General features: G+C 34.8%; 4 protein-coding genes and 1 non-coding gene across 6 annotated transcripts in view; 2 read left to right on the top strand and 3 right to left on the bottom strand.

Moving 5' to 3' along the window:
* The window catches only part of LOC108219347 (serine/threonine-protein kinase BSK3), a 6,716-nt gene extending 4,801 nt beyond the window's left edge, over positions 1 to 1,915 (top strand). Inside the window, exons 9-11 of the mRNA XM_017392756.2 lie at positions 329 to 481; positions 1,019 to 1,132; positions 1,435 to 1,915. Of these exons, the coding sequence (XP_017248245.1) occupies positions 329 to 481; positions 1,019 to 1,132; positions 1,435 to 1,686 (519 nt within the window). The 3' untranslated portion in view covers positions 1,687 to 1,915. The remainder of the gene's footprint in view (positions 1 to 328; positions 482 to 1,018; positions 1,133 to 1,434) is intronic.
* Positions 1,916 to 9,660: 7,745 nt separating this feature from the next.
* LOC135152422 (uncharacterized) lies at positions 9,661 to 14,650 on the bottom strand. Its single transcript, XM_064092710.1, has 3 exons — positions 14,386 to 14,650; positions 13,835 to 13,889; positions 9,661 to 10,294 (listed from the first exon to the last, which is right to left on the bottom strand). The coding sequence occupies exons 1-3, from the start codon at positions 14,509 to 14,511 to the stop codon at positions 9,960 to 9,962; spliced, it is 516 nt and encodes a 171-aa protein (XP_063948780.1). The 5' UTR covers positions 14,512 to 14,650; the 3' UTR covers positions 9,661 to 9,959.
* Positions 14,651 to 32,885: 18,235 nt separating this feature from the next.
* On the top strand, positions 32,886 to 35,482 carry LOC108215947 (voltage-dependent chloride channel 1, chloroplastic). Its single transcript, XM_017388588.2, has 4 exons — positions 32,886 to 33,671; positions 34,156 to 34,323; positions 34,682 to 34,888; positions 35,089 to 35,482. Exons 1-4 carry the CDS (start codon positions 32,997 to 32,999, stop codon positions 35,260 to 35,262), a joined length of 1,224 nt encoding a protein of 407 aa, XP_017244077.1. The 5' UTR covers positions 32,886 to 32,996; the 3' UTR covers positions 35,263 to 35,482.
* A 305-nt stretch (positions 35,483 to 35,787) lies between these two features.
* On the bottom strand, positions 35,788 to 35,861 carry TRNAV-CAC (transfer RNA valine (anticodon CAC)). The gene has a single exon. It is a non-coding gene; the product is annotated as a tRNA-Val (tRNA).
* A 1,019-nt stretch (positions 35,862 to 36,880) lies between these two features.
* LOC108216171 (acyl-CoA hydrolase 2) lies at positions 36,881 to 53,518 on the bottom strand. Of its 2 annotated transcripts, XM_017388861.2 has the most exons (17): positions 53,354 to 53,518; positions 53,187 to 53,279; positions 51,654 to 51,721; positions 51,507 to 51,585; positions 49,960 to 50,006; positions 49,746 to 49,871; positions 49,118 to 49,195; positions 48,405 to 48,492; positions 47,292 to 47,404; positions 45,596 to 45,658; positions 45,441 to 45,496; positions 39,225 to 39,329; positions 39,061 to 39,117; positions 37,895 to 37,996; positions 37,636 to 37,684; positions 37,487 to 37,555; positions 36,881 to 37,393 (listed from the first exon to the last, which is right to left on the bottom strand). In XM_017388861.2, the coding sequence occupies exons 1-17, from the start codon at positions 53,367 to 53,369 to the stop codon at positions 37,316 to 37,318; spliced, it is 1,287 nt and encodes a 428-aa protein (XP_017244350.1). In that variant the 5' UTR covers positions 53,370 to 53,518; the 3' UTR covers positions 36,881 to 37,315. The 2 variants fall into 2 exon arrangements, 1 of the variants encoding a protein (XP_017244350.1); XR_010291169.1 differs by lacking the exon at positions 36,881 to 37,393 and having other exon boundaries at positions 37,895 to 37,985.
* Between the last annotated feature and the right edge of the window lie 18,571 nt (positions 53,519 to 72,089).

Below are 72,089 nucleotides of genomic sequence, written 5' to 3'. Positions count from 1 at the left end.
CAGGTTCCAAAATTTTCACTGGCAAGTGAAAAAATAATTTTAAGGTTGAATTGTTAAAATTGAGTTACGAATTTGTAGTGTAAATTTAGTTTCATTATAAAAAAGAGATATAAGACATCGAACTAACAATACTTGGAGTCTGAGGTTATGCTATTAAGGTTTAAATTGGTTCTGCGTTAAAGCATATTGAAGTGTATGCTTCATGGCTGGTATAGATGGGAGAAGATTTTATCCTGAAATTTAACTCTTGTCTGTTAATATTTTATATATTGCCTTTTTCATACTAATATATGTTTTACTGAGCCATGATTTGTTCTTCAAAATGCAGGTTCCTTCTTATGTTTTAATGGGTATTGCAAGCACTGCTTCATTCTTACCTCAAACGCCACTCGGTGAAGCTTGCTCAAGAATGGACTTGACTGCTATACACGAGATTTTAGAAAAGATTGCTTACAAAGACGATGAGGGAGCGACAAATGAGGTTAAATGAACATCATAAACTGACACATTTGAAATATTTAATCCATTGAGATTCCGAACTACACCTGAGCATATAAAAGCCATCAATGGCAATTTGGTGCAGTTACTATACATTTAAGTTCTAATCAAGAATCTGCTAAAAAAAAAGTTGTAATTAAGAAGTGCTCTGATCTCTATCCTTCTCATCATGTGGACATATTCTAAACCAGAGATTGCATAATAGTATCAATTCCTTTGCTGTGTAGAAGTTCTTTATATCAGATGTCACATGAAACCCATAATTTACAGTATGGGCTACAAAACTTATAGTGCTGAATCAACTATTAGTTCTTCTGTATACTTGGTTCCTACTGGAGAATACACATTCTATATGCCAGTACTTTTGTGTTTAATATAATTACGGTACCAATCCTTTTCTCAGTTTTGCTAGTGTATAACTGTTACTTACTAGAAGAGTGATTTAAAATATACATAACCAGTCTAACATGTTGACCAGAGTTCCAATTGTTCTCCTGCTCATTGTCTCTTAATACTGCAGCTTTCATTCCAAATGTGGACCGATCAGATGCAAGAGTCATTGGAGTCCAAGAAAAAGGGTGATACTGCTTTCAGGCACAAGGACTTCCAAACAGCTATCGAATGCTACACACAGGTTACTGCTTTCTGTATTTTGTATTAATTGGTTCAGTGGGAGATTCTACATTTGCAACTAATGTTACTGCTAGATGAACAATTAAATTAAGCATGCATAATGTATTTTGTATACATACTATGTTTGAGATGGGGTACATTGATCTGATTTGTGTCAGAACTCAAAATATCATTAAACATGACATATAAAACAAATCATGCGCACAAGGAATGCCATTAGCTAGTGTTGCCTTTGCTCAGTTTCAAGCATTTTTTAGCTACTCAACTTCTCTCATTACTAATTTTTAGTTTTTGGGGTTCCAGTTTGTCAATTTTGGACCAGTGGTTTCTCCAACAGTATTTGCTCGACGCAGTTTGTCTTATCTCCTGTGCGACATGCCACAAGAAGCACTAGGTGATGCAATGCAAGCGCAAGTTATTTCTCCAGTTTGGCACATTGCTTCTTATCTACAAGCAGCCTCACTTTTTGCCCTTAAAATGGAAACAGAAGCACAAGTAGCACTTAAGGAGGGTTCAGCACTTGAAGCTAAAAGAAATGCAACCTCCGGACACTAAATAGTAAAATGCAGATCTGTAAATTTTCTCTTTCGATCTTCATTTTGTTTCTCTGAAGAACAAACATCTGGACCCTGCCGAAGGGCATACTCAAGCCTGAGTAGTAAAAAAACGACGATAAGAAAAGAAAGAGAGTATCTTGCTCAGTGTCTATTAAATACTCTGATGTTACCATGGTTTCTGTCTTTATCAGAAACTTTTTGCATCTATATTTGTTAGTTATCATACATCTCTTTGGTGCAAATGTTTATTAAATGAAAGAAACTCTACATTAAATGGACTGGTAGATCATAGATTTTGTGCAATTTTTGTTTCAAATAGTTGGATGCATTTCCAGACATGAACCTTTTGGAGGCCAGATGCTTCAGTTGACAGTTGGTTTCTTTGATACTCATTCACTGCTGGTTACTCCTTGTTTCTCATTATACCATAACTATAATTTTGGACCTTAAATATCATGCGGACACATTTAATTCCAGAAGTAAATAAGCTTTTATGTTTTGTTTTTCTTTTCGGAGTTACTTTCAATATTAAAAAACATTCTCTTAAAATGTCAATCAGGGTTAATTTCCATGAGCCAAAAATTAAACTTTCAAAAACCTGATTGCATCATCGGCTGGTACTATAGTTGTAAACGAACTATTCGGTAAGTTCGTGCGGTTCGTGTTCGAGTTCGGTAATCGGACTGTTCGGTAAGTTCGTGCGGTTCGGTAAACTCGTCCGGTAAGCTTACCGAACACAAGTCTGAACAGTATTTTTCGTACGATAAACTTAACGAACTGAACCGAACTTTTAGGGTGTTTGGTTCATGTTCAGTAGCTCGGTTCGACTCGATTTCGGTAAGCTCGTGTTCGTTCAACACTAAAAAAATATATTTATTATATTATATGTATATATAATATATGATTAGCTTATAACCCGTGCAATGCACGGGCGGTTAACATATTTGTTATTTTATCGTATATATTTTAAATTTACCTAATATTATTGTAAAAATAAAATTATGATAGAATAATGTGGTTAAATAAATATTTTATTTAACAGTGGGATAAATTCTTCATAGTTAAGCTGTCAAATGGCTAATTAAAAATTAGGTCGAACATATATATATTTTAATGAGAATGTTAAAATTTACCTTTTAACATGTTATAATTTAAGGAGGCCTATAAACTCAGATATAAACTAACCAATCAACCTTTTAATATTTCATTATTAATAATTAATAATATGATGTAAAACATATTATAATTTAAAGAGACGCATGAAACCAAATACGGACCCATCATACTAAACTAAATTTAATGTTTTAGTTTAATAGATAATACAAGGTAAACTATAAGTTATAAATTTAAGAGCTCCGTGGGTCGAATACCAACCGATTCACCAAACTCAACTAACTGACCAACTGAGTGAACATTTTATTTTCGGTTTTCATAGTGTAATAATATATAGTATAGGCTAGATTTGCAATATTTCTTTTAATGTGAGATCATTAGAGTATTTAAAAATAATTTTATTAATGTATTTTGGTTAAATAATATCACATGTTATATATTAATAATTACATATAATGATATTACATTTTATATATATGTCGCTCGTGTTAATTGTAAAAACTCGGTTTTTAGTTAAAAAATCTAAAAAAGATAATGCGTTTGATTAAAAAGATGATTACTATGTTGTTTGATGTTATTTTAGAAAATAGAGTTTTTTAGCTAAAAAATATATAAAAGATAATTTATTTTACTTAAAAAGAATAAGTGGTTATATAGATAGTCCCGTATTTCGGCCCAAATACCGACCACCAGACCAATATTAATAATACTCCCTCTATTTTTTTATTATTTGACGTTTAGAATATTGGTACACATCTTTAGGTATAAATATGTCGCCCATGTTCGTATTAATCGTAAAAGATTGATTTTTTAGTTAAAAAATTTATAAAAAAATAATATATCTTAGTTAAAAAAGTAATTATCATGTTTCTCAATGTTATTTTAGTAGATTGAGTTTTTTAGTCAGAAATATAAAAAGGTAATATATTTCAATTAAAAAGAATAATTGGTTATATAGATAGGCATGTACCTTGGCCCAAATTAAAAAGAATAATTGGTTATATAGATAGACCCAGAATAATTTATTATAGAGATAAGCCCATATTTAGGCCCAAGTACCGACTAACCAAACTTTTATGTTTCGGCTTTAATAGTATAATAACTAGCTTATAACCCGTGCAATGCACGGGCGATTAACATATTTGTTATTTTATGATATATATTTTAAAGTTATCTAATTTTATTGTAAAAATATAATTATGATAGAATAACATGGTTTAATAAATTTTTTACTTAACAGTTGGATAAATTCTTCATAGTTAAGTCCGTCAAATGGCTAATTGAAAATTAGGTCGAACATATATATTTTAATGAGAATGTTAAAATATTTTCTTTTACATGTTATAATTTAAGGTGGCCTATAAACTCAGATATAAACTAACCAATCAACCTTTGATATTTCGTTTTTTTTTTTTTTTTTTTTGCCAAGGATATTTCGTTATTAATAATTAATAATATGGTATAAAACATACGCATGAAACCAAATATCTCCCCATCATACTAACCTAAATTTAATGTTTTGGTTTAATTGATAATAAAAAATATACTATAACATGTTATAAATTCAAGAGCTCCGTGGGTCGAATACCAAACGATTCACCAAACTCAACTAACTGACCAACCAAATGTATTTTTATTTTTGGCTTTAATAGTGTAATAATATATAGTATATGACAGATTTGTAATATTTCTTTTAATGTGAGATCATTAGAGTATTTAAAAATAATGTTATTAATGTATTTTGGTTGAATAATATCACATGTTATTTATTAATAATTATATTTAATGATATTATATTTTTATATATATGGCGCCCGTGTTAATTGTAAAAACTCGGTTTTTTTAGTTAGAAAATCTAAAAAAGATAAAGCGTTTTGATTAAAAAGACAATTACTATGTTGCTCGATATTATTTTAGAAGATTGAGTTTTTTTTATCTAAAAAATATATAAAAGATAATTTATTTTAGTTAAAAAGAATAATTGGTTATATATATAGATAGGCCCGTACTTCGGCCCAAGTACCGACCGCCCGACCAATATAATAATACTCCCTCTATTTTTTATTATTTGACTTTTAGACTTTTGGCACACATCTTTACGTATAAATATGTCGCCCATGTCCGTATTAATTGTAAAAGATTAATTTTTTAGTTGGAAAATTTATAAAAAGATAATATATTTTAGTTAAAAAAGTAATTACCATGTTTCTCAATGTTATTTTAGAAGATTGAGTTTTTTAGTCAAAAATATAAAAAAGTAATATATTTCAATTAAAAGGATTATCTGGTTATATAGATAGGCCCGTACTATGGCTCAAATTAAAAAGAATAATTGGTTATATAGATAGACCCAGAATAATTGGTTATATAGATAGGCCCAATGTTTCAGTTTTAAAAGGATTATTATTAATTGGTTATATAGATAGGCCCGTACTTTGGCCCAAATTAAAAAGAATAATTATTTATATAAATAGGCCCAGAATAATTGGTTATATAGATAGGCCCGTATTTTGGCCCAAGTACCGACCGACCGACCAAACTTTTAATGTTTCGGCTTTAATAGTACTAGCTTATAGCCCGTGCAAGGCACGGGAGCTTTTTAATTATTTATAAACTTTTTAAATATATTTTAAATGGTGTGAAAAAATTAATTTATAAATAATAAATTAAAATTGTATATATCATGCCAAAGTATTAAATTCTTTCTATCAAATTTTTAAACCAACTCATATTAGATTTCAGTTCTGGACTCATATTAGATTTTAAACCAACTAAGAAAGGGACTTCAGTTCTGGATTTTTTATCAGATTTTCAGGATAATTCTATCTCAACCCCAAGCTTGTGGTCTAGAACTTTGAGAGGGTGGGAGACGGAAGAAGTAGCAGCCCTGGAACTTTTCATTCAGAACTGCAAAATCACTTCGGGTAAGGATACATTAGTTTGGTCAGTAAATCAAAGTGCATACTCAGTCAGCAAGGCCACAACACTCTTGATCCAAAAAGGTGGCAATGTATCTTGGCAGTTTATTTGGAGGCTAAGGATCCCCCACAAAGTTAAATTATTTCTATGGAAGGTACATTTAAACATAATTCCCACGAGAGATTTGTTGGTCTCTAGAGGCATTCTTCCTGAATCCCAAGGGGTCTGCAAGCTTTGTAATTTGGCCACTGAATCAAGTTCTCATTTATTTTTTGGATGTGAAATATACAAAGACGTCTGGGAGATGATCGCTTCTTGGTGGGGAATTCACCTTTTAAATTCTGATGAAATGGATGTAAATGTTCTGTGGAATCAAGCAAAATTATTCCCCTCCAAGCTTCTAAGGTCAGTCTGGAAAATGGTGATTAGCTCTGCGTTGTGGACGATCTGGATTTCAAGGAACAATTTAATTTTTAATGCATCTCCTAGTACCTGTACTTCCATCTTCAATCTAGTGAAAATCCAGTCCATGGAGTGGTGCATGTCATTCTCGCTCATACATAAAAACACCTTGAATTGGTGGCATAACAATCCAGTGGGGGCATTAACCGGTTCGAAGCACCATATTACTAAAGAATTTTTGTCAGCAAGTACAGGTTTAACAGGCTTTGTAGATGGATCTTGGAAAGATAAATCAGATTTTGTTCAGGCGGGAATAGGCGGCTTCATACAGAACAATAAAGGTGACATAATTTTCTCCTTCTCGGGCCCCTCACAAGATATAAGTCCGTTTGATGCAGAATGGGGTGCACTGGTCTTTTTAATTAATTCATTTCTACAATCTTCCTGGAGGCATCTCTCGTTGCTGATATATACAGATAGTAGAGCAGTAATTTGCAAATATTTGGAGGAAATTTTGTCTGGAAAACATGCAGATAATCATGAGGATAGACAGAGGGTTGGGCATCCAAATATCACTGTCAGATTTGTTCCAAGCGAAATTAATACTAGAGCAGACTTTTTAGCCAAAAGAGGAGCCAAAAAGAACAAAATAAATAGCTTCTGGGTGCAACCAACACAGCCTACCTAGATTTAGGATATTATTGCTCTGCCAGCATGCTCGGGAGTCGAACAGTTGCTATACATGCATTGGCTGCAGGTTTCTTGGATGAACGAGCTTTTGCTCCCCGCTGTAGTTTAAATACCCCTCAACCTAGTCATTTTCTTTCACTTCTCAAACACTCACCCCCCCACAGTAATAGTTTCTAATATCGCTGAGGTCGAAAATGTTAACGTCAACCCCAGGTGGCGCATGCCCAGGAGAGGTATGGTCAAGATTAACGTTCATGGCCGCTTCTTTGAGAACCCCCTTCCCAATGGCAATGTTTCAGGTATCGGAGCTGTCATTCGCAATAGCAGGGGCAAGATCCTCCGCATGCTCTCTGGCTCTCTTGGCATCACTAATCGCAGGATTAATGAGTACCATGCCATGCTAGAGGGGTGTAAAAGGGCCTTTGCTGAAGATTGGCAGCACTTTGTGTTGGAGTCTGATCACTTGGACTCGTTCTGGGAATGGCGTAACTCTTCCTTGGAGGGAGCCCTCCCTGATCATGCTTTTGTGGTGCAGCAATTGAACCAAAGACAAGCTGATAGGAACTTCCGCATGGAGGTAACGTTGTGTGACCCCCTTGCCAATGCTCTTGCTGAATATCTTGCGGATTATGGGGCTCACCACTTCAAGGTTATGGTCATCATCTCGCAACCGTTTGGTAGAGTTCCGGAGCTTTGGAGTTTGGATATGGGATTGGGTCCGGTGGGTCCTGGTTTCAACGCTGTGCATGAGGCTGAACTGATTCCTGCTGTTGAAGATGGTGAGGGTGTCCAGGAGCCTGCAGAGGTAGTGAACGCAAACGACATGGTGGCAGAGGCAGATGGGGTGGAGATTGTGGAAATTATGGACTGATGTGTCTGGACCTTAGGGTTTCGAGCAGCTATGGAGTGGGTTTAATATGCTAGTATTACTTATTATGTAGTTTGTCTTTAGTTCTAATTCCTAGAGTTCATGCAGTCGTGGCAGTGTTAGCTGGTGGACGGTGATTTATCTAGATTCTAGTTCGAGTTGATTAGGGTTCGTATCATGTTGGTTATTTTGCTATGGGACACTTTTGTAATCTTCTCTGGATCAATGAATTCCCTTGCTTTTCAAAAAAAAAAACTCATATTAGATTATATTTATAAATGTATTTTATATTAGAATTATTATAATGTCATTTTAATATTTTTTTTAAAATTTTTTATGGTTCGAGATTAAAATTGATGAACACAATTTGTTTTGAATTAAGAAGATGAATCATAAACGTGCAATAAGATGGTAGAATTTGTTTTGGATTAAAATTTTTTTTTTTGTATTTGTTCCTCGCATAAATCATGCTTATTAATTTTGAAATATATTAGGTAAAAATAAGTTTGTGACTGTGCGATTTATATGATTCTACAAATAAAATTGGTAGAAAATATTTATTTTGGATCAAAAAAAATCATAAACACGTGAAATACTGAATTTGTTTTGGATTCAGAAAAAGATTTATAAACATGCAAGTAGATATCAGTTGTCTTATGAAACAAAGGTTAATTTTGTTCTAATCCAACAGTGCTTATTTGTTCAATATACGATCCGATGAATAAAAATAATCTTGTGACGGTGTGATTTATACGATTCCACAATTAAAATTTGTAGGAAATATTTATTTTGAATTAAAAAAAACCAAAAACACATGAATGACAGAATTTGTGTTGAATTCAGAAAAGGAATTATAAACATGCAAGTAGATGTCAGTTTCCTTAAAGAACAAAATTTAATTTTGTTCTAATCTAACGGTGCTTATTTGTTCAATATACGATCCAACGGATGATAAGCTTTTGGACCACAGGACCATGCGACCAAATTATCTCCCTTACGCTTATTATATATAAGTATATAATAGTATAGATATAGATATCCATAATTTAGGTATTAATTTTATTTGATAATTGTAGAATTTCTTAAAATTGATATTGTATATGTGGAAAATATTAAATAAAATCTATGGGTTAATTTTTTTCATGAATTAATTTATAATAGCCTAAATATTATTTAAAAATATACATCGTTCGCGAACCGCTCGTATTCGGTTCGGTGCGATGTGTTCGCGAACGGTTCGTGTTCGGTTCATCTGTTACCGAACTCGAGTTCGGACAAAAGAATGTGTTCGATAAAGTTAACTAACATTGTTCGATTTTGTTTGAGTTCGATAAGAATTCGTCCGCATTCTATTCATTTACTGCTCTAGCTGGTACTACCTGGCACGCAACTTGGCTTTGAATTTCATTCTTCGCAACAGGGAAAAACAATACGTAGTGTTAAGTTTGTAAGCCTTGACTCTAGCCCATGTTAAAAAAATTATCGTAAACATTTGTTTGTATTTTTTTATAGATAAATGATAATTCAAGAGAGAAGTATTCTTTGGAAAGTTTTTATTTGAGGTGTGTTTGAGTGAACTCCAAAAAAGATACACATTTTTCATATTTTTCTTGAAATAAATGACTTTGATTAAAAATAAGATAAGACAAACAAAGCCATAAAAATACAAATATATAACAACAATTTTTAACGGAAAAGCAAGTGCAATTGCAAAATGTAAGAAATTATGAAATTTAAACCACAAAATTGTCGAAAATATACAGGTATTCATGCATGCTTGGGCCTTAGAGATTACAAACTGTAATTAATTTTGGATTTGTCTAGGGTGTGCCCTGAGTACATACTAAGCACTAACTTTTATAGATTTGGCTCATTTTAATTGATAAATGCAAGGGGATCCACCATTATTAAGAGGTAGTAGCTAATCAAAATCAACTAATCTAATAAATTTTAATGCTTAGCATGTGCACATAGATACACTATAGAAAAACCGATTAAGGATTTACATAACTGACTCAAAACATTCTGCTCAGCAATGAAAGTTGGAAGAATGTTTAAATCTACCAACTGTTTTACATAGGTAAAAAATACAACTTTTTAATTTAATAGCTAAAAGGACAACATCAAGAGTTAAGACTACTAGTAAACACTGAGACAAGTACCTGAATCAATTTTTCCTGAAAAACTGAGTTTAATCTGAGAGTACTACCATCATTACACATTAAATTGATACAATATTCTAAGCGGGGAGATGATCCGCTATTTCATACTTGTGGCCTTCACTTGGACACAGGATTTTGCAAGCGGAAAGCCTCCTTTGTTCTACCGTAGTAGACAACTTTTGTGCTAAGAAAAGTAATAAAATTCCAACCAAAGGCTGATCCTCCAACAACATATGTACCCCGCAGCTTCCCTGCTTCTGTTTTTTGATTTTCAGATATGTTTCCTGAAAAGCCTGATTTATCTTCTGGTGGTTTCATGCAACCCCCGGTTGATTTAGCTCTTTCATTGTCTTCTTCTGACAAAGGTGGGGTTTGAGGGACATTCTTGCACTTTTCTGAAGTATTAGTATTTGATGTCATTTCTTTGTAGAGATCCATCATAACCTTGAGTTCTGGAAATTGCATTCGACAAAATCATAAGCATAGTTCACGAATAAGTACTATTCAATTTTCTACAGTTCAACAGTACATTAAGGTTATCACATGTCATAAGAGGGCCCATGAAGCATGGTGGCAATAGTTCAAATAGAACAAATTTTGGTAATCAATTTGCACAGAGTCTAGTGCCGCAATTTCGCTCTTTATTCAATATCTTTTTGTAGAGACCAAATGATCACACGCCCTTCACCTACAACTTCTAAACCAAAAGTAGAGCTTTAAATGCACATCTAGTATCTGAATCACTCACTAAGAAACCCAGTACCAGTTATGCCGGTAGAGGGTTCTCATATATATAATTACAATTTGATGTCTTTAATAGTAATGGTGTAGAAAATTATACAGATCCTCAGTAACACAAAGCCGAGAGAAGTCATGGAAAAATGTAAAACCAAAGCTCACAAAGGGTGATTAACCAATCCACTAAGAACTAATTCTACAGTAAACCTTCCTGACAGCTAGGTAATATAGTCACGCAGAGTTGATCGCCAAAAATCGATAAAGAAATCAGAACACAGCTATAGGAAAAATATTTACAAAAACAAGATTTTCCTAAAAAGCATTTCAAGGATTATTAAAATTTAGAATAAAACAAACAAGTATATCATGGAATGAATCATGGATCGTGTTTCCATGAACAAGTATACTCAAATAGTGTGAACAATCACTTATGTCACATCTTCCACTGGATAAAACATCTGCAATACATCCTTGCACTATAGAAAATATCGGTCGATTTACACCCAAAATTATACAACTCAATACTATATCACAAAACAGGAAATATATAATTCAATTTTCCACTTGTAATCAGCTAGAGGCCTAGAGCCAATGATCAAACCAAAGAGATGTGACCAAAACAACAAAATATATACACGCAAGGGCTAGAGTATATAAGCATCGATATCACAGATGGGACAAACAAAGGCTACTAATTAAGGATTGTGTATGTAAAGAATCAGGTTTTATAATATAATTCTATGAATGCATGCGTATATGTAGTATGGGCTTCACTCAAGAGAACAGGGGTTGATTCTACTTTTGAGAAGGCAAAGATGGAAAGAGAACTTACTTAACCTCTCCACAAATACAAGTATATATAGGCTACGAAGAGAGTGTCCAAGAAAGAGGAAGACATGGAGCACGAACTCTGCCTCCCATCTCACGCCCCTCATAAAACTTCGGTTAAAAATGAAGCTGGTAACCATTTGAAAAGTAACGTTGCAGAACCGTTGCAAAACAGCTTATGGTTTCATCCGGACAAAAGAAAATATTTAAATTTTAAAATAATTCACACCAGCCCCCCCCCCCCCCCCCGGCCCACTTGCTTGAATAGTTTATAATAACAGTGAGCTTACACTCTATTCAAGAAAAAAAAAAGGTTGTCTATAAATAGATGTGTCTTGAGACTTGAACCTTTGCATAATGAGTAAGATCCAGAGATAAACAAGAGTGACATTTAATTTTGAACTCTATCCCGAACATCAATACATGCAGAACCTTTTAAAGTGTAGTCAATTATTCCGTGCGTAAAAGACCATGCACGTATGAATTAACCTTTCAAGCAATACACTTGCAAGATCTTTGATATCAAAGTTGACATTTCACAATTACTTTTTCATGACTGTATGAATATTTACGTACATGTCGATTATAGTGCAAATACCATTATTGATTTTATAATAAATGCATTTGTCACTTTAATAGACTCTAAACTAATTTAATATGATAAGTTTGTCAACTTATGACAAATATTTGCTCAAGTCCATATATAGGCTTATGGCGCTTATCTAACTTGCTCACCTTCCTCTTCTTATCATAAAACTCTCAGGTTGATTTATATAAATGTTCTCATCTAGTTCACCATTTAAGCAAGCAGTCTTAATGTCTACTTGGTGAATTTACAAGATTATGGATGGCAGCTATATAATTTATTATCTCTGATGGATGTCATTCGAGAACTCATAAAAGAAATCCACATTTTCCCTCTGTTTAAAGACTTTGACCACTAAATGAGCTTTGTACCTTTGAATAGTACCATTAGGACTTAACTTCTTCTTAAAGATTCATTTAGATTCTATTGAGTTACAACCACAAGGTAAATCAACCAAATCTCATGTCTTATTGGATAAACAAATCCATCTCATCAATCATGGCTTCTTTTCAAAGATCAGTATTTAAAGAAGACATGACTGCATTAAAGTGGTAGAATCTTCCTCAAGCTTATAAGTATAAAGTCAGGGCCAAAATCTATGGAGATTCTAGCTCTCTTCCTCCTCAATTCTCTTTCCAAATCATCAATGTGTTCTTTCTACTTCAAAGGAATAATACTCGTTGACGCACCCCCACTATTCCACAATTTAAATGGAAACTCGTTTTCATAAAAATTGATATCGACTATTTATATAACAACTCGTGCATTAAATTAAAGAATCTCTATGTCATGCTACCAAAGTCATATTCAACAAATACACATTCATAGCTCATAGGCTTTACTTACAATTTGAAACAATTAGAATGAGGAATCTGAACATAAGTTAGGCCACCCCGATCTAAAGTAGGAGGTACCGAGTTATCTACGCATCTCATGTGTCTCAAAGGGAGTACTGGAACTACTAATTATGTAAAATTTTAGTAATTTAGGATTGTGTGTATAAGAATTTGGCTATAATAATATATTATACGGAAATGTCTGTGTGTGTCATATAAACTAGTAACAAAATATTATATGAATGTGTGTGTGTGTGTGGTATAAACTAGCTGGAGAGGAAAACAGAGGGCTGAGTTTTATTTTTGAGAGATAAAAAATGGGAGTACTTACTTCTCAACCTCTCTACAAACAGAAGTATATATAGGCTAGGAAGTGAATGTCCCGGTACAAAGAAAAATACAAGACAGAAAAGAGGAAGACATGGAGCACAAAATTTACCTTCCTACACTCTTGCCTGCCACCGCTCAAATCCCTAATAAAACTTCGGTTACAAAATGATGCTGACCACCCATTTGAAAAGTAAACAGCTAATGGTTTCACTAAAAGAATTTAATTTTTTTTTAAACAATTAAGTTATACCAACAGGTCAGTAGGCCACTAGGCTCAATTCGCGCATGTATTGACTGACCTACTCACAAAGTCCAATGTTGTGTTTGGTTGGGGTGAGTGAATATGGAAGGGATGGAATAAAATTTAAACTATGTTATTGGCATTTTTTTTTATAAATTTCATTCCTTCCTCCATTCCATTCCTAACACCCTATACTAGAGATCCCGCCCCCAATTTGGGAAGGAACGCTCCATTCCCTCCTATCTCAATTTCTTCTCAAATCTCATCATAACAATTTTGCATCCACTAAATTTTTTTCAAAACTTTCCTCCTGCCTCTATTATTTTCATTTATTTTTAGTCATTCCATTCGAAAAACCAAGAGCAATTCAAGAAAGATGACATAGAAAACACAAAAACCACAATCGAAAAACATAATTATCTTAAAATCTTACTTTCTTGAATTTCAGAGGCAGCCTCGCAATTGTGGAAATCAGGAGTCCGTAAGACCTTCAATGTAACAAATAAAAAGATTTAGGCAAGTAACACCACATTATATAATATACATATTACTCAGATGCTAATCAACTGAGAAACAGAATCATTCCCTCCAGTTACACCCAAGAGAATACTATAATTAATCTGGGAAATCAAAATTATACGACTCGCTGAGCCTGAGTAGCCAAATCACACTGTCATCATTATTTGGCCGCTAAATCTTTTTTGGGCATAGATTAAACATTAGTCCCTTCCTAGAAACAAACGAATCATTCCTGTATAAAACATTTTCTAGTATTCCACAAAATGACTGACAAAAAAGACTTGATTATAACACATACACATATACATATATAGGTATAACAATTTTGCACATATAAGCACAACTACTTAACTTTAATCTTTACATATCCAAAACAAAAACCCACAGAGAAAGATAACAATCCAACCCGACCCGACCCACAAAACAAATATAAACAAGGAAATGGATGCCTAAGAAAGTGAGAACCTGAATGAAATGGGGACGAAGATCTTTACAAATAGCTCTCATTTTGAAAAAGTTGGAGTCTTGGATATTATTTTCAAGTTCTCTCTTCTTTCTAGTTGCAGGAGGAACTTGTTGAGATGAACCCATGTCTTTTTTTCTTCAAAATTATGGGTTTTGAGATCAAGGGGTTTTGTTTACTCGGCTACCAGAGTTGAGCTAAACTCTTCTAAACTAGTCAACTGGTGGATTCGGTTCTTCTTCTTTCGGTTTTGTATTTGTAGTTTGACATGATTCATATTTCCTCGTTACTATGATTATTATTATATAGGGTCGCACTCAAGAGCTCAACATCCAACTATAAACTTGATGTACATTTCTTCATTCGTATCATTATTAATTGATAATATTATAATAATTTATATGATAATTAATTTATATTTGAAGCTTAAATCACTACGGGTTATTTGATCTTAACGGTATTCGCTGAATGAGTGAAATTCTGAACCATTGATAAATCTGAATATGGAGAATGATATTGTTTGTTAAATTTGAACAATATTTTTTGAAAGATTAAAAGATTTTGATGAATGATAAATATGAGTACTCAAATGGGTGGCTACGTGTGATAAAAAATTCATTATTTTATTAATAATGAAATTTAATATTTTTAATTTTTTTAAATATTAATTTTCATTGCACAAAAATAGATTAATGTAAATTTTTTGATATTTCTTTATTCTCTAATTTATACACATGAATTCAATTAATTTATTTGTGTATTAGATAGAAATATATTTTTATAACTAGAAAGAATTTATAAAATTATATGTGTAATTCATAGTTCAAATAAAGACATGGCTTATATTAATTTTGATAGAAAATAATTAAAAATATAAAATAAGAAATATAATAAATTAATTGTAATTAAAGAATATTATAATTTCAAGTGTTCGGTATTATACATAATACCACTGTTGGGTTATGCAGATCACACGTGAAGGCAGGCATATGAGACCGTGTGGATGGAAAAAATTCTATTTTTTAAGGTGAGTTGTTTAGATAATTTTTAAGGTCAGAGAACTGATATTGTTGTAGGTCATGTCAAAAAGCAAGCAAATAGGGCTGCGCATTTATTAACCAGAATTCTTTGTTTGTTAAATAGCTTTAATCATTTTGTGTCTCCTCCAAATGTATTGTTGGAGATGTTATCTTCTGAATTTAATTAATAAGAAGTCTCAATTTCAAAAAAAAAAAAACAAAACAAAACAAAACACATAACAAACGATTTTAACAACAGAACTATCTCTCGTTCAGTAAACAGTTTACAGTTTACGTTCCATCCCGGGGTTAACAAACAAAACCCTGTCTTTCTTTTAATATAATATAACTTATATGGTATTTATTTAATAAAAAAATTGATAACATATTTTTAAATATTAAGAAAAAATTAATGATTAGCTAGGTGTTAAGATTTTACAAAATCAAATTCAATATGATATTTGAATCCCTCACCGCCGTTTTTTCGTAGACTTCCTCCCTTCAAATTGTTCCTTTACGTTGTTCGATGGATTTTTGTTTATATTATTTGATTTGAATCACGTACAAAGTTATACAAAATTTTGGTTAAGGATCTCAATATTAGTTATTAAAAAAACTTGATATGTAGTCAACTCAATTTTGATTCCAAATTTTTATATTTTCTTCTATTTTATAGTACTATATAAATAGAAAAAACTACACTTTGTATATATGTAGTTTAGAGAGTAAATCATTGTCAATAATATATAACTAATATATGAAAGACCGACTTGAGATGTTTTTATTTTTTGTGTACTACTCCCTCCGTCCCAGTGAGTAGTATACATATGGGGAGGGGCACGGAGGTTAAGAAAAAGTGTAATTTAGTGATGAAAAGTAAGAAAAGTAGGTGAAATGGTGGGATCCATTAATATTTAATGGGTAAAATGAGTGTAGTGGGAGTAAAATTGTGGGACCCACTAATATTTAATGTATAAAGTGGGTGTAGTGGAAGAAGGTAGTGGGTGTAGTTAAGTTTTTATATTATAAAAACTTACTATTTTTGGTATGTATACAATTGGTGGGACGTCCCAAAAAGGAAACTGTATACAATCCAATGGGACGGAGGGAGTACTATCAACTCCGTCTAACAGCCTGAGGATAAAGTTGTCTTTCACTATTCTAACGACAATATATGATATTATAAAGTTCTACACACACCTAACTCTCTCCCCAATTGTTACAAACCCTAAATTCAGTCTCTCTTTTTCCTCTATGCTCTTTCTGATTTTGTTCTTGTGCATAATGGAAGCTACAAGTTCCACTCACGAGGATGTTGTAGCAACAAACGGATGAGAGATTCTAGACCTGGACATTTGTTTCTGTGATAAGCTAGCTGCTGCGAGAATTTGTCAATTGATGGGAACACCGAAAGGAAGATGCTCGCGTGCCCAAATGTAGGGGTGAGCAAGAAATCGAATTGAAACTGAAACCGAAACCGGTGAAAATCGATAAAATCCGAATCTAACTAAAATTGAAAATTTTAAAACCAAATTGATTGTAACGGTTGCGGTTCCGGTTTTAGGCCAAAACCAAACAAATTATTAAAATAAATATATAATATATATATATATATGTATATGTATATTACACATAATTTATATAACTATTTATATATAATATGTAGGGTGGCACTCCATAGCATACCCTCTTATATGGAGTTACGTAGCACACCATTATAAATATATACATAATATATATTCTAATATATTTTTTATGAAATATAATTGCAAATTTTGATTATTAAACAGAAAACGAAGTTATACAATTTTTTTATTCCAAAGATCATCTAAAATTATGCAATATCTCAACATGATTCTATAGCAGAATAATAATCATCCAGAATTATTCTGTTGTAGAAACAGTTTCGAAAATATACTTTTTTTCATCAAATTTTAAGTGTTAAATTACTTAAAATAGACATATTTTATAGTATTCTATATTAGAATCACGTTTTATATGTATTCTATAATAGAATTTATAATAAAATTGATGATTTATAGTAGCGCGCTATGTAACTCCATATAAGGAGTCCCTCTCTGGAATGTTGGACATAATATGTATACTAACTTAACATGAACAAAATAAAATGGAGGAAGGGGGGTTCCGAGGAAGTGGTGTTCAAGTATTCCAAGGTTATTTTGTTAAAATTGTTTTGAGCCGAACGAGTTCCTCCACCGAGCACTTTCTTTTAGTATCACTACAATTGAGTCGCTAATCTACTTCCATCATGATCCCTACAAAATACATAAGTTTCATTGTAATCTAATCTTGTTTAATATCGATAATATAATAATGTGCTTCATTCTTAAATTTAAAGTATAAATTAAATTAACATAAATTCTCCATTATTTCAATTTGGAAGTATGTTTCTTATTTTTATTTATTGCGTTAAAACTGAAACCGAACCGAGGTTTTTTGAAACCGAAACCTATCCGGCGGTTCGGTTGCGGTTTTCAATTTTAAAAACTGAAGATTTGCTATTGCGATTTTACCTTAAAACCGCACCGATTTCCCCGCGCTTTCCCCTACCCAAATGGGTGGAATGGTTGTGCTTACACGAAATGGATTGAGCCACCACTTGAAAGGCATGCAGTAGAGGTGATTCAAGGTATTTTAAAAGAGATGAATGACTTGAAGCGGAAATATCAAATCAACAAGTGTGAAATTAATGTGAGGTATGGGGCAAAAAAGAGAGGAGAAAATCGTGATGATGATCAAGGTTCATACTATAACAATTGAAGCTGTAATAGCTAAATCGGACTGTATAACATGAAGAGTTATGCCATTGAAAAACTGTTTGGATGACATGATCAATCATATACAGACAAACCCTGATTCAAAAGCTTATTTTTCTTATGTGGAGAGTGGGAGTGTTCCTAGGCAGCTATTACTCAACAACATGTTCATCTCATCTAGTGCTATGTGGTAAGGCTTTCTAGCAGTTTGCATGCCTCTTATAGGTGTTGATGGAACACATTTGAAGGAAACTTATGGATGCATTCTCTTATCAGCAGTTGCACTTGATGCCAATAATGAGATTTTTTCATTGGCTTGTGCAGTTGTGAGTGTTGAAGACAAAGAAAACTGGAGTTGGTTTTTTTGAAACTTATATAGCTTGGTTAAAGATTCAAGTAGGGGTGATCGGGCAATAATATCTGATAGAGAAAAGGTACACTTCATTCACTAAACACTTAATTACTTTGCAAGTTAATTGTACACTTTATATGATGGTACTAAACAGTTATTTAATTTGTAAGTTAATTATACACTTTGTATGCAGGGAATTGATCTTACTTTAATGGATGTATGGCCATCTGCAAAAAGAAGGTATTGTTGCAGGCACATGAGCAGGAACTACAAGAAGCAATTTTTTGACCCTTTGATGTACATTCTCTTTTGGAGGACTTGTAATGCCACTTCATAGTTTACATTCAGAAAAGCTATAGAAAGGCTTAGGGAAGTTGGAGGTGATAGAGTCATGGCCTAGTTTGCACAATTGGGTGTAAACACAGATTTGATCCAAATGTGTGTAACAACTCCAACACCTCAAATTTTATAGAAATCTTAACTCTACTCTTGGAATAGATAGGTGCAGGCCAATACTGATCTACTTGAAGGTAAAATTCAACTACTTATGTAAGAAGATATTCTTATATACTTCACTGCATTCTTTATACTCCCCCGTCCTTTTTTTTGTTGTCACATTTTTATTTTTATTGGTCAAATTGACTAATTTTTTTTATCAAAGATTATAAGTCACTCTTATATTATTTTAAAAAACTGAATATTACATATTAAAGTAGATCAAAAGTTATTTTCGATGACATATATTTTTACTTTATCAATTAATAAAATATTAATAATTTTTACTCAAACTTTGGTCAATTTAACTAGTCAAAAGTCAAGTGTGACAACTAAACAGAGACGGAGAAAGTACATTTATATTTGTGTCTAGCTTAAGGTATTAGAGGAGTGTGCTTGGTTCGAATTTCAACAAGATATCAAAATGTGTTAGGATGGAAAGATGATGAGCTCTGTTCTACGATAATGAAGGAACATAAGGTCTTTAGCAAGGATACCATCAACTACAAGGCCTATATGTCAAAGCCTTGAGAATATGAAATCATGAGGGAACATTCCATTTTTCTTTATCATTGAATAATTAGGTCTGCTCATGTGGTGCTTGGCAGATTTCAGGTATACCATATAGGCATGTCATAAGAGCTATAATGCATGCTAAAATTAACCCTCACACTTTAGTTTCAACTTGATATTCTGTGAGGACATACAAACAGTTCTATAGCTTTGACATTACCCTATACCTGACAAGGAGCAGTGGCCTGAATATCCCGACTTGCCTTCAATCATTCCACCTACAATAAATAGGGAGTAGGAAGACCTTCTAGAAACAGAAGAAGGGAAGAAGGAGAAAACAAAAAGGCAAAAGAACTAAAACTGTGAAATGTAAAAAATGTGGATGTTTTGGCCAAAATGCAAGGACTTGCAAAGAAGGTCTCATTGAAAAAGAAAAGAGAGCTGCAGAAGGTGAACCAATACTGGTTAAGCATCCCAGAGTCAGGGATCAATCCAATGCTGCCAAAGGGCCAAGGCAGAAACTAAGACATCTCAACTAAATTAACTGATTCCTATGTTTCGGGGGCTCAATCACAATATCAAGTTTAACTTTCTATGTTCCTGAATTGTTTTGGAAATTTGTTTTGTTGAATTATTTTGAAACATGTTTGCTGCTGAAATGTATGCCTAGACTACTTGGAATGTCGAGTTGGTTATTTTTGGAGGGAGGTGCTATTTATTTTGAAGTTAATTAACTGTGTAACTAACGTTTTGTTTAACAGAATGCTATATGTTAGATATAATTGATGATTACTAATGTTCTTAAAGTTTGTTTTAGAACAGGAGTGATCAGAGTTTAAGCTGGAAGCTGATCAGAGTTTAATAAAGTCTGATCAGAGTTTACATAGTCAAGACTCATCAGAGTTTACACGTGGAAAGAGCTCAGAAGCGGATATACTTCAAGGAAGGATAGAAGCGGAGGAGTGATTTGCTGACTATGGAAACCAAACAGAAAACAGTAGCAATCTTTGATTGATAGAATACATAGCTGATTTATAGGATATCAAATCAGAGATTGATTTTGTAACTGTGTATATATAGACACAGATTAGGGTTACTCTATACGAGTTGAGTTATCGAGTATATTTTATAGAACCCTAGCAGCTCTTAGTGATAATATATAAATCACTGAGAGAGTTTTTGTAACCGATTAAGCTTTGTGAATAAGAGTTTACTGCTTTCAATCTCTTATATTGTCATACTGTGTTATTGATTGTGTTCACTATATTAACTTATATAGTGAGTTTATAGGACCTAACAAGTGGTATCAGAGCCAGGTCTGTTAAGATAACTACAGTGAGATCTTAATCACAATCATGTCTGAAAAATCACAAGCTTCGTCCTTTAGAGTTCCAGTCCTTAAGGCATCTGAATATCCAGTCTGGAAAGAGAGAATGATTATATTTCTAGACTCTGTCGATCCAGAATACTTTGACAGGATCTATGATGGACCACATATGCCCACCAAGCTCTCTGTTGGGCTTGGAGATGAACCTCAGAAGATGGTTCCAAAAGACAAGAAAGATTATACCCCTGAAGACATCTTGTCAATTGGTAAAGACTCAAAGGTGAAACACCTTCTGCACAGTGCCCTTGATAATGCAATGTCTAATAGGGTGATTGGGTGCAAAACTGCTAAACAAATCTGGGATGCTCTGGAAACCAGATGTCAGGGAACTCAAGTCATCAAGAAGAACAGAAAAACCATCCTTACACAGGAGTATGAGCACTTTGACTCAAAATCTGGTGAGTCCTTGACAGATCTGTATGACAGATTTGTCAAACTGTTGAATGACTTATCTCTGGTGAACAAGGAATATGATCTTGAAGACTCAAACCTCAAACTCCTTCTGGCTCTTCCTGAAAAATGGGATTTGAAAGTCACTACAATAAGAGAAAATCTTGATCTTGGAGAAATGTCTCTTGATGATGTTTTTGGAAGACTGAAGACTCATGAACTTGAGATGGAGCAGAGGAGCAAACGTCATGGAAGCAAATCAAAGTCTGTTGCTCTAAAAGTTCAAGAGGAAGCTGCTAAGAGCAAAGGAAAAGCTAATGTCACAAAGTCTGACATTGAGTCATCAAACTCTGATGACTCAAACTCTGTTGTTCCCTCAGACTCTGAAGACAATGATGATGAGATGATGCAGTTAGCAGCATTGATGGTGAAAAGCTTCAAGAAGTTGGCTTACAAAAAGTTCAACAAAGGCAAAAGTTTCTCAAGGAAAGACGGAAACTCTGACAGAGTTTATGACAAGAAGAACTTCAGGAAGAATGAGGGCAAGGAAGGAAAAGCTGGAAAAGCTGACAAGTATACCTGTTTCAACTGTGGTGAAAAGGGTCACTTTGCATCTGAATGCAAGAAAGCCAAGAAAGAAAAGGAAAAAGCCTTTATCACCAAGAAAGGAAACTGGACAGATACATCTGATTCAGGGGAAGAAGTCAATTATGCTCTGATGGCAAACACTGACAACAACTCTGAATCTACAGCTAAGGTACCTCATTCTACTCTTGCCTTTGATACTGAAGATATAACTGAGTTAAGATTGTTCCTTAAAACTTTGCATATCAGCTTTAGAGATCAGACTTTAGAGAATGAAAGATTAAAATCTGAAACTCTAAGTGTAAAGAAAAGGAATGATTATCTAGAAAAAGAATTAGTTCAGATGTTAGAAGTTCAGAAAGAGAGAGATGATGCTGTCATTGTCAAAGATGAACTATTAAAGAGGTATGCATCTCTTCAATCAGAACTTGCTAAAGAAAGGGATATTATTAAGACATGGACTAATTCAGGCAAAACTACTCAGGATATCTTAGGTAGTGGAAACTGGAAGAAGGGACTAGGTTACACTGATAACTCAGAAGCTGAGTCATCAAAAACAGAGTTTGTTAAAACTGAAAAACCTAAGGTTAAACCTGTTAAATTTGTTGTTGAATCCTCTAAGTCTAAACAGAGTAGACCAGAATCAGAGATTAACAACAATTTAAAATCTGATAAGCCCAAACAGGTTAACATAGGACTGATGACTCAGAAACATCTTAAGCATAAGCTTAAAGAGGTAAAGTCTGATAACAAAGACAAGGAGCCTAGGAAAAATAGAAATGGTAAGGTTGGAATAGACAAGAGTAATAACTACATGCCTATTCCAAATGCACCTAGGAAGAGATGCCATAACTGTGGAAATACTAATCATCTTGCTAATTTTTGCAGGAAGAACAAGGACATTAACTCCTTACCTACAAAGTCTGGAGTTAGAAAAAGTAGTATTAGATATAAACCACAAGATCCATGTTTTCATTGTGGTAGTTTATGGCATTCTATTTATACTTGCAAAGAATATCATAGTTTGTATTATGATTATTATCAATTGAAACCTTCTTTGAAAAAGGTTAATAAAAACTCTGCAAGTACAAAATCTGTTTCTAGTACAAACTCTGTTCCAAAGTCTGTTAGCTCAAACTCTGATAATAATAATTCCGCTGCAAAAGCTAACAACTTAATAAGGCCAAGGGATCCAAGCAAGTCTGGGTCCTTAAAACTAACAATTAGTGGTCTTTGTGATTGCAGGGCAACAGGAAGAGTATCCTAGTCTTGGACAGTGGATGTTCAGGACACATGACTGGAAATAAGGCCCTGCTGTCAGAGTTTGTGGAGAAAGCTGGCCCAAGTGTTTCTTATGGAGATGGCAACATAGGAAGGACTCTGGGATATGGCAACATCAATCTTGGAAATGTCATCATCTCAAATGTAGCTCTTGTTCAAGGGCTAAAACACAATTTACTCTCTGTCAGTCAGATCTGTGACAGAGGATATCATGTTGATTTCTATGAAGAACACAGTGAGATAGTAAGCAAGTCAACAGGCAAGGTGGCAGTGATTGCTCACAGACATGGAAATATTTATGTAATCAACTTGCCTACAAACTCTGAAGGAAAAACAATTTGCTTATCTACAAGAATCTCTGCAGAAGAAAGTTGGAAGTGGCATAAGAAGCTCTCACATCTCAATTTCAACTCCATAAATGAGCTTATAAAGAAAAAGCTTGTGAGAGGACTCCCTGAATCACTACTCACTTCAGATGGTCTATGTGATTCATGTCAAAAGGCCAAGCAGAGAAAGACATCCTTCAAGAGTAAGACTGAATTCTCAATAAAGAAGCAATATCATCTTCTACATGTTGATCTATTTGGACCAGTTAATGTTTTATCCATTGCAAGGAAGAAATATGCTCTTGTCATTGTTGATGAGTATACTAGATACACCTGGGTATATTTTCTTCACTCTAAAGATGAAACAGCTTTGCATCTGATGGATCATGTGAAGCAACTGGACCATGGATCTGAAGACAAAGTAAAGATCATTAGAAGTGATAATGGAACTGAGTTCAGAAATTCAACAATGGAAGAGTTTTGCAAAGAAAGAGGTGTAGTGCAACAATTTTCTGCACCTGGAACACCACAGCAAAATGGTGTAGTTGAAAGGAAAAACAGGACTCTAATAGAAGCTGCCAGAACTATGCTTGATGAGGCTAAATTACCTACTTATTTCTGGGCAGAAGCTATTCAAACAGCTTGTTTCACTCAAAATGCAACACTGATTAATAAGCATGGCAAGACCCCATATGAGATGGTGAAGAAAAAGAAGCCAAATCTGAAGTACTTTCATGTATTTGGGTGCAAATGCTTTGTATTGAAGACTCATCCAGAACAGCTTACCAAGTTTGATTTAAAAGCTGATGAAGGCATTTTTGTAGGTTATCCTCTGACAACAAAGGCCTTCAGAGTCTATAATCTAAGAACCAAGGTGATCATGGAATCCATACATGTGTCATTTGATGACAAGAGAATTATGGGCTTAGCAGATATGGATGATCATGAAGAACTGCATTTTGAAAATGAGGAAATATTCTCTGATTCGACAAACTCTGATGAACAGTCAAACTCTGACTGTGAGCAAAATACAGCAAACTCTGGTGAAAATTTACAAGTTCATGATGATGAAACATATGTTGAGGGGGAGCATCAGAATGTTTCAGACTCTACCCAAGACTCAAACTCATCAGAGAATGCTGACTCAACCTTATCAGAGAATACTGATTCAAACTCTGATAGCACAAATTCAGGGGGAGCTACAGAGAAAGATCAACAGAATCAAGAAATCATGGATCAAGGGGGAGGATCCAATGATGAAAGTAGCCAACTTCCACATGCTAGGAAGTGGACAAAATCTCATACACCTGATTTGATAATTGGAAATCCAGAAGCAGGTGTGCAAACAAGGACAGCTACAGCAAATGAGTGTTTACATCATTGCTTTCTGTCACAAACAGAACCTAAAAAGGTGGAGGAAGCTCTTCAAGATGCTGACTGGATTCAAGCAATGCAAGAAGAGCTAAATGAGTTTGAGAGAAATAAAGTCTGGACCCTAGTACCAAGACCTAAAGATAGATCCATAGTTGGTACAAAATGGGTTTTCAGAAACAAAACTGATAGTGAAGGTGTCATTACAAGGAATAAAGCAAGACTTGTGGCAAAAGGGTATTCACAACAGGAAGGTATTGATTATGATGAGACATTTGCTCCAGTTGCAAGATTGGAGGCAATTAGAATCTTTCTGGCCTATGCTGCTCACAAGAAATTCAAGGTATTCCAGATGGATGTCAAGAGTGCTTTTCTTAATGGGAAACTGGATGAAGAGGTATATGTTGAACAACCTCCAGGATTTGTGGATCCAAAGCATCCAGACTATGTCTACAGATTGGACAAAGCTCTCTATGGACTAAAGCAGGCTCCAAGGGCATGGTATGAAACTCTAGCTCAATTTCTTATTGAAAGTGGATTCACTAGAGGTACCATAGACAAAACCTTGTTTTATTTGAATCATGGTAATGATCTGCTTTTAGTTCAAATCTATGTTGATGATATCATTTTTGGTTCCACTAATGCTAAACTCTGTCAAAGATTTGCCAAGCTCATGCAGTCTAGGTACCAAATGAGCATGATGGGGGAACTCAGTTATTTTCTGGGTTTACAAGTTAAACAGACTGAAGATGGGATTTTTATCAATCAAGCCAAGTATACCAGAAATCTCTTGAAGAAATTTGGTATGCAAGACAGTTCAGCTACAACTACTCCTATGGCAACAGCAACCAAGCTAGACAAAGATACCGGTGCATCAGTGGATATCACAAACTATAGAGGAATGATTGGATCTTTGCTTTATCTGACTGCAAGTAGACCAGACATAATGTATGCCACATGTCTATGTGCAAGATTTCAGGCAGATCCAAGAGAGCCTCATCTGATTGCAGTAAAGAGGATATTCAGATATCTCAAGGGAACCACATCATTGGGATTATGGTATCCTAGAGAATCAGATTTTAGTCTAATTGGATACTCTGATGCCGATTTTGCAGGTTGCAAAATTGACAGGAAAAGCACAAGTGGGAGTTGTCAATTTCTGGGTGGAAGACTTGTTTCTTGGTACAGCAAGAAGCAAAAGTCAATATCAACATCAACAGCAGAGTCAGAGTATATAGCTGCAGGCAGCTGCTGTGCTCAAATTCTTTGGATGAAGAATCAATTGTTGGACTATGGGTTATTCTTTTCTAAAATTCCTATTTATTGTGATAACCAAAGTGCTATTGCTATGATAGGAAACCCAGTTCAACATTCTCTGACAAAGCACATCAGTATAAGATATCATTTTATAAGGGAGCATGTGCTGGAAGGAACCATTGAACTTCACTTTGTTCCCACTGAACAGCAGCTAGCAGACATATTCACCAAACCACTATGTGAAGCAACCTTTACTAGGCTGGTGAATGAGCTAGGAATGATATCAGGAACTGAGTAAACATAATGGTCAGATCTTTCAAGTTTAAATTGTCAAATTACTATATGTATTGCTCACAAATTTGCCATGATATACTCTGATTGTTAAACTCTGATGACATTCTCTGATGATATACTCTGTTTGTTATACTCTGATTGTCATTCTCTGACGATATTCTCTGATGTTTGTAAACTCTGAATCTTGATAAATGATCTCATTTTATTTCTTTGAGACAAATAACCTGTGAAGATACTATGAAGCATGATCTGAATTAGTAATCATGAATATCAGTTAAGTTCTTCAATCTTGATCTCAATTTTGTGCAACTGTATTACACAAGAAGCATGTTACTATCATTGAGACTCTTTTACTTCACATATCTTAATTATAAGTGAGACTGATTAATTTGAATTTTCTCTCATTAAATTAGAGATGCACAGTGGTTATAAACTCTGATGACTTTATATCTAAGCCAATACACCCCAGATGATAAGCATGGTACTCCTTTGAGATCTTAGATGTCTATATGACAGTGACTGGGAAGACCCAAACATTTGCTGGTATTAAGTAATTGCTAAGATTTTATAATCTATGGTGACCAGTCACAATCTCTGATTACTGGAGAAATACTGATGCAATATTATATTTATAGGTCGTGCCTCATTTGCACTGAGAAGCGTCCTTATATATATATATATATATATATATATATATATATATATATATATATATATATATATATATATATATAGGGGGTATTTAATTGCATAATTCCTCATCAGAGTATGTCACTTCTCTATGTCTTGAGAGTTTGAACAGATTATATTTGTCTTCCTTATTCTTAGGAAATTATGAAATTCTTTAGTCTCTGATTTAATATGTTAAATCACACACATTATTTCACAAGCACATTATTGAGCTATGGATTTTATGACAAAATCTGATTTTTGATGAATTTTCTAAACATTATGTCTTCTTCTGAGGTACTTAGAAATTTATTTTCTTTGTTTTAAATCTCAGAGTTTAAAATTCGAGGGATTTGATCTTGATTTTTTTTAAATCTTGTACATCTCAGGAGTTTAAATATTCAGAGAATGTGAAGAGAGTGTTCCAAACGGCTGTATTGTTAGTGGGCTTACATGTAAAACTTTTTAATAGGAGAACGTGTAATCAGCATTTATAACTGCACAAGTTTTACTGCGCTCATGATTACTATTTTCTTTTCTCCATGCCACTAACACTCATCTACTAGTTAAAATCTGACAGGTGTACAGCTGAACAAAAGTCCAAGCGTGTAAAGCTAAACAAAATCTGAAGAGTTTATCAAATCAGATTTTATTGCTTGTTATTCACTTATACACTTCATCTTTACACACACTCTCTCAACAAACTCTTAAGCTTTTCTCTCTGCAACTCAAATCTTCTCTTACACACTTTCTCAAACACCTTTCTTCCTTTACAAACTCTGTTCTAATGGCGACTTCAGCGTTTACTCATGCAGGTGTGGAATTTGTTCCCAACAACCACGCTGCCATTCTTAACACAGCAGATGCTCCAAGGGATTATCATCCAATCCAGCAATTCCTGGCACAGAGTGCCCTGGCTACTGCTCTTACCACTCCTGCCAGACTCTCTGGAAGCCAAATCATCACTTTTTGGAGGACAGGGCAATATGATAATGGTGGTGCAGATGGATCACCATCTATTGTGTTCGAATATGAAGGGGAGGAGTATGCTGTTACTCCAGCCACAGTTCGTCAAGCATTCAACATGCCAGAGAATGCAGCTTACATCACAAATGGAGATACCAATCTCAGGGGCATGATGAATGCTCTGGGCTACAGTGAATCGGTTGATAAATTGGAACAATTAAAGCGTCCAGGACTAAGAAGGGAATGGAGCTTCTTCTTTGACTGTATCACGAGGGCTTTCCAGAAGAAAAGCACCAACTGGGATGCTATACCCATGGATATGCTACAAATTGGGTATTCTCTGATCTACTCTACTAATTTTGATTTTGGTAGATTAGTTCTTAGAAATATTGGTGAAAGAATGCATGAAAATAGACAAATCATATATTTCTCAAGATTTTGTCAATTACTGTTTAATGCCACTGTTGGTGAGGTGGATTTTGCTGTTGATGATGAGATCAAGCCCTTTAGGCTTCATAAAAGGGTGTTCAAGGACCTCATCTCAAAAGATGAGAAGTATCCAATCCAGAGGCCTCTCCTAATTCCAGCTCCAGTTAGAGCTAGGATGGATTTGCCCCCAGTCCAACAACAACAACCTCAACCTTCCAGACCTCTCACAGCAAGCAGATCTTCTGCATCCAAGTCAACAAGGGCTACAAAGTCTGATGCAGCCCCTTCCACTGTGAAGACCAGAACCTCTGTTGCTACACAAGTTCTGAAGACAAAGTCTGATGTGCCAACAAACTCTGATACAGTTCCTACTATAAACTCTGATACAGTCTCTAAGACTTTAAACACTGAAGTTGCTTCTCCACCAAAGCAGAAAAGAAGGAGACTTGTTGCAGCTTATGTCTATGATGATCTGGAACCCTCTCATGCAACAAACTCTGAACCTCCTCAGGCTAGCCCTCAGTCAAGAAAAGTTAGATTTAAAGCAAGGGCAAACAAGCCTAAGAAGGCAAAGGTACCCATTACTGAGATCACTGATTTCACTCTTGAGGAAGAGCAAGCACCATCTACTACACTTCCTGATTCTTCTCAAGCTCTGATGGTGCATCCTCTTCAAGCTGTTCCACTCTCTACTGCTACAGCATCTTCTACTTCATCTGAAGTAGATGAGGAAATAATCTGCAAGGAACCAGTTACAACTGAAGCTGGGACAACATTGTCTGATCCTCACACTCCAATCTCTGATCATGGACCCTCCACTCCAATTCTTCAATCTCCATTGAAATTTCCTGAGGGTGCCATAATTCATGATACAGCTCCAGAAAATTACAAGTCAGATGCTGTAATTGCAGACTCTGACAAGGTAGTATTGGAAGCATTGCAGTCACTTGCTCAGACTGGTGAAGAGCCCAGCAAATCAAAATCTGCAAATCAAGAGAATGTTGTTCCAGATCCTGTTGAAGATCATGTTGATCCTGCATCTGATGATGATGAGGATGATGAAAATGAAGATGATGAAAATGAGGATGAAGTCCCCATGTCTCTTCAACAACAGAAGTGGGAGTCTACCAGTCAATACAATGCCAGACTGCAGACTCTGAAGACAAACTCTGAGCCTCTTCCCAGGGATCTTCAGGTTGATCCACCTAATGAAGTATGGGATAAACTCTGGCTGAGTCACCAGCATTCTCTGGAGCCAGTAAAGGCTGAAGAATTTCTATCCATGGCAGAGAATAAAATTACAAACTCTGATGTCATGTCAAGCCTCAAAGCCACAGTTCTATATCTGAAGACATTTCATACTGCTCATGCTCAGACATCCAAGTCTGTAAATAGTCTTAGAACTGAGGTAGCAAATTTGGCTGAAACTCAAAACATGGACAAGAAAAGAAACTTACTACCTCTGAAGGAAGATATGAAAAAGCTGGTGTCTGCTCAACAAACTCTGGAGCAAAGGATGACTTCAGTTGAGGCTACCCAATCCACAATGACCAAACAGCTTGAAGCCATCCAATCTTCACTTTCTCTGATAACCTCAGTACTGATTCCTGATGAGGATGATGTCAAAAAGGGGGAGAGAGTAGCACAAGTCAAATGCAAGTCTACTTCTCAAACTCTGAAACGAAAGAAAAATGATGATGATGATGATGATGATGTGGATGACTTCACAAAGAACAAGAGATTTCAAGCTGCAATTGGTGGAAGAGTTTCAAACTCTGACAGTGCAAAACAGTCTAAGCAAAGCTCAAAGTCTGCTCCAGCTCCAACACACAATGTCACATCTGGATCAAAGCGAAGACCAGTGGCTGGATCAGATAAACCAATGACTGATGAAGAATATGCTAGACTGATATTTGAACAAGAAAATCCAGAAGCTAAATTGGATTTGGAGTTGATTGCTGCAGAGGAAGCAGAGCTAAAGAAAGAATATGAGCAAGCTATAACCTCAGGCAAAATCCAGAAACCTGCAAAATCAACTGCCAGACCAAAGGAAAAAGGAATAATGATCAAGGAAACTACTATTGCTGATCAGAGTTTACCAATCAAAAAGGTATACTCTGAAGATGAATATACAAGCAAAGGCAAAAGCATAGTAGATGATAGCCTTGAGAAAGGCTGGATTCAGAAGAAGCCTACAACCTCTGACAAAGATCAAGTTGTAAAAGGAAAGAAATCAGAAGCTGCAATCTCTGACAAAGCTCATATTGCAGAATCACAAGAAGAAAAATTAACCTCTGACACAGCTCAAGTTAATGAGGAAGCAAAGAAAGACACAACCTCTGACAAGGCTCAAGTTGTGTTTAAACCAACAACAACCCCATTGCCAGGATTTGCAAAGCCAAGTCTGATGACTGAGATAAATTTCGACAAGGGCTCAATTCAACCAATCTCTCATCGAAAAGCAGGAAGAGATAAAGGAGGATTAGGATCTAAATATGAAAAAATTTGATCAGAGTATAAGATCAATGTCAACAGACCCCTCATCTCTCTGTGCACCCAAGACTGGAGCATTACAAGAAAGAATGGACAAACTTGATTCAGTCCAACTGGTAAAGAATGACAGAGGTGATAACATTCTTATCTACTTTATGTCTGATGGAACAGTGTTTAGAGTTATTGAAGCTGATCTCTATGCTAAACACTGGGAGGAATTGAGATATGTTCAGTACATATTTCAAGTGAAGAACAAATCATGTCAGCACATCTCAAATCTGATCAAGGATCAAATCAAGAGAAAGATGGGTATAACTGGAAACAAGAATGCTGGACCTTTTGTTCCAAAGTACTTCAATTACCAAGGACAGCTAGTTGAGATGAAGAAAAATTCAGCACAATTGGAGACAGTAGCTGGGATCAGAGCTCTTAGTTTCAATGAAGAGTCTGACAAAGGTTACTACATTAGGCTGGACAAGGACATGAAAAGGAATAAGATTTATGATCTTAGAGCTGCCATCTATCAAACTGGAGTTTCAGATCCAGAATTAAGAGAAGTCAAAAGACAGATGACTGCAGCACTTGCAGAAGTTGAAAGGGAACTCCTCAGAGAATACTTAAAGACAGCCAATGGTGTCTATGAAGCTAAGGAGTAAAAGTATCTGTAAGTTTTAAAAGTTTTCTGTTATGTAGCTAAACTCTGTTGCATTTGACTTATTTGTTTTGACATCATCAATTATCTGTTAACTTGCACATAACATATTTATGCACAAGTTGGGGGAGATTGTTAGATATAATTGATGATTACTAATGTTCTTAAAGTTTGTTTTAGAACAGGAGTGATCAGAGTTTAAGCTGGAAGCTGATCAGAGTTTAATAAAGTCTGATCAGAGTTTACATAGTCAAGACTCATCAGAGTTTACACGTGGAAAGAGCTCAGAAGCGGATATACTTCAAGGAAGGATAGAAGCGGAGGAGTGATTTGCTGACTATGGAAACCAAACAGAAAACAGTAGCAATCTTTGATTGATAGAATACATAGCTGATTTATAGGATATCAAATCAGAGATTGATTTTGTAACTGTGTATATATAGACACAGATTAGGGTTACTCTATACGAGTTGAGTTATCGAGTATATTTTATAGAACCCTAGCAGCTCTTAGTGATAATATATAAATCACTGAGAGAGTTTTTGTAACTGATTAAGTTTTGTGAATAAGAGTTTACTGCTTTCAATCTCTTATATTGTCATACTGTGTTATTGATTGTGTTCACTATATTAACTTATATAGTGAGTTTATAGGACCTAACACTGTATTAACTTTGTTGTCGATAATTCAGTGATAACACACAGAAGTACAAAAGATCAAGTGATATCAAATGAAAAAGCTAAAAGTACAATAGTAATAAATGAAATTTTGATAATATTTTTTATCTATTTGAATTTTCCAATATTGTTTTGTTTTCGAATATATAAACTATTTTTTGAGTTAATATAAATTTAAAATAACTACACTTTTTATATTTTAGATAAATCATAAAATAATATGAATTTTGAATTATCAATACATGCACATATAAATTTATTCATTTAATATATTATATTAACCCATTTTATTTAGATATTTTATTTTACAAAATTTCAGACCGTAGCGAAAACTTATTTTTATGAGAATATCATGAACCGAACAGATATTTTCGATCCGATTTAAAAAAGTTGGCAACCCCGGCTATCCATTTTGCAAAAGTAAATTTAATCTAATTGAACATAAAAAGTAGTTTATTTGATATACACGTCCATAGAAACACATAATTTGATCCAAGCAAAACGCAACATGTGTAATAACCTCATTCACATAACTAACTCTAACCGCCAATCCACTTTCCCTTTTCTTCACTCTCTTTAACCTCTTCACTCTCTTGTCTTGAAATTTCACTCAGCATGTTCCCCTCTCTCTCCTCTCACTCTCTCTCTACAAACCCAAACCCTAACCCTAACTCTCTCCAATGTCAAAACCCACCTCCCCCAATTTATCATTGCCCACTTCCCATTTTACCCCCCCAACTTTCCCAAATTTACACTTGTCACCCTTTTCCTCCAAAATCAAGAAAACCCCGTTGAGGAAAATCCTCTCTTCTCAGACCCCAAGCCCCCCTTCTTCAGAGCAGAGATTTGATATTGTTAACATTCTTCTTGCGATACCCAATTGGGCTGACAAGAATCAAGAAAGGCGAATGAAGACCAAGAGATTGCTGTATAAGCCTGAGGACTGGGTGCAACATAGGAGTTCTTTGAGGCACATTAGGCATTTGCTGTCGAGTTTGAATTCCAGGGTGGTTTTGTCATTGGTTCCGCCTGTGATTGCGTTTACTTCGGTTGCAATTGTGGTTGCTAGTTACAATTCTGCGGTTTTGTTGCATTGGTTGCCTGAGGTTTTCCCTGTTTTGAGGGCTTCTTCTTTGCCTTATCAGTTGACTGCACCTGCGTTGGCGCTTTTGTTAGTGTTTAGGACTGAGGCTTCGTATTCGAGGTATGAAGAAGGGAGGAAGGCTTGGACTAAGGTCATTTCTGGGACCAATGATTTTGCTAGGCAAGTCATTTCTACTGTGGATCTTTCTACTGATGTGTTAGTCAAGAATGCACTTTTGCAATATATCATGGCATTTCCGGTTGCTCTTAAGGTATATAGTAGATAAAAAAAAACTGCTTTCTTAGTTAATTGCTTGTTATGTCTGCGGTTAATATATCTATTGACTCCTCAAAAGAAAGGGCTTAATTAGTTCCGAAGTTTCTTAGAGTGATGGATAATTAGGTTATAGTAGTGGAAGTTTGTAACTGGTATAAGGTTCAGTAATAACTTTAGAAACTTCCGTACAGTTGAATATGCATAGACTTAAAAGATGGAGCTACATTATTAGTATTTGCACATAAATAAGCATCAATGTCTCTTTGAGGTTTTAGAAAAACAACTTTAGAGAGTTCCTGACCTTGCAGAATCAAGGAATTGGCATAAAATTTAGATATATTATGTTGTGACACCCCAGCTACCAAAAAACATTTGTGTCAAAGGAAGTTGATCCTTCAAAGATAATATGTTTTTTCATAATGATGAGTTTTTGATTGGTTATTCTTTATACAAAAAGTAATTGGTGGCTTTTATTGCAGTGTCATGTGATTCATGGTTCTGACATTGCACAAGATCTCCAAACTTTGATTGAGCCGGAAGATCTCTCTGTGATTGTCAGTTCAACGCATCGTCCCCGTTGCATTATTGATTTCATCTCACAAACACTCCAGATGCTAAACTTGGACGAGTCAAAGCTAACTGTGCTGGTAATTTGCTTCTCTCATCTAATATGTGGCCGCCAAACCAAATCAAACAAAGTTTGAACAGATGAACCGATCTGCACTTGACTTTCTTTCCAGTTCCGTGACTTCAATCTGTTCCCCTGAAGACAACGTGAAGGCACTTAATGGCAAAGAAGCAAAGTTTTACACTAACAAAGTATCTAAAATTTAACCTCAAAATTGGAAGATACTTAGATTATGATTGTAAGAAGCATAGGCAGATAATGTGGTGAAAAGGTTACTGAAATGTTGAATTTAAATTACTCATAATGGTAGATACTATGCAATACAACTTTGTGGTAGAGACTTCACGTTATTCTTACGCTGGTACATCCTAATGCAGGAATCAAAGATCTCTTGTTTTTATGAAGGCATTGGTATCTGTGAACAGCTAATTGGCATTCCAATTCCCCTATCATATACTCGCTTGACCTCAAGGTTTTTGGTCCTTTGGCATTTTTCACTTCCCATTATACTCTGGGATGATTGCAACTGGATTGTTGTTCCTGCTACCTTTATAAGCGCTGCTTCTTTGTTCTGCATTGAGGAGGTACATCTCTCTCTCATATAAGAGTGTTTTTTCATAAAATATCTTTTGCTTCTGTATCGTGATGTTTACTCAGTGTAAGATGGCTTGGAATGGTTTCAGGAAGAGTTGTTACTTAGTCTTGTACTTACAGATCAATCCTTTTTTAATTACATGATTCGTGTCAGCTATTAAATTTCCAATGTAAATTGGGATCTTAACAGGTTGGTGTTCTAATTGAGGAGCCTTTCCCGATGCTTCCTCTTGATGAGCTGTTGGATCTGTTACAGAACAATATCCAGGAAGCGATGGAAAATGAACTAATGATTCGCCAAATTATCACCAAAAGGAAAAATCGCTCCAGGAAGCCTTCACCAAATGGACAACCGACCACTTAGGTGTTTGGTAAGAAGATTAGCACAGCAGGTCAGCAGCTACGTAAAAGATTGGCTGCTCACGGTTTGTACTGGAGCCGGGGCAAGGAGCTGGAAGTCGGCCATGATAAATACTTTTGGTAGTGACAAGAGCACATAAGAAAATTGTAAAGATGAACTGCATTTCTGTAAAGGGTGTCAACCTGTTGTGACTAATGTATATATAAAAATCAAAATCTTGTCACATCGGTCGAAATTTAGATCCTTCCTTATTTCTGCACTCGGCCATTAGTTTTACTATTAATAATGTTTATTGAAACAATATTGTCGAGAATTCCAGTGAATTAAAGGACACTAAAATAGGTCTTTTAAAGGATTTATACAGCACACCGTCCAGAGAATTAGTTGCAGTAGTAGTACACTGCTATATTATATCTGTAATATAGCACTAACTAAAATATAAACTCCAATGGATGCTAAAATGGTTTCAAAATAACAAAATAGTATACAGAATAATATGTAGCAATATATTGTTGCAAAAATAATAAATGTCTGAGCCCAGGTTCGAACTGGGGACCTTTAGTGTGTGAGACTAACGTGATAACCAACTACACCACCCAGACAGATGCGTAATTTTCGGTTTCATATCAATCTAGTCCAGTATAAGACATATCATAACAGGTGTCATACTCACTTACCAATGTAGTGTGATTTATAAATACACAAAATATATGCAAAATGTAACCCAAATCAAATCAACACTTTAGCGAATCTGGGAAAATGTCCAAACAGTTGGAGCTATTTTTTTAGAGAAAACTCTATAACTCTATTTGTAGTGATAAAATATTAGGACATTTTCATTTACAACTATATTTTGGGAAAAACTCCATATTTTTGTTTCTAGTGATAGAATAACGTACAATTATGTACTCCCTCCGTCCCAATCAATAGTATACATTGGGGGACGGGGGCGCGGCACGGACTTTAATGCTTCAATATAATATATTTCTATAAATTATTTTTAAGATTTTCTTTTTCTGTATAAAAGTATAACATTTATACTTTTATACAAAAAAAGAAAATCTTAAAAATAAGTTGTAGAACTATGTTTTATAAGCGCCTTAAAAAGCGTGTCGAGCAGTGAAAAAGAAACGTATACAATTGACTGGGACAGAGGGAGTAATGCACATTATTAATTGAAAATTCCAGGCTACAAATTCCCCACTTGCATCAGACACCTATATTATGCTATATTATGTTCAGTTGGGGAGAATAAAAACAAAATGAAATTTGAACCAAGACATAAATTATTTTATAAACTATTCATAAACTATACAATTATCTTATTGTCTGGAATCCTTATATCTATAACTTTACCTAATTTTCAGAGTTTATTATTAAAATCACTGTTGTTTCAGTTTTAATTTTTGGTTTGGTATTCATTAGTCTGGCCAAGTGCGGTCATCAAAATCACAATCATAAGAATTCTTTAGATAAAGATTTAATATGACCAACAACGAATATTACTTTTATATATTTATTTTCAAATGACAAAATATTTGACTTTTTTATCAATAGAAGCAATGGGCACTAGGTAAACCACAGAGGGTTTCAAACTGTTTTTGAGGGCTAAAGGGACTACTTGACAAAAGAATGATACTCACTTGATTAAATATTTGAATGTGGTCAATGAACAGTTATTTGAATGAGCTGCATAAATAAAATTAACTGAAGCTGCTCAAGTCCCAGAAGGTTATGAAAATGAATTGAAAATTTGCACACTAAAGGCTATCAAATGCTCTCTCGATAATGTAAGCATTAGAAGGCCAAAGAAATACTCGAGCCGAGTGCTGTAATTCGAAGGGGAAATACAAATCTATTATATACCTTCTGATTGCAGTTCTTGGTATCCAAATCAGCTCCAACGTGTGTAATTTACTTCATTTTGTGACGACCAACTTTGCCCATTTGGGTCATTAAATATAACATGTTTGAATATATATAGATATATATGTCTCATTGAAGTAAACCTGGAACCCAGCGGTGTATGGCTTCCGACATACCTATGGGCAGGACTTCACAGCTTCGATACAATTACATCTTCTGTGCTCCTTGTCTTTCTTATTACCCCTTCTTGTGTTACCGTTACAACCAGCTAGCAATCAACATGCACATGCTCAGATGTAATACTCCAATGATAATAGTAAACAAAAAGAGTAGGACAAACAATTCTCTTAAACTTATATACCTCTCCTCTCCTGTTGAACATCTGTCCTGCAACAAAGCCACGCGCATTGTATGCCGCAGGACTTTCTATCTGTTAAGCATATCATGGTTTTTATATCGACACCAAAATATATAATATAAAGAATGAGAAAGCAAAGGCCGAAAGCTTACCACAAACAATGTCCAATCATCAGCTCTAAAAGGCCTGTGAAACCACATTCTGCACAAAACTATGCTGATTAAGCAACACTCTTGGAATACTATATTGCGCTAGAATGTACATGTATTTTTCAGAAGAGAATAAATACTCTGGAGCAAAACCTCAGATGGTAATAAACTTGTCAGATATTTTAGAGTGGAAATAACTGTGTGCTTAATTAAGAGGTTAAAGATTTCTTATTGCTAATGCTGTGAGAACAACTGCACTTACGCATGATCCAAACTAACAGATGATGTTTTCAAACCCTTTGAGCGATGAGGATTCAAACTAACTCCGAGAAATACCAGATCCGATGTAAATGCTGCAATACATCTGCAATCATATCAAATATCTTTTATTTCTAGAAAAACATATAACCAACTTAATTTTATGTTACCCCTTGGCTTATAACCTAGAAACAGAAAGTTCAGGCCTCGGTGGAGGTTTTCAAGTCCTGCAATTGACCATTTACTTACGGAATGTACTTACGTTAAAAAACAATTATGATCAATTGATAGCTGGACAATTACAGACAGAAGTAGGATCTCTTTATACAGAGTAAGTGGGCATCGCAAATTCCAAATTCCTGGCTAAACCATCTTTTTGATATCAGATCAAATGCTCTTGATCACGACAATGGTTAACAACTACACTGATGTTCTAGACTGCACTACAGCATTATATTTTGTAGGATATTTGTGTGTATAAAATTTCTTGCCAAATAAGTACTTCCTCTGGAACACTAATAGAAGTTCTACACAGGAACAACTTACAAAAACGAAAGCTAGGTTTGTGTAATGATCATCTATGCAATTGAGAACGTGAGAATTTAATGGTCAGCCATCAACATTCCTAGTTAAGATGAATTTATAAATAGCACGTTACATTGGAAAAGTGGGCATGAGCATCATTTAGAGGCAGTTGGAGCCTCTCAGTTCCGCGCAAAGTCTACTGCGTACCCTGAATTTAGTTAGTGTTTGAACTTTCTTCAAAGGGTGTTTCACTAAGCAACTTATGCTCTGAAAATTGGAACCCAAACCATCCCTTCTTTCAACTTCTGCTTCTGTCTTCTACATGATTACAGGTATCTGGTAGTGGTCCCATTGAAAGTCAAAAACATCTGAAATATAACTACTGCTGAAGGAATATTTTTGTATGTGCGTGTGGATGGGTGATACATGATAACAGAATCCATTTCGGGATATTTATGGATTATTGATTTTGACTCCCCTTGGACCAAATTCCTAGCTCCACATCTGACTAGGAACAATCAGATAGGTGGGTGGTCCAGCCCCCCAATTTTCCTTTATACGATACACTGTCCCATACTTTCCATCACCATATGCAAAATTCATTGACCAGATACATATTTTTAAAGGATGAAAATTGATTCTTACCTATGCAGAGCTTGGTCATCCGATACTTTTCCCTTCGCTCTAAACCAATAGCGCTGGCTGCAATATATTAAGGAGTGCTAGTGAGCCATGGCATATTTCCACAATTAAATTGCATTCTTGTAGCAAAAAGAGATGTCACTAAACAAGGGGAAAAGCCAGCAAACCTTGGAGGAGACTTTGTCTGATTCGTTGAAGTACTTGGTTCACAGAATCTTATGTCTATTGGATACGGAACAAACTTCCGACTGGCAATTTTATTTCGGTATGTCCTGTTACAACTGATTGTTAGGACTCACCCATATCACCATAAGCTTTAAAGTAAAAAATACTTCATGTCATGAAAAACTTCATATTTTAATACTAAAGCATGTTTGAATATACATTTTAAAGATGTGCATGTCAAGGCACAGATGGAATACATGTTGATAAACAATACAATTTCACAATGCTTCCCAGCCCACATCAAAACTAAGATGTCTGGTGACACATGATTCTTAGACTTAAATGATCATCAAAGACAGATAGGAAGCGCGGAATAATGGCTAATTTTTCGTCTAAGTGATGCGCCAACTCTACTCACAATGCGCAGCTAACCTACCTTCAAGAGGGGTTAGTAACAAACTAACAATCACACAATATCACATGAGTCAAAATATACGGGGAAACCCCAACCTTTTTATTACTTCAAAAGGTCCTAACAATATAGGCTTGTTGTCCTTATACAAATGGAATAGCTACCCACTAACTGCTAGTGATACAAAAGCGCCTCACTATAAAACTCTTTCTCTCTCTAGAACTCTATATAGCACTCTCTGTATTTGCTCTCACTTCTCTCTTAAGTGTGTAAGAAAGAATTGTGTGTATGAATGAATAAGAATAAAGTTGCTCCTCCTTTTATAGGTAGAATCACGGGCTTTTGTATGACCTAAGGCCCATCCAATCTTCTCCTTCAATGTTTCAATGTTAAGATTCTCCAAGATATGCTAAGTCATCTGATATCCTTTCCCTTAATAAGAGATATGCTAAATCAGTGATGATTCTGCTCTTGATCTTCTCCAACATTCTAGAAGGATCTCTTATCTCATATCAATTACGATATGTCATATCTCCTCTTTCCATATTTGGAGATATGACATTCATACATTATATGTATAATGTATCATATATTGAACCTAGTCATCCATGCATTGTACTTCAACTCTGACCCTTTTCATGGACTCCATAACCAAGCCCATATCATCGATCCATTATCTAGCAGAGCCCACTTTGTCTGACCCAATAAGGATTCTCCTCCTATGTCGCCTCTGTGTCATGGAGGGCTCATGGTGGATGTGCACTCTCTCTTGAGCCGATCATGCCCTTGTTCAAGTAACACCCAAACCTGCCTCTCTCGCCCTCGCGCCATGCTGCCCAACTCCAATAAGTTAACTGTGCCACTAAAACTAATGATCCATACTCGCACTCTCTCTTGAGCCGGTCATGCCCTTTTCAAGTAACACCCAAACCTGTCTCTCTCGCCCTCGCGCCATGCTGTCCGACTCCCATAAGTCAAGTGTGCCACTAAAACTAATGATCCAAACTCGGACTCTGTTATCTGCCTCATGTTTAGACTATTCAACTCGTGCTAGGAGCCAACTCTTATGCTCCTCCGATCTAGCTCACAGCCTCGGCCTTAGCCCGAGTCTTAGGATGCCGCATAAGGGTCTAACAAACCACCCCCATCGAAACAACTCAATGTCCTCATCGAGGGGTGATCCCAATACTCCCGAATTCGATCCTCGAATTGCCACAGGTTTACTCCCTTTTCCCAAGTAGCGTCAGCTTCTTCCTCAACCTCCCACTGTGCGAGGTAATCAGTCCTCCTATTCTTTTTGTTCATCCCCTGAGTCAGGTGATTAAGAACCATTTTATCTTCCCCTGAGCCCTTTGCGGATTCTTTTGGATTTTATCTTCTACCAGATCTGAAGTATTAGTTTGAACAACACCTGGTCGCCAACCTCGAACTCTAAGGGATGACTCCTCTAGTCAACATACTTCTTCATCCTCCTAACAACCTTTTCCAGACTAGAATGAGCTTTATCAACCATCTTATGTCTTCCAAGTGCAAACCTGTAATGCGGGACAAGTTCCACTAGATTTCTGTACTGCCACTTCGTTTGGGGTTCTAGGCTGAATTCCAAAAATCACCTCGAAGGGGCTCTTGGCAAAACTGTGCTACATCCATCAACTCTAGCCAATTCCTCCAACTAGCTGAAACATAGTGTCCGAGGAACTCCTCCAATAACTAATTCATCCGCTCGGTCTGACCATCTATTTGGGATGATTTGCGGTAGAAAACTTCAACTCACTTTCGAAGAACCCAAACAATGTCGTCCCAAATCTTCCCATGAATCGGCAATCTTGATCACTAATGATATCCTTTGACAACCAAATATGTTTCACCACATGTGGAAAAAATAGGTCAGCAGCCACATCCGCTGTACATACCTTTGGTGCGAGAATGAAAACAGCATACTTCGAAACCAATCAACCATAACAAAGATTGATCACTTTCCATCAACCTAAGGAAATCCAAGAATAAAATCCATCGACACAGACTGTCACTGTCTCTTTGGAATAGGCAAGAATTGTAGAAGTCCAGCTACCTTTCAATCTTGTCAAGTTGACACACCAAACAAGACTTGACATAGGCCTCCACATCATCGAACATCTTTGGTTAGTAGTAGGATCTACCAAGCAATGTCAACATCCTACCTACTCTCGGGTTTTTTGCCCAATTAGCATCGTGAGACTCTTTCAAGACTTGTTGCCGAAGTGATCCTCCATGAGATATATATAGAGCCTACTAACATATAGTAGCCCATCCTCTAGCCAATATTTATGAACCACATACGCTTTCACCTCATCCCCAAGCTTTAGATACACGAGGTCTGTCTTTGAATGATGCCTAACTCTTCTATGAGCTCAGTCTCAAAAACTGACACAGAGACCACTTATTCCCGCACCTTCCTGCTCAAAGAATCGGCCACCTGGTTTTGTGCCCCAATACAAAGTCAAACTCAGATCCTACTAATGGCCGAAGATGTTCGATGATGTGGAGGCCTATGTCAAATCTTTTTGGTGTGTCAACTTGACAAGATTGGAAGGAAGAAGGAAGCTGGACTTCTACAACCCTTGCCTATTCTAGAGAGACCGTGATAGTCTGTGTCAATGGATTTAATTCTTGGATTTCATCAGGTTAATAGAAAAGGATCAATCCTTGTGGTGGTTGATCAGTTTTTAAAGAATGCTGTGTTCATTCTTACACCATGCAGCTAGCCTATTCTTTCAGCACATGGTGAAACATTTTGGGTTGCCAGAGAATATCATTAGTGATCGAGATAGCAGAATCACAAGGAACTTTGGACAACATTGTTTAGGTTCTTGGGAAGTGAATTGAAGTTCTCTACTGCAAATCATCCCCAAACAGATGGTCAGACCGAGGTATGATTAAGTTATTGGAAGAGTACCTCAGGCACTATGTTTTAGCTAGTCATATAAATTGGCTAGAGTTGATGGATGTAGCATAGTTTTGCTACAACTTGCAGCAGTCTTTAGCGACTGGCAAGAGCCCCTTCGAGGTGCTTTTCAGACTTCAGACTAGAACCCCAAACGAAGGGCAATACAGGAATCTGGTGAAGCTTGGTCCGCAGCTTACAGGTTCGTACTTGGGAGACAAAAGATGGTTGATAAAGCCCATTCTAGTCTGGAAAAAGTTGTTGGGAGGATGAAGAAATATGCTGACCAAAGGCGTCGTCCCTTAGATTTCGAGGTTTGTGACCAGCTGTTGTTGAAGCTAACACCTCAGATCTGGAAGAAGATAATATCCAGAAAGATCCACAAAGAGGTGGTTCAGAAGTATGATGGCCCCTTTGAGATCGTGAAGAAGGTGGGCACGGTGGCTTGCCCCTTGAAGTTGCCCGATAGGTTGAAATTACACCCGACGTTCCATGTAAGTTTCTTGAAGCCGTCTCAGCCAGACTTGTTGCTTGATGGAAGGAAGCATAAGAATTGGGCACCTCTAATGATTAGGAAACTATTTAAAAAGGTGAAAATGGTTCTTAATCACTTGACTCGGGAGATGAGCAAGAAGAATAGGAGAACGGATTATCTCGTACAGTGGGAGGGCGATGAAAAGGTTGACGCTACTTGGGTAAAGAGAGTAAACTTGTGGCAATTCGAGGATCAAATTCGGGAGTATTGGGATCACCCCTCGATAAGGACATCAAGTTCTTTCGGTGGGGATGGTTTGTTAGACCTTTATGCGGCGTCCTAAGACTCGTGCTAAGGCAGGGTTAGCCCAGGGCTGTGAGCCAGATTGGAGGTTCACAAGAGTTGGGTCCCAGCACGAGTATAGGCAGGTGTTCGGGCTTGGCATGTACCTAAGTGGCAGACTTGGGCCATGAGATGAAGTTGGGCACTTGAGTATAGTTGAATAGTCTAAGCATAAGGTAGATCAACGGAAACCGAGTTAGGTTCATGACTTCTAGTGGCACACTAAGAGCCAGGCAGCATGTGCAAGGGCGAGAGAGGCAGGTTTGGGTGTGACTTGAACAAGCGCACAGTCGGCTCAAGAGAAAGTCCACATCCACCACGAGTCCTCCATAACATAGGGACGACATAGGAGAAGAGTCTTTATTGAGTCAGACAAAGTGGGCTTTGCTAGATAATGGATCGATGATATGGACTTGGGTTATGGAGTCCATGAAAGGGATTAGAGTTGAAGCCCAATGCAGGAATGACTAGATTCAATATATGATACGCTTATACCTATCATGTATAAATGACATATTTCTAAGTATGGAAAGAGGAGATATGACATGTCATAATTGATATGGGACAAGAGATCCTTCTAGAATGTTGGAGAAGATCAAAAGCAAAATCAACACTGATTTGGCATATCTCTTACTAAGGAAAAGGATACCGGTTTACTCAGCATATCATGGAGAATCTCAACATTGAAGGAGAAGATTGGATGGGTCTTAGGCCATCCAAAAGCCAGTGATTCTATCTGTAAAGGGAGGAGCAACTTCATTCTCATTCTTTCATATGCAATTCTTTCTTACACACTTGAAGAGAGAAGTTAGCAAATACAGAGAGAGCTAAATGGAGTTCTAGAGAGAGGAGCTTTGGAGTGAGGAGCTCTTGTATTACTAATAGTTAGTGGGTAGTTGTTTCATTTGTGCAGGGACAGCAGGCCTAGGCCTAGATTGTTAAGGACCTTCTGAAGTAACAAAAGGTTGGGATTTTGCCGTATATCTTGGCTCTCGTGATATTGTGTGATTGTTACTAAACCTTTGATGCACATTTCTAGCCAAGCTCCAGGAATAAATCATTTACAAGGATATATATGCTTTATACATTAGTTTAAAATGAAATTTTAAAACAAATATGCCATTTCTTTTTAAAAGAAATATGCCATTTCTCTACAGATTACAAGCATGCCGGAGATTTAGAATAAAAACTTAAACCTGGAACTAAACTCTCACCAGATGCAAAGTTCTACTAGGAGAACTACATGATTTTAGAAATTCAATAAATTGTATCTGACATGTGTATGAGACAGAATGTCACCACATTATTGGCTGGTATACCATCTACCAAGAATAGCATGAGTATTACAACTATGCTACATGTTTCTCCGGTTTATAGTGGATTTTAATAATGCTCAGGTGCAGATAGGTCTGCAGCGATCTGGAGTAAGTAAAAAAGGTAGGTTTAGCCTGAACTTTCAAGCTCCAGGCACAATACAGGTTATGGATCAATTTTGTTCCTTGTGCCTACTTTACATGTAAAGCCCATCTACTTAAAAGTCAAAAATAGCAACTATTGTTTATCCTTTTCCTTCTAACTTCTGGCATCAAACAATGACATTTCTTCCCTCGTGGCCTCATCAAAATAAGTTGTCAACATTAGATATTTGCATTCTTGTTAATTTTGTAATTCATTGTGCCGGCCATAGAGACCTGTAAAAGAATCACATGCACAACTGTATCCATGTATCATACTTCATATAACTAATTATTTAATTATATTACTATTGCAGATATACCAGAACCACTAGTGTCATTGTGTAAGCATTTGGTATCCTCTGGTTCTAATACGTATCTATAAGGTTCTAAAGGGTGGTATATATATATATAACATAAATTGTTCCTTCAGCATTTTTCATTGCAAAGAAAAGAATTGGGAACTTTTTTTTTTAAAATCACCCCGAGACTGCTGCAGAAGCAACATTGGAGTACCACTCTTATAGGAGACGGAGGAAGAGACTCTGAAGATCAAGTCACTAAACAAATCAAATAATTAATTGATACATATTAAGAAACTGTGATTTTCACCTGGAAAGGCGAGGATCAGTTAGTCGTCTCTCCCGCAACTCTTCCATTGATAAAAGCTGTAGGTTTCTTGAGTAAGAAAAAAGTATTCCAATAATACAGACATCTAAGCATACCTCATATATAATGAACACAAAACAAAAGCTTAGTTTTGTTACCGTTTCTGGATCAGGAACAGAAGGCATCACTGCGAACTGGTGATCAAACCCTTCCTCTTCTTTCTGTGAAATTAGTTTATGTTATTCGACACATAATTGACATTTATAGTGCAACAATACCTAAGACAAGTTAGTAATCCAGACCATTATACATTAAAATTATCCGTTTCGAATATTGACTAACAAGCAGTTACCTGTTGGGTAAAGAGAGCTTATAAGCTAGGAAGATAAAAAAAGTGCAAAGAGGATAATTTAGTTTATGGGTATATTAAAACAGCACAGAGGATGTGTGTTTTTTGTGTGTGAAAAATAAGAAAGGGATAATTTGGTCATGTTAGAAAGTTTGACTTTAACAGCTTGCAGATTATTCTACAGAAAAAAACAAGTCGAAACATGGGAGAGCTACTTACAACTAAATAAAAAGTATTGTAAGCACCTAATGAGATAAGGATAACAGGTAAGAAGCTGACTCTTGGATATGGTAGAGCTTCAAAGTTTCATTCCAGCCAAAAAATTTAGGAAAGGTACTTCTTTTTTATTTACAAGCTCATTAATAAGCATTTGTTTATATAGACAAACCCGATAAAGGCTGACTTTAGCAGATAAGATTTATTGACTTTTTTATAGAAAAATAGGCCAACCATGCACTGTCTTGTTCAGAACACTGCTGGGAAAAAACTCTAATAACAAGCAGGCAAATGATATACAGGACAAAGGTCTGCTCTAAACTTTATAAATTGTGACCGAATATAAAACTATAACATTCTTAAACAGCTAGAGAATGCAAGATACAGTAAAACCTCGATTAATTAATAATCCACAATAAATTAATATTTAAACTACAAATATTTGGAGGCAAAAAGAAAAAACTAAAAATATTTGGTCCCAACATAATAGCGACGGTATATATTTATCCTCGATTAAATGATAATTTCGATAAATTAATAAAATTTAGCGTCGTGGCATTATTAATTTATAGAGGTTTTACTGTACCTTAGCTGAAATTTGGCATATACAGGTTTCCCAAAATAATTTTTTTATAAGTTAAATAATTTGTGTGTGATGATAAGTTTTCGTGTTTGGTTTCACTATAACGTGCTCAGTATTTTAATCGGATGAAAAATTAAAGGCATATAGTGCGCACAATAAAACATAAATACATATCACACTTATTTTATCATATCTAAAAAAAAGGAAATACACCCTGCTCATGTACTGAAATAAAAAAACTGAAACGTGCATTAAATTCTTTTTGTTAAAGAGAGAGTTGATACTTCAGCAGTTACCAACATCCATAAGATATTTGAAAAGTCCTAAACTGTTTAAGCAAGCATATGGAAAAGCAGTGATGGCCCAAGATTTGGGTTCTTTACTTGACAACCCTCTGCTGCAGTAATATTAATATTTTTCTATAAGACATTTTCTTTTTATGACAACTAACCAGTTCTTCGATGTTAAGGAATCCTCCTAATTGCTGAAATTCTTTCTGATTACTGAAAATAAGCTCATGTTGTGTATATATATTAGCTTTCGCATCTGTTTGCTTGTTTCTCACTATATCTAGGTAAAAAATCTACAATGCTCAAGTAAACATTGATTCTAAAGGAATAATCACGCAATTTATTAGATGAACATAGCACGTGGATATCAGTACAGTTAATTTGTCTTTGTTAACTATAGTGGATAGTTAAGATACCTGAAATGACGCAATTAACGAAAACACAACATTTCCCTTTTGTATTGCATCAACCCTTCGGGTAGCAAAACTTTTTCCATCACGTACACGATCAACATGATAAATGATTGGAACTGACAATTAGAATATATTATCATCATTAGAAATCTTTATTCTAAAAGGACATGTGCATTAAAATAATAACAATCAGGGTGGATGTTCAAATAAACTGTGTTTTTCTTATCGGAATCTATAATTCTGCACCAGTTTGTTGCTAATGCCATTCCCGCAGAAACTAGAAGAAATAAATTTGCATCCAATGCTATTTCTGCAGAACTAATGACTAAACAGACCCTTTAACTATCATCATAATAAACATACAATATAACTTCATAAATGTAACTTAGCTTTTAACAAGCCCGTTCATCAATCAACAATAGGCAGGATAATGATGGCCCCAAAAAAGTAAGCGATTAATTACACTTGAGCTGTGAAGCTTGAATATAACAAGGGACAGACTGATAAACCTTGGACACTGCATGCTGGGAAGCAGTATGTAGCCCATGACTCCATACACACAAAAGAGGTGGTTTAGAGTAGATGAAGAAGTTGTATATCACTTTACACAGTTACTAGTGTGTGCGCGAGCTCAGTGCTCGAATACTAGACACTGATATTGACAAAAATCCTTACCTTACACAATTTTAGTAATGCAACATCATGTGGTTGAACCATTATTCTTTACAACTCAAAGTGATCTCCCTACAGAACTCGTATATTAGCACCTGAAAGTCGAAACAAGTTTGAATTCCTAATCTACAACCTCCACATTAATCAAGTGAGGCGGCCTTTTTCAGACTAAGAGAGAATCTATTCCTGGCTGGAGATAAATTTATACTTGATATTTTGATGACCCAGAAAGTAGTGAAATACTTAAAAGTAAGAGGCGTCACCAGCTGATATATGATCCATCTAGTCATTAAAAACTAGGCTTAAAGAAGTTGCCAGAGAAACTATAAGTAACCACTCCTCTATTGTCATTTCTAATTTATTAAAACAAAAATAATTAAGAAAACATTTATAAAGTACGTAATTAGAATTTATTTGTCAAATCAACTTGATCAGATGTCTTACTATCAAAATCCCCAACTAGCAGAAAGTAAGCATGCAGACTATGAACAATTTTCAGGCAATCAACCGTTTTAGATGCTGCAGCCAGTGCCTGCGAAGTGAAGAAACAATTACAATATGCGTTGGAAGAAATATAAAAATTTCCATAATATGTGATTGCCAAAGATTGAGCTACTGGTACATGTATACATACACATACACAAGGTAAAACTCATTTTGAGGCCCTAAAAGTTACAATTTCGTAAGTGGTAAAAAAGACACTTATCATTTGCTTACAAAAGAACTAAGAGATTGTTCAAACATCAAGTAAATAAATATATCTCAACTTAACAGTCAACACTAAGGATAATTTATAAGAGATGCTTTCTCAGCAAGAACTAAGTTCAGATTAAGAACTGACTCGTATATATATTAATGCAACAAATCGGGTATAGGTCTACAGGAAGTTCGAAGAAATTCTATCTTCGGGAAATTATCAGCAAGATTTGCCATCACAGTCTAATAATGAACATTAAAATATAACGAAATTAACAGCTTTTATAAGTTTAAAGCACCTCACTCCTTGTTAGGTTTCCGGTTTTATAGCAATTTGGTTTTCAAGCATGTTGTCATGAATCTAAGTAAAGACATTACTTATGTCTGCATTAGAACCTAATGTATATATTTTATATTTTTCCTATAATTTATCATGAGTATAAGATTGAGCCAAACCATACCTGTCCGATGAACTGGCCTCCAAACACTTTACCAAACTTTGGAGCATCTGGCAAAGTGATACCCTGAAAGATGTTCACCTGAAACAAAAAGAGAAGATAAAAGTAAAATCCCAATAGGCGGATATATAAAATGTTCTCCAAAGATACCAAATGAGTAAACCTTTAAATATCAAAAAGGAGACGGGAGAATGTATAGAGAATTTTATAAAGACACAACCCCTTTTTATTTAAACAAACTCAAAAGGTCCATAATATAGTTTGATCAAAAACAGAATTTAAAGAAAAATTATCACCAAGTCCTATAATTAAACAGTTACAAGTGATTTAGAGAAAAAACATTCTTAACCTTATATCTATCTGTCGCCAGATTATTAAGGTAGAAAATTAACTAAATAAACATAATAGATGGAGAATGCATAAGAAATGTAAAATGTAAGGGTAAATCACTAATTCCAGACAAGTTGAGTCCAAATAATATAGGTTAGTGGAAGCATGCACTAAATTGTCACAGTATTTAACTAAAATGTAACACCATAAAAACATTTTCTGTACAAAAAGATTATAAATGGCAAGCATATAGCTACTTGATTGAAGGCTAATCACCAAACTCGAAAATGAAAAAACATACTTCAATAGGTTTTAAGTGAAGTATTTGCTCCACAAGGGAGCAAGCCTCAGATGAGTAATCTGCATTCCAGATAGAATTCGGCTGTAGCAGATTAGAATGCTGGTGAGGAAGCACCAGGCAAATCAGCTGTCACCACAGACAAAAAGTACTACAAGCTTGTTAGATCTTCTATTAAGGCCTAAGGAATGAGCAATATTATGTGACTCGTAGGTACCTTAGTTAATGCAACAACATCTGCATGCTGCACAGACACATCCATGCCTGAAAAAGTTGTACAATTTTCTTTGGAATTAATTCTTAAGAATATAAGAAATTTATTACCATATTAAGCTATGAAGATAATATTCCTATTCTAATGGACGCAACAAAATGTAACCAAGATTTAGAAAGCTTCAGACCTATTCCGAGTCTCTAAAATTTTTGTTACAGACTAAACTAAAACATCAACTGCAATAGGGTTGCAACAGGGCTTTTTTAGGGCTATATCTTTTAAAAATAAGAAAATATCCTGAAAATAATTAAGACTGTGCACCATAGGACACCATTTATAAGACAGATAACACATATTGTGGTGTATTTGTATGAAGAATCTACTTCTTGCCCGAAACAAAAGCATTATAAGGCACCATATGTGTTTTGTCTAAGTAATTCTATTCTTCTAGTCAAAGACTGCAAAGAACAGAGAAACAAGAAATGGGGTACATAATTCATGTGATAACTTCAAACATAGTAGGTATATCATATGGGTCAGGCTGCCTTCAAGCTATATACACAAGCTTTACTGGTATAATTCACATTTCAAAGAGAATTCACAGAAAATCAAAAGATCTACAGATTTATTGTCTGTATTATTTATTTTTTTTGTCACAGAATTATTGTCTATATTAGAGCATTTCCAACCCTCTAAAACCCTTAGCTCAAATTGGATAAATGATACGATAATTAAAAAATATAGAGAACATATAAAAAATTCTCCACTTTAACCATGCATTCCCCTTGAAAAAGAACTTAGCCAACCTAGTGATGTTGGTTATTTGTCGAACCTCTAGAGACATTTAGGAAGATTCCACATCATCTATTACCTAAATAAAATAATACATTCTATTTATAACCACATGAAATAATAATAACATACTATTTCCAAAATATAGCCAACCATTATAGTCATTGCCATCGGCCCACAACGCCTTAGAGCATCTCCAACCATATAAAACTCTTAGCTAAAAGTAGAAAAAATATACTATGATAAAATTTATAGAGATTGTCTATAAAAATTTGAACTCCAATAGGACGTTACTGTTGGCTACATTTTTAGCCAAGACTATTGATGTTGTCGGCTATATTTGTCGAACCTTTAAAGACCTGTAGGAAGATTCCACATCATGCGGTAGTAGCGGTACCATATTAAAATAATAAAGTCTATATACAACAACTTGAAATAATAATAACATACTATTTTAAAAATATAGTCAATCGTAAAAACCGGCCCATCAGAGCACAAAGCCTTACAAGTTTGACAAATTTTACATAATCAGTATTTTATATCACTTTAGCCAACGCCCTTAGATATACTTTTATAGGTTCAGCAAATTTCATAATTTTGCATAATCAATATTATATATCATTTTAGCCAACACCGTTGGAAATTCTCTTGAAATTTATTCAAAAAGGAAGATATGAAAGAAAAAGAAATTCATGCAAAAGACATTACTCAGTTGTATATAATGTAACTAAATTAATACTGAAATCAGATATTCGCACCTTGACCGAAATAATCATATTTTTTCAACTGGAACTCTGGATGACTTTCATCCTCGTCATGGACTGAGGAAACTTCTGCCTATACAATAGTACGTAGGTGAGGTCATGCTAGAAACCCATTAAATGCTAAAATCAGAGCTAACTTACTTCTCCTTCCCATATGAAGTAGGTTCCATCCACTGCATCTCCTTCTCGAACAATATAATCTCCACGATCTTTAAATGACATACATCCCATCACAAAACAACAATCTTGTATTAGTAAAGCCAAAATACATGTATAAGAATTTCTTTATTTTTATCTAACATTTAATATTTATACTTTACAGCGCACAGACAACATTAATCAGTTTCTAAAGTCTATACATGTCGATATATATGCCAAGCATATGATGAAGAAAATAGGTTTTTGGTATCATGAACCCAATAATAACTCACAATTGCATGTACAAACAGAAATTAGGCAATAAGCGATACATTGAGAGGTTGATCGTAGGTGGTGTGGCTGACAAAAGTTCATAACTATGTATTGTGTTAAATTAGAACTGCATACTCTATTTAGACTTTTGTGGATCATAGAATCAATAGGAAATGGATTTAAACTTTAGATAATTCAGAAGAAATTGACCCAAACAAAAAAACAGTGCTATAAGAGGTTATTACAACAGGCTATAAGACAAGGCCATGAGTGCACATCACTTGAGTCTTTTTGTTTCTCACCGCACGTGTCTTATACTCGAACAAGCCCGATACATGAGGAGGAGCAAAAGAATGTGGTCAAATCAGATGCACGAAGATTGATAATAGCAAGTACAGCATCGTCAATTAGGCTATTACTAAAGAAGAAAGGACAAGAATATTGGGCATTACAACTTCCCACAAAAAGGCTGCAGCTTTTTGCAGACAGTTAACAAACACCTCCCTGAGATCTCAGCATGTACACTAACATATATTAAATTAAGCAATGCTGTCTGGATTAGAGTTACATTCAACATGCTTTAGGATTAGGGCTTTTGGCCTAATAACACTCCTATAATTATACTACAACTTTAAGGCATTCTGATTAATCATAAGAACTTCCCTGTTACTGCAAGTAAAAAAAAATGATATTCGTCTAAACCTCCAGCTTGTCTTTTCATGAATAATCAAATTCCTCTTAGTAATGATGTGTTCTACCCTAGGAAGCAGCGATTCTTTCATAACCCAACGACTCCCCCTATCCGGTACTTTGACACTCACAAAATCTCAACTAAATACTTTATTTAGTTTTACAACCTGTACAAGAAAAATAAATTATTTGACGTGAATTCTTCAGTTTTAGATGCATATATCATGTATTTCGTTGAATTCAACGTCATTAGTTTAGTAACTAAGTTGCTGTAAATCAAAGTCAGAAGATTCAAACATTTTTAGTGTTGTCAAGATCACACACCATTACTTGTACGGAATTTCTAGTGGGCACACATTAACAACAATTTTTATTGGCTCCAATCTCATTAATAACAATGTGTTGTATGCACAAAAATCTTCACCAATCGTAACACACTCCAAAGACCCGTGCTTCTAACCTCTTATGCTTTCACAAAAAAACAAAACCCGAGTCCCAAATATACAAGGATCACACACAAATACAAACCAACAGAAAATAACAGAAACGGAGAAATTCAGTTAGTGATAATACCGAAATTCTTAACAGTAACAAATCGAGCGATTTTGTGCAGAGAGGAGCGAGGAAGTCGCTGAAGCAACGGCACGCATCCCAAGAATTCAGTTACTGTCCACAAACAAACAGATTAAGAATGCTCCAAACATATACGTACAATTACGTATACGAGTTTGTAAAGTCACCTGATTCGGTATTCATCGGAATTGAGGAGAGTGGATATTTCAAAGAGCGGGAGAAACAAACAAACAGCCTCAGATTGTTCAATTATTCTTCACTGCTCACATGCGTTTTGCGGGTATTTTGTTACTTATTCTGCCTGCCGTTTCGTTTTCAACCATTATACCAGAGTCAACTGCAGGACTGTCAAAAAAATTCGAAAAATCCGATATCCGTTCGAAAAGTCCGTATTCGTATTCGGAAAAAAGCGGATATTATCCGTATTTGAAATAATTAGGATATTATCCGTATCTGAATTCGAATATTTCGGATACGAATACGGATATAAGCACATCCGTGTCCGAAAAAATCCGAATCCGAAATAATAAATAAATAATTAAATTTATTATATATTTTTTAAAAAATAAATATATGTTGACAATGTTATTTCTTAAAAATATTAAAATATAATATTTTTTATACAAGTCTCTATAATTTATACGGCGAAATAAGGGTGTACGCGAACCGTCCATCTAAAATCCCCTCCCCGTGAAACCCTTCCTGCTCCCTCAGTTATCTCTACCTATACTTACAAATCCCACCAATACACACAGATCTTGACCCCCTAAAATGTCGTTCTCCGTCGAGAAGGCGCCTGAATCACCTGTTCACTCCATATGACTATTCAGACCGGCATGCTTATCGAGACGCTGATGGCTTTGGGCGCTGAAGTGGGTGGTGCTCGTGTAATATTTTCTCCGACTCAGGACCACATGGCGGCTGGCTATTGCGAGAGATAACGCTGCTATTCAAATTTTATTTTATTTTTTTGAAAATTGAATTCGGATCCGGATATTATTCGTATCCGGATAATATCCGCCAGATACGGATACGGATATGGTATTTTCGGATATTTTCGGATTCGGATGCGAATTCGGATACGGTTTCGAACTTCCGGATTCGGATTCGGATACATCTATATCCGTATCCTAAATATCCGTTTGACAGCCCTAGTCAACTGTAGAGTTGTTCTGAATAAATCATTTACTCCCTCCATTCCAAATTAGATGGCCCCGTTGACTTTGGACACACAATTTAAGGTTCATTGACCGCATAGATACGTGACTTATTTTTAAAATTTTATTTTTGCAAATAAAAATTAAAATATGAAATTTTCATTTATAAAAGAAAAAATAAAAAAATAAATTTCGGAAGTAGACGGTCAATGCACCTAAAATTACGTGCCCAAAATCAACGGGGACATCTAATTTGAGATGGAGGTAGTAACTTTTTAGTTTGAGAATGGTGTAAACATGTCCAATTCGGAGAATTTTATAATTTCGAGGATTTTGGATTCATGAAACAAGAGTGGCTCATCTTTATAAATGTCTCGAAAATATATAATATTGAGAATTTAGGGTTTGTGGAAAAGAAGAGATGTCTCGATTTTGTCTCGAATATCATCTTATAACTCACAATATCTGCGTATTTATATTTTTATAAAGTCAAATACACGCAATTATGTTATTGTTGGAATCGATTTAAATCTAATGTAATATTCGAGTCATGATATCTTTCCCAAATTAAAAGATATTGTCTGTAGATATTTTTTTTTATAATAGTTGATTTTGTCTTTATTAGAAGATTATCAAGAAAAATAGAAAATACCAAAATATGACATAACACCTAGAAACGTTTTGGGAATATATTATGTGAAATTGACACAGATAGTACAAACCCGCAACCCGGACAACCCACTAGACTTGACTTGACAAATATGAATAAACAAATACCGCCACACCATTTGTGCCGGTACTAGTTTTTAGAGCTAAATATTTCTAAACTTATGTGATATCCGATATTCCAGTGTTATTTTACACAAACTAGTAGAAAGATTGTAGAAGGAGGGTTGAATACAATCTCTCAAAAACTTTAAAAGATTCAAGAATAAAACACAAGCAATAATACAGAAAAATAAGAACGCCAGATATTTAAAAATACGAGTGGATTGTTTGATCCACCCGTGAGATTTTATATCAAGAAGAAATCTGTGGATTGTTTACAATTCTCACATCTGCTGGTTCAACACTAGTTCTCTTTAAAACTCTCAAGCTCTGCTAATGTTTTCGAATAAGAACTTTTGTTGCTTCTAACTTGGTTATATATCCCAAGTTTACAAAGTTAATTAGAATACAAATTTGCACTCTAAACTAAACCTTATTGCACCACATTTGTCTTATGCATGTCTTCTGAAATGTCTTCATCTTTGACTGATCTTCTTCAAATAATCCAAGTTGCATTGCAGAAAACAGATGTGTCTGTTTCTTCTTTATTGTCCTAAATAGGCTACCATGTCTAAATTAGTGTAATCAACCCATGTGATCTGTTAGGATTAAACTCTAGTCACTTTCAATGGTTGTTTGCTTCATCCGTTGAAAGTTGCTTCATCCATCGATTGATTTACAAACTTTATCGATCGAACACTATACCATCTTTAACAGTTGAAAGTTCTGATCTTCATCCATCGAAAGTAGTACAGCCTTTATCAGTTGAGATGCTATGATTCATCCGTTGAACATCCTTCACTTAGACAAAATTACATGGCATTGGATATTTACAATTAGCCATCCTATTTCTATCCATCCGTTGATGATTCTCAAGATAAATAAAATAACAATTACAATTGATAAAATGATAAAGATTCTAATTGAACAAGTTACAAGGTGTTTATGTTATCATCAAACTTATTGATTCTTAATCTCCCCCAATTTATGACTGGAGAAGATACAGACATAAATTCTAAACTTTATGATAACAAAACACAAAATAAACAAAGTACAAAATTGAAATATGAGTTTGCTCTTCTAGCCTGAGCAGTTTACTTGTTCCGAGAATATCTTCTTCTGGACTTAAGTTTCTCTTCAAGAATCTCAATCTATTTTGGAAATATTCTGTGACACCATGCCTCATCATTATCTTCAACATTGAGCTTGGATTATAGAGTCTTCAAGGTATTGATGCTAGCAATTTTGAGTTGATCTTTGGGCCTGAAAAATCTCCTTGTGCCTTTATTATCCCTAAACTCCATAATTGGCTCGGGTTCATAACGAATTCTTTTTCCAGTATAAGGGATTTTCAGCTTTCTAGGCATACTAGCATCAGAGTTCCACTCATTTGGAATTCTTGAATTCTTCTAAGAACCATCTGCTTGGCTGGAGTTGTAAAACCACCAGTTCTCTTCATTGCAGCAAATATTTTGGTAAGAGAACTGAACCCTTCAGATTTGAGAACTCTGTGAAGAGACCAGTTGACATTACCCTTGTTTTTGTAGGCAAATACAAGCTTTTCAGGCAATCTAGAAATTTGATATATTCCTTTAACTTCATGAATGTCATCTAGCTGCAGATCAAGCTCAGAGAATTCTTCAATGTTGGTGATGTAAAGATAGTCATCCTTGTTTTCTGGTTCCTTTGTTAGCTTGGGAGCATTCACCATCTTTCTTGCCTTGATATTCCCTTTTTTCTTTGGATGAACAGTTTCCTTGACAAGAAAAGCTGGAATTGGAATATCATCAAAATCAATTGGCTCCTCTTTTGGAATGATAGGTTCTTCAAAGAAATTGACTCCAGGGTGCTAAATGACAGTTTCTTTGATTGGAGATAGAGGTTTAGATGTTTGAACTAGTTCTTCTTCTCTTCCTTTAGCTTATTTGGGCATCATAGATTTTGCTTTATCTTTTGGCTTTTTCACAGCCAATTCTTTTGAAGGACATTTATTTTCAGCTTGAAGCTCAGCTTCCAATTCTTCCATCAGCTCTATTGCATACCTCTCATCAACTTCTGTTTCTGTGTTGCCATCAAGCTGAGATTCTTTTTCTTTTCTCTCACATTCTTTTGCTATTTCCTCATATTTGGCAAAAGAATAGTAAGGATGCCCAGTTCCAATGAACAGCTTCTGGACTTCTCTGTAGATGATAACAAAGTGAGCTTTCAATGCTTCATCTGAAGATTCCTTGTAGCTCTTTATTTCTTGGCCCAGAAGCTTGAACTTGTCTGGCCTTGCAAGTGGAAAATAGATGGAACTAGATTCCTTGCCAGCTCTGGTGTACTCAGAATTTTAACGAAAGAATGTAGGCTTGAATTCATTTATGATTGAGGGTTCACCTTTTTCCTTAATTGAGGGAATTACAATCTCAGGTGTGACAACCTTGAGAATTGTAGTGGTGGTAGGGATTGTGGCTAGAGGTTGAGAGGTTGAAGAGGTTGTTGCTGCTCTGGCTACTTGTAGTTGATCAATTCTAGCTTTTATTGAATCCCTCTCTTTTCTGACTTTTTGCTTATCTGGAGTATAGTAGGGAGGAGGTAAGTCTAAATGTAAAGACAACCCTATCTGTTACATAGGGATGATAACTCAACAGTAGAACGGGACAAGTAAATAACACTACGCCTGCACCGAAATCGGAAGATACGAAGACAAAGGTTGAAGAAGCCATCTACAGTCTTGAAGGAATAAGTTCACTGGAAGAAGTTCATTAATATGTTCATGCCTCAGTGAAGAATAAAGATTGAAGTATTCAAGATTGCGGAAGCAATGAAGATGTTGTCCAAGTACTCGAAAGATTTCAGTGCAACTCTTGAAGCAAGATATTTCTATATATCTTGGTTGGTTATTTATAATCAACAAACTGAAGCATAAACTAACCCGGAACCGACTGATCAATGTTTGCTGACAAAGACGGTACAATGTTTAACTTCAGTGTTAGTCGCTTGTGAACCAGACCAGTGCACTAAGCGTCAGCACGTACGGAGCTTTGCAAAGTATTTATCGATCGAAGAATTGATCAAGTCATAACAAGTCATTTGTTCCAAAGCCAAGCCAAGCCAAATGCGTCTCTGCAAGCTATACCAAGTCTCTACTCAAATGCCATATGTCAAGCTTGCACACAAAGCCATATCAGGAAGTGACCTATCTTTTATATGTGTGCACTTATATATTTGTATATGTACAAATATATTTATATATATGTATATATGTATATTTAATTAAATATAATATATATAATATATATGTATATATGTTTTTTAAACATATGTATATGTATATTTATATGTATGTATATTTAAATAAATATATATGTATATAGTATATGTATTTATATTTTACATAAGCAATTATATAATTAAGTGTATATATATATTATATTATGTGCATAAATATATTTATATTTAGAGAGAGCTATATATATCTTTATATATATATTTATATTAATATTTACACATAGTTATATGTATATTATATATATTTAAATATATGAGAATATATTTAAATATATGTGTATATATATTACTATATGTTTATATAAATATTATATATATGTATATATTCATATATACTTTTCTTTATATATTTATGTTTATATTTATATTTATAAATAACTATATATATATCTCTATATATATTTATATATATATATTTACATTTGTATTTACATATATTTATATATTATATATATTTAAATATATGAGAATATATTTAAATATATGTACATATATTATTATATGTTCATATAAATAAAATATATATGTGTGTATATATTTATATATACTTTTATTTATTAATATAATCACAACATAATATATTATATTATATATTATATGCATGCATGGAGATGATGTCAGGTGTATAGGGCACTCTAGGGTTTGCATGGCTTTGTATATATATGTATCAACTGTGTTCACTGTGTGGCGCAACTTACATTTGATTCAAGCAGAGACTAAGGCAAAGATACAGTGGATCACAGGGATGGTTGAGCGCAAGTTAGGAGAGAGAACAGTGGACTCTCTCCACTGTAGGAGCGCAAGTTTCTGACCAGGAGAGATAACAGGGGAATTCTTCCCTGTGTGGCGCAAGTTTAAGGTGTTGGAATTACTTCTAAGTAAATACACTTCATACAACAACTGGCGCAACAATTGACTGAAACTTAAATACTCAACCACAGTGCAAGTACTGACCTAGTTAAGCGCAAGGTTTGACTCTCTTGGAATTTCTCTAAGTCACAACACTGGGAAGCAATGTAAAGCGCAACATTTGACCTAACTCGAGCGCAGCTGTTGACTTTCACATCTCTGCGCAACTTCATCACTTAGAATTATTTCTAAGTGATCTCCACTGTGATTTCTTGGCGCAAGTTTGTTATACATATATATACTTGTATATATATTGGCACAAGGTGACTAGTTGTTAACTAGGGTTAGTTAATGAGAAGCCTATAAATACTTGAGATGTGAGTTCATAATTTGTAATACACACTCTCCACCACCTTTATGGTGGAATGGCTTTGTGCCTTGCACACTACTACACACAAATAAATCATAGCTTAGTTTTGTAATATATATATATATATTTAGAAGCTAGGGTTTGTGAGTGTACGTAGTAGTAGCCATTGTAGCCAACCTTCGGGTTTGGATTTATAGCACCCTTCGAGGTATTTATCAATATACAGATATACCTTGGAAAATATTGTGTGTTGGTTTAATATTTTCATATCCTCAGAAATCGACCCAATAAATATCCGGAACACGAAACACATTACAGGACTGCAATTTATTTATCCGCAAGATTCGAAAGAATTTTAAATTGTAGTGAGTATCGTATTCAACCCCCCCTTCTACGATACTTTGGACCTAACAATTGGCATCAGAGCCAGGCTGATTGATATACAAATCAAGATCCTTATCGTACGGATAATCAAGAACCTAGCTGTTGATATTTGATTAGGGGAAATGTTCTTCCGGTTTGTGTTGCTGAATTTGTCCGTAGGCCTAAGCAAGGATTATCTGTCGGATACTGAACTTTGGACTGGGACTTATAAATTTATATTTTAAATTTTAATAAGTTTATTTTATAAATTTGATTTGATTTATTTTAAACTTATTAATTGAGTTTATTATGAATTAATTAAATTTATCTTATAAACTTAATTAAATTTACTTTATAAACTTTACTAAATTCATTTAATAAATTTGAATAAATTTATTTTAGACTTGTAAAGTTTACTCTTAGACTTTATTAAGTTTATCATAAATTTTATAAATTTATTATTTAAATTTTTATAGTTTGTGATTTAAATTTAAGTTAAAATATAAAATATAAATTTAAGAGGATTTAACTGATTATGGATATAAGTTCAAGTTCAAGGGTTCAATTTAGTTTGTTCTGGAAGCTATGATTTAACTGGAGACGAGACACTTGAATATTTTCAAAAATTAAATTTATACAATAAATTTTAATATATTTACTAAATGAATTTGAAATAAATTTATTCTAAACTTATTCAGTTTATTATGAATTTATTTGAATTTATTTTTTAAATATAATTAAATTTATTTTATAGATTTGACTAAGTTTATTTTATACTTTATTTTCTTTCATCTTTTAAAACTTATTTTTAAATTTATTTTCTTTATAATTTAAACTTAGTTTAAATAATCAAGTGTCCCGTAACCTTTTTAATTATTCTACTTCAAGACAAATCAGATTGACATTTAGTTGAGACAGATCAGGCTGACAGATTACAAGACAAACATCGGGCTTTCAAATACCAGATTCTCAGAACCGGTAATGGAAGTACATTGATGACCCAATCCAATTGATTACTCAAAGGATTATTGGAAGCAGTTTTCTATGTTCGACAAAGATGATTGTGATTCGTAAAAGATTCTATTGAAGACTAATTTGGTACTACTAACAGTGGATTTTGAAGAAGGTACTTCAGGCCTTGATCTGAGAAATTACTCCGACTTGATTATCAGATCACCAGATCAGGATGGGAATTTGCTACATATGCAATGAAGCATCTTTCCAGGGCTCGGAATGTCAACTTTGAATGGCACCACTAGTAGTAGGAAAAGAGAAGTTTTTGCAGAAGAATCTTCAAGGGATTTCAATCTAACTCAGTGATTCAGGGATATACAATTACACAGTGAATTGTATCAATGCTAAATCCATCCAGAATCAACTGAACCAAAGACAGAGAACTGTGGAGGTTTATGGATATTTATCGAGTTACTACCACATCAAATCAGTTTCGTGCATTAATGTCAGAACCTTAGGATTGAACAGAAGAGTTTGTAACTGCTGAATTTGAGGAAGCTCAAGTCGACGAAAGTTAACACTTTTGAAGAATGTGAGGACAAAACTTCAAGGATTAGCATAACACTGTCTGAGAGGTTTAGTCATGTCAGATTCAGATGGAATCCATTGGTTTCAAGTGGTGACTCTTCAGGGTTCAGTTCAAGGAGGTTGTTTCAAAACTGAGTTGGTCAGTACACACAATATTGATTGGTATCTTTAGCAAAGAAGGGTTGCTATATATATTGAAGCCTCGACAAACAAGGACGATAGGGTTTGTCTGGAATTCAAGTGGATGTTTTGAAAGAAGCATCATAACAAGTTCTAATGCTACATAAGGAAAGGTGTGAGATGGATCAGTTGCTGATGAGAAGGATGATTATGGTTATCTGGCTATCCTAGCATTCTCTGAAGATGACTCAACTCGCACATCTCAGGTACAAATTCTTTCTAACTATGCAATACATATTTCTTTATATTCAAAGCATGTTATAAATTTCTGAGTAAAATTGTTCAACACACAAGCACAAGCATGATAGCATCACAATAGATAATGTTAAACTAGTATGCTAGATGACTATTCTGGTAACTAGGATTGATGATAATCTTGTGCATGTGTCTTTAGCAGGTTCTTAACATGTGTATGAATATTTAGGATTTGATTATTTGCAATGGTGAGATTAGAAGCTTTCCTTTGGAACACGACTCTTAGTTTAGGGGTTATGATCCTCGCATATATAACTTTGTTAAAACACTTAGTTTCAGATTCCTTAGTACAATTAGATTTGCTTATTTATCTGAATTGTTTGTTAAGGAATTTATTTGTTCTATGATGGAATGTCTACCTTGTGTCAGTAGAAATTTTAGAACTTCATGTTAGATCTAAAACTGACTTAGGTAATAGAGATAGTATAATGCCATATAACAACATATTGGAATCAGATCCTTATGCTCTTAGAAGATTATTGAATATATGTAATTCTACTTTATACCTGTTGCACTTGTGTTAATTGGTTTAAGTAGAGAGTACTGAATCTTCTGAATTGCATAACTGCCTGTCTTGCTCTTGTCTTATCTTTGACTGTTTGCCATGTGTACTCAACATCATGTCTGTTTATTTTCATGTCATGAATGCATGTCTTTGTACTTGCATTGATTTTAGAAAAGCATGTTTGAGAATCACATTAGGGCAATGTCTAGATAAGAATTAGCATGTTAAGATTGCTTCTGTTGTTACCACTGTTAACGAAAAATCTCTAATCCATCCGGACCCAGTTATGATTGGGGACCATAGAACTCTTTCCATTTGTGATTGCAGATTACATATGATCCATATGATTTTTGGTGCACTCTGTTTGCTGAGTAGCTGAAATCATATGATTCACAAAAAGTACCCTGTTAGCAAATGTGATTGTGTGAGCAGTTCCGTCAATAATCTTTGAAAGATGACAACAAAGATTCTCTTACGGGACATGCCTGTTTTCCTGGAATGTCATCATGAAGCATATCTTTCTTGGAAGAGTCAAAGCACACAAATTCCTAGTATCAGACTGTTCTCTAACAAATGACAGTATGTCAGTTCATGGAATAGTGTTTTATCTCAAATCAGGAAGGATGTGAATTCTGCTCGTAGATAATATGGAACTTCAACTGAAGATGGAGTGAGCTGTTTTGATAGTGAAGCCTCATCAGATGAGTATTAGCTATGGCACTTGAAGCTCTCGCACTTGTATGTCAAAACAAGGAGCTCTTTTTATTAGTAAGAAGAGATTTGGTGAGAGGACTGCCTCATCTAGAATTCATTATGGATGAAGATTATGAGGTATGTCAATAGGGAAGTCAAAGGAGCATCGCACAGAAGCAAAGATATGATCTATATTACTGAGCCGCTTCAGATGATACGTATGGATTTCTACGGATCAGTTAATGTCATGTCTACAACAAAGCCAAATATCTTTTTGCGAAGATCATTGACTACTCTAGATTCTTTCGTGTTGTTCGTATGTGTTCGAAGGACAAGACGTCACAAATGAAGGTTGATCAAGATGAACCCTGATCATTGATAAATCCAGAAAGGTACCATTCTTAGTGGCCAATCAGAAGCAAACACTAACTCTTGGTATGTGTTTAGAGGAAAATGCCTCTTTGCAAGTCTTGCATTTGAAAATCAAAGAATACTTTCCTCGGCTACTCAATGGAGTCTACAGTCTACAGGGTGATTATGATTGATCAATAGAAGGTGATTGTAAGTCTAGACAGGACATTGAACGACATTTTGCTCCAAGCTGTTAAAGGTGATAGTATTAGTTTAATAATGATTCAGATCCAAGCAGAATCTCTTTGCAAGGATAAGGATTATTAAGGAGATCCCAGCAACAGCTTAGGGGGAGCATTTGGTGGATCCACTAGTCAAACTCAACACCACATTGAAGATGAACAGGACATATCAAGAACGTATCTGCTTAGACAAAGGGTTTGGAGTCAATATCATTCCCGGGTTCTAGTTCTTAAATGTTCCGAATGGTGAAGTGAAGACTAGGAGAGCTATTGTAAAAGGATGTTATTTCTTTGGGTTTCAATCTGAAGTGAAACTTAAGGAAGATTCAGAAGCTCTTAAAGGGATCCAGATTGAGTGATTGCACAGCAAGATGATCTCAATCAGTTTGAAAAGCAGATTGTGCGGATTCTGATACCTTGACCTAAAGACAATTCTATACCTAGTACTTGTCGGGTATTCAGATCCCAACTGGATTTTTTGGCTCTGTTACGAGGGACAAGCCGATTTGGTTGCTTAGGGTTATTACAAAGGAGAAGGTTATGAAGATGATGGAAATAGAATCTTCAAGTTCAGAACTCTACATCTTAGGGAACTCAACGACCTTCATGATTGAACTAAAGCACCATTGACGAGACTCGGGTTCAGGATATCACAGTGAGCTAGAAGATGAAGCTTCATGCAACATTTCAAGGACTTTGCAGTTGCAGATCCAACAGAATTTATATTCTCTTTCTTCACCAGCTCTCTATGAGTTGCTATCCAACATCTGATGATCGTCACGGACATGGTATGACTTCTAACTAGCATATTTTTTTAATATCTGTTTGCTAGAGTCATATTTGGTATCCAAATTATTACCTCTCATAATACAAGGCACACACAATACAACTATCTGTGCTGTGATACCATGATTATATTATATGTGGACTAATGTCACTTGTGCAAGATAATTGCTAAGTGAATGCAGATTAGTGATATGATGAGTTTGTTGGAAAGTTGCAATTCTTCATGGTCTACTTGTTAGCCTAAAGAATGATGGCAATAAAAGGAAGTCAAGGATCTTTTGAATATGTGCATTTTGGAAGATTCTAGACCTGCCAAGACTTATGCCAACAACCACTGGACTTGATCAGTACAAGAAAGGTACATCAACTGAAATGTCAAGTCTCAGAGGTATTCAACTTATCACTTTACTTAACTGCAAGTAGATCACATACTATATTTTCTATAAGGTGTTACTTCTTTCATGAGCATGTCTATCGTATTTCTTGAATGAATTCATAAGTATTAAATTGTCTATACATAGGACTTGTGAATTTATTTAAAATCCAGTACCTCGTGCTTTTTGCTATTCTATGTGATTGCCATGTTTATTGCTTTGCATGCTTAGATGGTGATTATATGTTTTAGCATGAGTGTTTGTTATTTCAATTATTTAAATTGTGTTGCATGACAATTAAGTGACTTATTTGTTCATGATTTAAATGATTAGAGATGACATGAAGCATGACTTAATTATGTTATTTTTCTTGAACTATACTTCTTTAACAATTGGTATCTAGTAGAGAACTTTGTCATAATTTGGTCGTGATATATCTGTATATGTGAACATACTTAGGATTATTTTCTAGGTTGAATTCATTTTTATAGGTATAAAATCTGAAGTATGACTTATTTGTTTCTAGACTCGTGACTTGTATCAGTAATTGGTATGTGGTTAGAATCTAGTTAGACTTTAGTCATGATATACTAGTATGTGTGGAGTTACTTAGATTCTCTCTAGGCTGAATCCATTTATATTAGTGTATATACTTGAAGCATAGCTATTTGTGTTAGATATTTGATGATTTATTAATTGATATTTTTTTTTCATGTCTAACTGCATATAGTTGTGATACTTTTAGTGTTAGTGATATTTTTGCATGCTTATATGTAGATCACTAATATTAAGTGTTAATATTTTCTGCGAGGAGTTGTGTGAGTTCACCTGTGTTTAATGATTATCTGTATAAGACTCGTGAACTTTTCTTCAACATTCCCTCGGGCTTGCGAATATCTTTGTATGATTGTCATGATTTTAGTTGTTATATGCTCATCTAATAATCATATGATATTGCGTAGGTAATTATTATTTTATCTTAGTTAAATTGTGATCCATCACAATTATATGCTTATTTGTTTCATGATTGACTTTGATAGAATAATAGAAGCATGATTAATTCATTTTTGAAATATTTAATTGGTATCTACTTTTGATGCTTTATTGATGTTTTATTTGTGAATTGATTGTGATGTATTGGCACTGGTGAAATATTGTTGCATATTTCTTAAAACCACTGGTGCTAATATATTTTAGGTGCTTAATATTCTGAGTACAAGGGAGACAACATAATCTTTATTCTGTCTCATATTTATGTTCTGGAGTGGTGAGTTTCTTCAAAGAAATTTTCTTATAAATTGATTTCAACAATTGGTATCCACTACTCTATTTCATAAATATTTCTTAGAATATTTTGCATCTATACATGTAGCGTCATAGGACGAGACATTGATTATCTTGTATTTGTGTACTTGGTGATCTTTGTCACTTGCAGCGTCTGTTTTGACGATGTGCTAGTATGAGGCCTTTTCACTAATTATTGTGGTGAGTGCTTTATACATTGTAGCGCATAAATTTTCTTGTTTCCTTTTTAAATTGTAGTGAGAAACAGGAGTCTGTGTCTTTTTCAAAGACAAGTTCATTTAAACCTTTTATGCATAGATTCAGACTCTCGTACTCAAACCAGTTTTTAATGGAAAACTTTGATTCTTTCATCGATTGTGATTGTCATTCTTTATGAAAATCATTTTTACAATCACAACTGATTCATTTTTCCTCAAAAGATTAAATGCAATTGCTTTCATTCAAAATCATAGATTTTCTAAAATGCATTTATATCTCTTTCTGTTCTTTGGAACTTAATCAGCCTCTTGGCTTTCCTAGATAGTCATAAGGTTGAAAACCAACAATCTTTATCCCAGACTATAAAACCAAATTCAGAACACATCTCAACTTTCCCCTGGAGTGATAAGGAACTTATTAGACTAGAGGTCAATGAGGGAGAAACTGTACTTGTTGCAGCAAATAAGGATGTGAGGGATAGTGTACCCACAGCTCTACCTCTCAAGAAGAAAAGGTGCTTTTGAACTTGAGGTAACTGTTGCTCATCTATATTTTCTCAAAAGAATATAGAGCTGAAAAGGCAATAAAACAGTCTCTGGAATCATTCTCTCAACAGGATGAGTCCATTGAAATTCGCTCGTCAGCCAGAGCATCTTGTATTGAGTCAAGCACATCATCAGTAATCACTCTGATGAAGAGCCTAAACAAAAATCTTATGGACACAATACAAGAGAGTGCACAGTAAGGTTAAAGGTTTTGTTCCAGAAGCAACTTCTTCATTTACCATTTTACGGTAGATAAGATGGTTGATGCCTTTACAGGTTTAAGGAGGAAACGAGGATCTCAATTGCCAAATCTTCAGGATTCTCGTCTCCCTCCCCAGATAAGAACAGATCTGGATCCAATCGGAATGGATTTCCTATTTATAGGAGATCGGCAACTCTCTGACTATGACTCAATTTATTGATGAGTCAGTTGAGGATCGGGGATTTACGAAACCCCATTGCACCGCCAGTGACCTCTCTTGAAGGGGCTATGGTGATTTTCTCATGCAGGTACAGAAGACCATACTTTGAGTGCTGAGAGAAACACTGTGAGCCAAACACTGAGAGTTAAACACTTGGTGAGATTCTGAGAAGAACCAGTGAGACATCAGAATGAGAAATATGTGAGCATGAGTGAGTGCAAACACATAGGATTTTGAGAAGAGTGAAACACTTGTGAGGTACATATAATAATAATTGGTATTGAAAGCTCACAAGTTGTTGAAAGAATTGACGGAAGCAACTACGGTTCATTCCATTTCATGGTTGTGAACTTATGGTTGATGATTCTTTTGAATCAAGTGTCCTCACAGACATTGAGGAGGACTTAGGCCTTTGCCATAATTAAGCCTTTGTCTAACCTCCCAGAGCAAACAACTCTGGATCCTTAATTGGATAAGCCACTTAGTGGTTGGCAACTTGTCGACCATGATTCGGATTTATCTGATGAGTCTGCAGGGACTGGGAATTACGAACTCCCATTGCACCACCGGTGACCCCCTTTAAGGGTGGCTAAGGTGATTTTTTTGCAGGTACTCAGCATTTTGGAAGCTCAGTATTTGTGTGGAGGGATACACTTACAGAACTCGTGAGTGACACCCTTACCCAAAAAACCGAGAGAAAATTGAGTGTTGAGTGATACACCTGCAGAACATTTTAGTGAGACACCTACTAATTACCAAATTTATACCTAAAGACGAAGTGGATGTTGTTACTGGAATGTCAGTTCTTATTCATTACTTTTCCGTTTGGAACCTATTCTTTCAGCATAGGGACCAACCCAATTAAAGTAAACCCTTCTTCAGAACCCTTTCTTCGAACCCCAGCTTTAGCGTTGTTTAGTTCTCTATGAGGAGATTATCTTTTGGTACAGGAAGTATTGTACACGTTCCTTGACCTATTTGATATCACATATCCTCGGAGGATTCCACAACTAAGGGGGAGAATATATTTAGGGGGAGAATATATGAAAAAGGGAAGAAAAAGTAAGTTAGCTTTCTTCTGCTGTCTACAACTAAGGGGGAGTAAACTACTCTTTAGCGGTATACTACTGAGGGGAGATTCTTCTTTCAACTAAGGAGGAGCATTGATCTTTCATCTAAAGGAAAGATAACTACTTATAACTAAGGGGAACCTGATCAAGGTAACGGGAGGAGATGTATAAAGTGATACATTTATTCTTCAGTAAGTGGTAGACAGGAACTTATTCATTACCACTGAAGAATTCAATGAAGCTGCTGATTGTTCTTTGCATAATGGAATGTTTTGAATTCTCTTCAAGACAGACTATGAGGATTTTCAGGCAGGTAAGCAAGAACAAGAGAAATAAAGGGTGATATGCACATTTTTTTTATTTCTATTCATGAAATCTGGAAATGTATTATATGATCCAGAAACTTTGTAGCATTATTTACTAGTCCAGGGCTTTACTTTTTCTAGTGTTAGTTGAGTTATCCTCCAGAGGATTTGCTTGTTATGATTAACAAACAAATAGGGGGAGATTGTAAGTCTAAATGTAAAGACAACCCTATCTGTTACATAGGGATGATAACTCAACAGTAGAACGGGACAAGTAAATAACACTACGCCTGCACCGAAATCGGAAGATACGAAGACAAAGGTTGAAGAAGCCATCTACAGTCTTGAAGGAATAAGTTCACTGGAAGAAGTTCATTAATATGTTCATGCCTCAGTGAAGAATAAAGATTGAAGTATTCAAGATTGCGGAAGCAATGAAGATGTTGTCCAAGTACTCGAAAGATTTCAGTGCAACTCTTGAAGCAAGATATTTCTATATATCTTGGTTGGTTATTTATAATCAACAAACTGAAGCATAAACTAACCCGGAACCGACTGATCAATGTTTGCTGACAAAGACGGTACAATGTTTAACTTCAGTGTTAGTCGCTTGTGAACCAGACCAGTGCACTAAGCGTCAGCACGTACGGAGCTTTGCAAAGTATTTATCGATCGAAGAATTGATCAAGTCATAACAAGTCATTTGTTCCAAAGCCAAGCCAAGCCAAATGCGTCTCTGCAAGCTATACCAAGTCTCTACTCAAATGCCATATGTCAAGCTTGCACACAAAGCCATATCAGGAAGTGACCTATCTTTTATATGTGTGCACTTATATATTTGTATATGTACAAATATATTTATATATATGTATATATGTATATTTAATTAAATATAATATATATAATATATATGTATATATGTTTTTTAAACATATGTATATGTATATTTATATGTATGTATATTTAAATAAATATATATGTATATAGTATATGTATTTATATTTTACATAAGCAATTATATAATTAAGTGTATATATATATTATATTATGTGCATAAATATATTTATATTTAGAGAGAGCTATATATATCTTTATATATATATTTATATTAATATTTACACATAGTTATATGTATATTATATATATTTAAATATATGAGAATATATTTAAATATATGTGTATATATATTACTATATGTTTATATAAATATTATATATATGTATATATTCATATATACTTTTCTTTATATATTTATGTTTATATTTATATTTATAAATAACTATATATATATCTCTATATATATTTATATATATATATTTACATTTGTATTTACATATATTTATATATTATATATATTTAAATATATGAGAATATATTTAAATATATGTACATATATTATTATATGTTCATATAAATAAAATATATATGTGTGTATATATTTATATATACTTTTATTTATTAATATAATCACAACATAATATATTATATTATATATTATATGCATGCATGGAGATGATGTCAGGTGTCTAGGGCACTCTAGGGTTTGCATGGCTTTGTATATATATGTATCAACTGTGTTCACTGTGTGGCGCAACTTACATTTGATTCAAGCAGAGACTAAGGCAAAGATACAGTGGATCACAGGGATGGTTGAGCGCAAGTTAGGAGAGAGAACAGTGGACTCTCTCCACTGTAGGAGCGCAAGTTTCTGACCAGGAGAGATAACAGGGGAATTCTTCCCTGTGTGGCGCAAGTTTAAGGTGTTGGAATTACTTCTAAGTAAATACACTTCATACAACAACTGGCGCAACAATTGACTGAAACTTAAATACTCAACCACAGTGCAAGTACTGACCTAGTTAAGCGCAAGGTTTGACTCTCTTGGAATTTCTCTAAGTCACAACACTGGGAAGCAATGTAAAGCGCAACATTTGACCTAACTCGAGCGCAGCTGTTGACTTTCACATCTCTGCGCAACTTCATCACTTAGAATTATTTCTAAGTGATCTCCACTGTGATTTCTTGGCGCAAGTTTGTTATACATATATATACTTGTATATATATTGGCACAAGGTGACTAGTTGTTAACTAGGGTTAGTTAATGAGAAGCCTATAAATACTTGAGATGTGGGTTCATAATTTGTAATACACACTCTCCACCACCTTTATGGTGGAATGGCTTTGTGCCTTGCACACTACTACACACAAATAAATCATAGCTTAGTTTTGTAATATATATATATATTTAGAAGCTAGGGTTTGTGAGTGTACGTAGTAGTAGCCATTGTAGCCAACCTTCGGGTTTGGATTTATAGCACCCTTCGAGGTATTTATCAATATACAGATATACCTTGGAAAATATTGTGTGTTGGTTTAATATTTTCATATCCTCAGAAATCGACCCAATAAATATCCGGAACACGAAACACATTACAGGACTGCAATTTATTTATCCGCAAGATTCGAAAGAATTTTAAATTGTAGTGAGTATCATATTCAACCCCCCCTTCTACGATACTTTGGACCTAACAAGGGAGGAGGGATTCTTGCTACAAGCTCTATAGGTGAAGGTAAAGGCTCCATCTCCCCCCTTTTGTTAGCATCAAGTGAAGGCCTTGGGACAGACACCCCTGATGCAAGGAGAAGATGTTGAAAAAGTTCAGTTTGAATTCTTTGGTGTTAGAGCATTTCATGCATCCTTCCATCCAAATTATTCATCCTGGTGTCATCACCATCCAATCTCTCTATGAGCCTGTCATGCCTTTTGTCAGATGAAGAAAGAGAAGAGAGTAGCTTGGAGGGTAATTTCTCATCAATTTGGTCCTTAACTGCAGCCTTGACAGAGACAATAACCAAAGAGACCCAGAATCGAAATTTCATTTTCTTCGGAACCAAACCGGACCGAAATTTTATTATGACCGAACTGGACCACACCGAAATATTTCAGTTCGGTCCGGCCCTTCCCGAAAGAACCAAAATTATTTTTAAAATAAAATTTTATATTATAAATAAAGTTGAAATTCATTTTTTATTTTTAAGTAATAATATTAATTAATCATCACCAAATATAGATATAATTAAATTTACAATTTTTATATTATAATTACAACTTATAAGATATATATTAAATATATATCTATATACACAAATATAAATAAATATTATATATTGTTTGGACTATTCTCTTTATTCGGTCCGGAACAAAATATTTTTTTACAGACCGGACCGAACCAAAATTAATTTCGGTCTATTCGGTCCGGACCGAATAATCCAAATTTTCTGAAAATTTGGACCGGACCTAACCCAATTCCCACAGTTCGATTCGGTTTTTAAGTTCGATTCGGTTTTGC

Source organism: Daucus carota, chromosome 4, assembly GCF_001625215.2.
Source record: "Daucus carota subsp. sativus chromosome 4, DH1 v3.0, whole genome shotgun sequence".
In the NCBI taxonomy this organism is placed as follows: domain Eukaryota; kingdom Viridiplantae; phylum Streptophyta; class Magnoliopsida; order Apiales; family Apiaceae; genus Daucus; species Daucus carota.
Note: the sequence above shows the minus strand (reverse complement) of the source record. Positions and strands in the feature narration are given on the sequence as shown.

Bases quoted from the DNA above. Each gene is read 5' to 3' on its own strand.
- LOC135152422 (XM_064092710.1), bottom strand. From the start codon at position 14,511: ATGGGTTCATCTCAACAAGTTCCTCCTGCAACTAGAAAGAAGAGAGAA. The intron at 13,890-14,385 runs GTTCTCACTTTC...GTTACATTGAAG, and splicing joins TTCGTCCCCATTTCATTCAG to GTCTTACGGACTCCTGATTT. The intron at 10,295-13,834 runs GTAAGATTTTAA...TGCAATTTCCAG, and splicing joins TGCCTCTGAAATTCAAGAAA to AACTCAAGGTTATGATGGAT.
- LOC108215947 (XM_017388588.2), top strand. From the start codon at position 32,997: ATGTCAAAACCCACCTCCCCCAATTTATCATTGCCCACTTCCCATTTT. The intron at 33,672-34,155 runs GTATATAGTAGA...CTTTTATTGCAG, and splicing joins CATTTCCGGTTGCTCTTAAG to TGTCATGTGATTCATGGTTC. The intron at 34,889-35,088 runs GTACATCTCTCT...GGATCTTAACAG, and splicing joins CTTTGTTCTGCATTGAGGAG to GTTGGTGTTCTAATTGAGGA.
- LOC108216171 (XM_017388861.2), bottom strand. The intron at 49,872-49,959 runs GTACCTACGAGT...CTGTGGTGACAG, and splicing joins ATGTTGTTGCATTAACTAAG to CTGATTTGCCTGGTGCTTCC. The intron at 49,196-49,745 runs GTATGTTTTTTC...TTTTTGTTTCAG, and splicing joins TTCACTTAAAACCTATTGAA to GTGAACATCTTTCAGGGTAT.